General features: G+C 45.2%; 1 protein-coding gene across 1 annotated transcript; it reads right to left on the reverse strand.

Moving 5' to 3' along the window:
• Positions 1-19,415: 19,415 nt before the first annotated feature.
• LOC109743451 (adenylate isopentenyltransferase-like) lies at positions 19,416-21,236 on the reverse strand. The gene has a single exon (XM_020302543.4). The coding sequence runs from the start codon at positions 21,058-21,060 to the stop codon at positions 19,951-19,953; it is 1,110 nt and encodes a 369-aa protein (XP_020158132.1). The 5' UTR covers positions 21,061-21,236; the 3' UTR covers positions 19,416-19,950.
• Positions 21,237-72,089: the final 50,853 nt, after the last annotated feature.

The raw sequence follows: 72,089 nt of genomic DNA on the forward strand, positions 1-72,089 counted from the left end.
ATGGTTGTAATGTTTTGCGAAAAGCCAATTTTTCCTACAACAAAGGAATATATTTTATTTAACTATCATGGTGGTTGAAACATTGAGAAGGTTCCTCCAACTCAATTCCAATTAAAAAGTAATTAACAACCCAACAAATTAATTTAGAGTGATGAGATCAAATCAATATTTCAAGTACCAGATACTCAAGATGTCCATAACCGGGGACACGGCTAACCATGATTAGTTTATACACTCTGCAGAGGTTTGCGCACTTTTCCCCACAAGACTCGATCTCCTCCGTTGGATTTCTCGCACTACACGGTGTTTGAGAAACGGATGAGCGAGACACGGTCTTTCAGAAGCAATAACTCTAACCCTGGGTAGACAGTACCAACCTACATCCCCTACATCCGCTAGCCTACCACTAGAAGAGGTCACGCAACATACTCAACTATGCTAGAGCCCATAATAGCTTGTGGCTCCACACGGAAGTTTCTAGCATGAATAATCTTATGATCCCTTTGAGCCTAGGTGGCGAGCCGTAGGATGATCACACGGGTCCTCCGGGATATCCGAGGACAACACTGGATTCTCCAGGTGCCCGCAACCAATCCACCCAGATGTGTATTTAAGTAGCCACCTTATGATAACCATTAATTAACAATCTCACATCTGTCATGGATACACTCAAACCCAATCCACGTCTACGAGCATAGCATGACAATATAAGTATAGCGTAGAAGTAACTCCCAAGGGTTGGATAACAAAAGGGAAATAGGTTCTACCTCATCATCTACTTCCCAATACCCACAAGTTAATCACATCCTAATCATGCAATGTTTGAGGATTGTATCTAAGGCATAAAAACTGGGTATGAAAAGAGTATGATCAATGTGTTACTTGCCTTGCTGGCGATCCGCAAACCCTAAGAGCATCTCCGGTCGAAATGTAAAAATACCTAACTTTTGGACCATCTGGGGCAAAAAACGCTGCTCCAACACACGGTCCATATGCAAAAAAAAATTGGACCGTGGCCTCCTCATGATGTAAAATATAACACCTCGCGATGCAAATATACATCACGAGATGCATGTGGTCCAAAACTAGCCGCCGCCCGCGAACGCCCAACCGCCACTTCATTTCCTTCCCCCCCCCCTCGTCCGCCCGCCCGCGACCCTCCCAGCCACCGCCGCCCCCCGCCGTCCGGCGCCGCCATGGCCGATGCCGATGACCCCGCTGCCTTCTCCGCCGCTGCCGCAGCCGGTGGGCTGACCCATGTGGCCGCCGCCGCTGCCGCCGCTGCCATCCCGCCCGCAACCGCGGCCATGCCGCCGCCCCCCGCCCACCGGCCCGGATCGGCGCCGCCCCGGCCGGTGGCCACCGCGCAGGTGGCGAAGCTGGCGAAGGGACGAGGAGGCAGCGTCAAACGACCGGCCAACCGCAGCCGCAACCCAACCGACAGTTCAACGCGGCCGGTGAAGGTCTCAAAGGCAGCCGCGGCGGCTCGGGGCGACGACTCGCAGACGGTGCGGCCGGCGGCCTCCTCCAGCAGCCACACATCCATTCCTCCACCGCCACCGCCGGCCGTGGAGGAAGATGTGGCCACGCTGACGGCCACCGCCTCCAACATGTTCGACGAAATGTCGCAAAGGTATAAATTTTGCGGTTGTGCTCTCGTTTGTTGTTTCAAATTTTTGGTGTCCTTGATTGTTTGTGCGTGCAATTGTAGTGTTGATGATGAAGCTTTCATGCACACAACAAATGTATCAAGGAGCTTTCATGCATGGGAGGTGGCTTTGGCGGCATGGGAGGTGCTTTTGGCGGCAACATGATGGGTGGCTTGGGAGGTGGCTATGGCGGCAACATGAGTGGCGTTGGAGGTGGATATGGCAGCAACATGGGACACAATGAAGATGGTTCCGGTGGTGCTCACGACAACGAGAGTTCACCGCTTGTTGAGAACGTCGACAAAGATGGTGGTGGAGATGATGATCATACCACGGTTCACAACACCGGTGGAGTTGATGACCCGAATGAGTAATATTCATGTGCATTTCAATTTCTAGGGCGAAAAACTTTGATTGAGACGATGCTCTTTTGGTAGACGAATTTGATACTATGATGGTGATGCACTTTTGATTAAAACTATGAATGATGATGCACTTTATTTCAAATTGTAGTTGCTATTTCAATGCAAAACAGCGGCTGAACAGTGGCTGTCAGCAGCCGCGCGGCCGTTTTCATATTGTTTTACATCTTCATTTTGGACCATCTATTGGAGTTGCAAATTTGGACCATCATTTTGGACCATCTGTTGGAGTTGAGCTTTTTTCGGAGCTCCAAAACCCACTTTTTGGCGGTCCAAATTTTACTCCGGTTTTGGACCGCCAAATTTTGGACCATCTATTGGAGATGCTCTAAAGACTCGTAGTAGCACGCTTCGCACTCCGGGAATTCTATCGCAAACAAACGATAGCATACATAAGCACTCAAGCATAAATGCACGGGTAAAACTCAAATAAGAAGATCCAATCTGAAAGTTCAACTGAAGAGATTTGATTTGCAAAAAGAATCAATCGAATCGGAGTTACGGAACTCAAACTACGGTCAAAAGAACTGCGAAAACAAATCTGCTTGAAACCAAATTTTAAATTGTCAAAACCTTGTTCAAGTTGATTAAACAGAAAGAGAGGCTGGAGACGAAGATTTTGGCGTTGGTTTCACTGGATTTGGACAAACGATTGAAAAGTTACGAGGGTTTGAATATCAGGGGCTAATCTGCGATAAAAGTAATCGTGGATAGGTCCCTGGCCGAAAATAAAATAAAAAGAAAAGACTAACGAACGAACGTTCGTTATCTGAACCTAACCGGCGAACAACGTTCGTTAAAACGAACGATCAGACGAACATCCGCTAAATAAAATAATCCGACGAAAACCGAAGAAAAACCGATCTATAGAAAAAAACGCATCTAGGGTTTTCTAAAAAACCGACGGTTTTACCTAAAAACCAAAAAAACCGGGCGACTCGGATCGGGTCGGTGTGCGGCTCCGACGGCGTGCGGCGGCTCCGGCGAGGCAACAGGCGGCGGCGACGCGGCGGGGCAACGGCGGCGCGGCGCAGCAGCAGTAGCGGGGCGGCGAGGGGCGGTGGCGCGGCGGGCGGCGCGACTGGCGGCGTGGCTCGGGAGGCAGGGTGGTGTGGGGGGTTGAGGCGGCGGCGGGCTCGGCCTTTAAAGGCCCGAGGGGGGGCTGGCGTGCGGGAGGGGGCGACGAGGACGGCGGCGCGGGAGTGGGCCGGCTCGGCTAGGCTGGGCTGTTGGCCCACTCGGGCGCGCGTTTTTTTTTAAATAAGTTCCGACGGGAAAAATTCTCAAAAACAAAAATAAAAATCTAAAAATGCCAAAAACAATTTTCGTAGTCTAAATAAAATATTTAGAACAAAGTGACCATTTTCTTAGCCTAAAAATGCAATTCTGAAAAATGCATATTTTTCTAATTCAAATAAAATAGCAATAAAATCCAAATTAAATTATTTATTTGATTTTAATATTTTCCCGAATATTTCATTATTTTGGAGAAGTCATATTATCTCCTCTCATATATTTTAATTATGAAATATTTTTGGAGAGAAAAATAATTAAAACCAAAATGAACCCCGTTTCAATATTTGAGAAAATTCAAATATGAAAAATCGTGAAATCCCCAACTCTCTCCGTGGGTCCTTGAGTTGCTTAGGATTTTCTAGGATCGCAAAACCGAATGCAACAAAATATGATATGCAATATGATGTCCTATGTACAACATTTCAAATTGAAAATTTGGGATGTTACAAACCTACCCCCCTTAAGATGAATCTCATCCTCGAGATTCGGGTTGGCTAGAAAATAGGTGTGGGTGGTCTTTGCGTAGATCTTCCTCTCGTTCCCAGGTGGCTTCATCCTCGGTATGGTGGCTCCACTGAACTTTGCAAAACTTGATAACCTTGCTGCGTGTAACTCGGCTGGCAAACTCGAGAATCTTGACTGGTTTCTCCTCGTAGGTCAAATCACTATCCAACTGAATTACTTCCAGGGGCACCGTATCTCTCAGAGGGATATCGGCCATCTCAGCATGACACTTCTTTAACTGGGAAACATGGAACACATCATGAACTCCTGACAGTCCTTCGGGTAACTCCAACTTGTAGGCCACTTCTCCCATACGTTCCAAAACTCGGTATGGTCCTACAAATCTCAGGGCTAACTTTCCCTTAACTCCAAAACGTTTAACTCCTCGCAGTGGTGATACACGGAGAAATGCCCTATCTCCGATTTCATAGACTACCTCATTTCGCTTTGAATCTGCATAACTCTTCTGCCTGGACTAAGCTACCTTCAGTCTATCCCGAATCAACTTAACCTTCTCTTCAGACTCTTTAATAAAATCCGGTCCAAACAACTGACGGTCTCCAACTTCATCCCACATCAATGGTGTTCTGCATCTTCTTCCATACAAAGCTTCGAAAGGTGCCATCTTCAAACTGGCCTGGTAGCTATTGTTGTATGAGAACTCCGCGTAAGGCAAATTTTCATCCCAACTAGATCCATAATCTAGCGCACAAGGTCTCAACATGTCCTCCAGAATCTGATTGACTCTCTCGGTCTGTCCATCTGTCTGCGGATGAAAGGTTGTACTGAACTCTAGCCTGGTACCCAAAGTCTGGTGCAGCTGGTGCCAAAACTTTGAAGTAAACTGTGTTCCTCTATCTGATACGATGGTCCTCGGAACTCCATGCATACATACAATCCTGGTCATATATATTTTGGCCAACTTCGCCCTTGTATAGGTGGTCTTCACTGGTATAAAGTGAGCCACTTTGGTAAAACGATCCACTACTACCCAGATAGAATCATATCCCGATCGGGTCCTGGGTAATCCAGTGATAAAGTCCATGCCAAGCTTGTCCCACTTCCATTCGGGTATCGTCATAGGCTGCAGTAGTCCTGCTGGCTTCTGATGTTCTGCCTTCACTCTCTGACATACATCACATACGGCTACATACTCGGCAATATACTTCTTCATACCATTCCACCAGAAACGCTCCTTCAAATCCAGATACATCTTGGTGTTTCCGGGGTGTATCGAGTATGGCGAGTCATGAGCTTCCTGAAGTATCAACTTCCTGATCTCTGCATTATTGGGTACATAAACACGGTCCTCAAACCACAAGGTGTCGTGCTCATCCTCACGAAAACCTTTGGCTTTTCCTTTGCTCATTCTCTCCTTTATCTCGGCAATTTCTTTGTCATCCTTCTAAGCTTCTCGGATTTTTCCCAATAATGTTGACTGAACCTCCAATGCTGCAACAAAACCTCTAGGACTATCTCCAAATGAAGCTCCCTGAGATCTTCTGCTAATTCCTTTGGTAATCCTCCGCTTACGAGGGTATTGGCATAACTCTTCCGGCTCAAAGCGTCTGCTACGACATTGGCCTTGCCTGGATGATAGTGCAACTTCATATCATAATCCTTTATGAGCTCCAACAATCTCCTTTGCCTGAGATTTAGCTCCTTCTGCGTGAAAATGTACTTCAAACTCTTATGATCCATGTACACATCACAATGGTTTCCAATAAGAAAATGTCTCCAGGTCTTGAGTGCATGCACTATGGCTGCTAACTCCAAATCATGCATGGCATAATTCAACTCATGCGGTCAAAGTTGTCGTGAGGCATATGAAACAACTCTCTCGTCCTGCATAAGCACACCTCCAAGTCCTAAGCGAGAAGCGTCGCAATACACATGGAAATCCTTGCGTATATCCGGCAAAATCAACACTGGGGCTGTAACCAAACATTTCCTCAACTCCTGGAAACTTGCCTCACATTCATCAGTCCATTTGAATTGATGTCCTTCTTCAACAACTCCGTCATAGGCTTTGCAATCTTGGAAAAATTCTCAATGAATCTCCGATAGTATCCCGCGAGTGCTAGAAAACTGCGGATCTCTCCTATTGAGGTGGGTGCCAACCACTCAGTGACTGACTGAACCTTGGTGGGGTCCACTGCTATACCTTCACCTGATATAACATGTCCAAGAAATCCTACTTCCTTCAACCAGAACTCGCATTTGCTGAACTTGGCATATAACTGATGTTCCCTGAGCTTCTCGAGAACTAACCGCAAATGCTCCTTGTGTTCCTCTTCATTCTTCGAGTATACCAAGATATCATCAATGAACACCACGACAAACTTATCCAAGAACTCCATGAACGCCTTATTCATCATGCACATAAAATAGGCAGGGGCATTAGTCAATCCAAATGACATAAACGTATACTCATATAGCCCGTACCTTGTGGTGAAGGCGGTCTTAGTTATATCATGTTCTCAAATCTTCAGCTGGTGGTATCCTGATCGCAGGTTGATCTTTGAAAACACTTTTGCTCCTTGCAGCTGGTCAAACAAGTCATTGATCATCGGTAGTGGGTACTTGTTCTTGATCGTCACTTCATTCAACGCACGATAATCAACAACCATTCTCAATGATCCATCCTTCTTCTCAACCAAGAGCACTAGGGCTCCCCATGGTGACGAACTTCGTCGAATGTAACCTTTCTCCAATAACTCCTTAATCTTCTTCTTGATCTCTTCCAGATCATTTGCGGGCATCCGATACGGTCTCTTCGATATTTTTGGTCTGGTGCCTGGCAACAGCTCTATCAAAAATTCAATGTCTCGATCCGGCGGCATGCCTGGTAACTCCTCTGGAAATACATCCGGGTAATCCTTCACAACCGGCACTTCCTCCTGAACAACTCCCGTGAGAGAATTTACCTGGGCCCCCCTCGGTGAATGCCTGGATATATACTTGATCCTTTTTCCCTTCGGGGTGGTGAGTAGAATTGACCTACTAGCACAGTCAATGTTTCCTCCATACTTTGATAACCAATCCATTCCTAGTATCACATCCAATCCTTGTGACTCCAAAATTATTAGGTCTGAGGGGAAAACATGGCTACCAATGGTTAAGGGTATCTGATCGCACCATCGGCTGGCCATATACTCTGCACCTGGTGAGCTTACTAACAAGGGTGTCCTAAGGGCTAAGGTGGGTAACTTAAACTTGTCCACAAATCCCCTAGAAATGTATGAATGCGATGCACCAGTATCAAATAGAACAAGAGCGGTAAATGGCTTAACCAAAAACTTACCGATAACTGCATCTAGCTGCTCTTCAACCTCCTCTACGTTCACGTGGTTCACTTGTCCCCTGTTGAAAGGGTTGGGCTTCTTCCCAGAGCTTCCATTGCCATTACAATTCTTTTCTTCAGAACATTCAGTGGCGTAATGTCTAGTCTTCCCGCACTTGAAACAAGTAATGTGACTTAGATCCTTCTTGGCGGGCGTTGCTGGGTTAGAGCAGTTCTGATTGCTGCCTGCTCCATTCCCGTTTCCATTCTTGGGGCCACTGTGGTTATGCGAGCTTCCTCCATTGTGGGTATGGCCTCCATGGTTATGGGTAAATCCTCCCGAGTTCGGGGCGTATCGAGGCTTCTGCTGGGCTCCTGAATTGTACTTCCCTTGTCCATACTTCCTCTTGCGGCTCTCAATTTGCTATTGCTTCCCTTCAATCATAAGAGCCATGTCTACCAACTCCTGATAGTTAGCGAATGTCTCAACCATCAACTGCATGCTCATCTCATCATTCAGCCCTTCCACAAACTTCTCCTGCTTCGCGGCATCAGTGGCCACATCATCCGGGGCATAGCGAGCTAACTTGCTGAACTCATCCACGTACTGCCCCACCGTACGGTTTCCTTGGCGCAAGTTGCGAAACTCACGCTTCTTCATACTCATAGCTCCAGTTGAGACATGTGTAGTGCGGAACGCTTGCTGAAACTGATCCCAAGTGACATTGGCTATAGGGAAAGTGGTCGTGTAATTCTCCCACCATGCGGCTGAGGGTCCATCCAATTAATGTGCGGCAAAACGCACCTTCTCAGCATCTGTGCAACCTGCGGTGGTCAACTCCCTTCCAATCCTGCGTAGCCAGTCATCAGCAACTATTGGCTCGGTGCTACTGGAAAACACCGGCGGCTGCAACCTCAGAAAACAGGCTAAGTTGTCAACTGGAGGTGGTGGCGGTGGGTTTTTGTTGTTGTTGTTGTTGTTGTTGTTGTTGTTGTTGTTGCCTTGGTTCTGGACTAGTTGCTCTATCAAGGCATTTTGCTGTTGGATCAACTAGGTGATCTCCGATGGGAAGACAAATCCGGTGTCACGTCTCGGAGGCATCTGATGGGTTTACAGGGGAGATATTAGAATAGAATGAGGTCTAGTGAGAGAGCACTACCCATATGCACATGAGACAAACACAATCATTTCACACCAAATCAATTCAAGCAAGGGCATACAATCGGTCTAGAACTATCGTTACAGTGCTCTGACTACTACTATATACATGGGGGAAATACTACTAATCATATGGTGGGCATCTAGAAATTTTGATCGATGGAAGACTCCATGATATCCGCTCCAGCTTCGTCTTCATAGTCATCATCACTATCATCGGGGTCGGAGTCGGTGTTGTCGATGATGATGTAGTCCTCGGGATGGTCGTCATCTCCTCCTGGCGCGGGGTTTCCCATGAATACTCCTAGCTTCCTTGTCAGGTCGTCATTCTTCTCCACTAGTATTGCAATTTCCTCCTCATATCCGCTGCGTGTAGACTTGAGTTCCTCTTCTAGCTCCATGTTCCTGGTCATTGCCTTCTTCAAGTCTATCATGCTCGCGCACATCTGGTTCTCCTGTCGACGAATGTGCTGGTTTAGCTCCTGGATGAAAGCTGCAATGGACCTATCCCTCCTAGTGCTGATCATCTCCCATTGCTCATCTCGGTGCCCACATATCTGGTAGATGGTGTCCTTAAGATCCTTGTGATAAACTGCGCCGATGCGTCCCATGGCGATGTGGGCTGCCATGCTCTTTCCTAGACTCCAGGTTGGTGCATCAAAGGAAAACTCTATGGGCTCAGTAACTGGCGCGAATGTCCTTCCTGGAACTTGAACTCGGATCATCCATCGCTCCTCTTCTGGTAAAGTGGCGGTGTAGGTCCCGGTGAAGCTTGGTATTCCGATGTTCAGGTACCTAGTGACTTCCTTCAAGTGTCGTCCAAAGGGTGTGTCTTCATCCGGTTGTGCAAACTTGTTCCTTGAGTCCGCCATCCTAAAGAGTAGAAAATGGAGAGGAGTCAAAAATGAGTAGAGAAGAGTGACCTATCGCTCATCTTAGTGGTCGTGTCCTACATTCAGCGTGTGCTCTGATACCATCTTGTAGTGATCCGACCTTAGACGGTCAAATCTCTGTGCATAAGTGTCATCCCTGGATCGGTAATGCTGACACACACAGTACTTGAATGGATTTATAACAGAGTAGCAATCACACACTTATTACATCGAATGTCTCAAAAGAGAACTTATTACAATAAATATGGCTTAAGGCCATCTAAATAAGATAACAACGGAAGGCTTGGAAGATGAAGTGAGTCCAGCAACTCCAACGGCATAGCTTAGTGCATGACAACGACCTAGCATACCTTACTCTTCGTCTGAAAAGTCTGCAACATGATATGTTGCAACCCGAAACGGGTCAGCACATGGAATATGCTGGCAATATAACACACTAGAGCAATGAACAGATAAAAGCTATCACTACATGCATATATTGCTGGTGTAGGCTCTATGGTTGTAATGTTTTGCGAAAAGCCAATTGTTCCCTACAACACAGGAATATATTTTATTTAACTATCATGGTGGTTGAAACATTGAGAAGGTTCCTCCAACTCAGTCCCAATTAAAATGTAATTAACAACCCAACAAATTAATTTAGAGTGATGAGATCAAATCAATATTTCAAGTACCAGATACTCAAGATGTCCATAACCGGGGACACGGCTAACCATGATTAGTTTATACACTCTGCAGAGGTTTGCGCACTTTTCCCCACAAGACTCGATCTCCTCCGTTGGATTTCTTGCACTACACGGTGTTTGAGAAACGGATGACCGAGACACAGTCTTTCAGAAGCAATAACTCTAACCCTGGGTAGACAGTACCAACCTACATCCCCTACATCTGCTAGCCTACCACTGGAAGAGGTCATGCAACATACTCAACTATGCTAGAGCCCATAATAGCTTGTGGCTCCACACGGAAGTTTCTAGCATGAATAATCTTATGATCCCTTTGAGCCTGGGTGGCGAGCCGTAGGATGATCACATGGGTCCTCCGGGATATCCTAGGACAACACTGGATTCTCTAGGTGCCCGCAACCAATCCACCCAGATGTGTATTTAAGTAGCCACCTTATGTTAACCATTAATTAACAATCTCACATATGTCATGGATACACTCAAACCCAATCCACGTCTACGAGCATAGCATGGCAATATAAGCATAGCATAGAAGTAACTCCCAAGGGTTTGATAACAAAAGGGCAATAGGTTCTACCTCATCATCTACTTCCCACTGCCCACAAGTTAATCACATCCTAATCATGCAATGTTTGAGGATTGTATCTAATGCATAAAAACTGGGTATGAAAAGAGTATGATCAATGTGTTACTTGCCTTGCAGACAATCCGCAAACCCTAAAGACTCGTCGTAGCACACTTCGCACTCCGGGAATTCTATCGCAAACAAACAATAGCATACATAAGCACTCAAGCATAGATGCACGGGTAAAACTCAAATAAGAAGAACGAATCTGAAAGTTCAACTGAAGAGATTCGATTTGCAAAAAGAATCAATCGAATCGGAGCTACGGAACTGAAACTACGGTCAAAAGAACTTCGAAAACAAATCTGCTTGAAACCAAATTTTAAATTGTCAAAACCTTGTTTAAGTTGATTAAACAGAAAAAGAGGCTCGGGACGAAGATTTTGGCGTTGGTTTCACTGGATTTGCACAAACGGTTGAAAAGTAACGAGGGTTTCAAGATCATGGGCTAACCTGCGATAAAAGTAATCGCGGATAGGTCCCTGGCCGAAAATAAAATAAAAAGAAAAGACTAACGAACGAACGTTCGCTATCTGAACCTAACCGGCGAACAACATTCGTTAAAACGAACGATCAGACGAACGTCCGCTAAATAAAATAAACAGACAAAAACCGAAGAAAAACCAATCTACACAAGAAAAAAACGCATCTAGGGTTTTCTAAAAAAACCCGACAGTTTTACCTAAAAACCAAAAAAAAAACGGGCGACTCGGATCGGATCGGCGGCGGCTCCGGCGGCATGCGGCGGCTCCGGCGAGGCAGAAGGCGGCGGCGGCGCGGCGGGGCGACATTGGCGCGGCAGCAGCAGCGGGGCGGCGAGGGGCGGTGGCGCAGCAGGCGGCGCGACGGCGGCAGCGGCGCGGCTCGGGAGGCGGGGTGGTGTGGGGGGTCGAGGCGGCGGCGGGCTCGGCCTTTGAAGGCCCGAGGGGGAGGGGCTGGTGTGCGGGAGAGGGCGACGAGGACGGCGGCGCGGGAGTTAGCCGGCTCGGCTCGGCTGGGCCGTTGGCCCAGCTGGGCGCGCGTTTTTTTAAATAAGTTCTGCCGAGAAAAATCCTAAATAAACAAAAATAAAAATCTAAAAATGCCAAAAACAATTTTCACCATCTTAATAAAATATTTAGAACAAAATGAACATTTTCTTGGCCTAAAAATGCAATTTTGAAAAATGCATATTTTTCTAGTTCAAATAAAATAGCAATAAAATCCAAATTAAATTATTTATTTGATTTTAATATTTTCCCCCAATATTTCGTTATTTTGGAGAAGTCATATTATCTCCTCTCATATATTTTAATTATGAAATATTTTTGGAGAGAAAAATAATTAAAACCAAAATGATCCCCGTTTCAATATTTGAGAAAATTGAAATATGAAAAATCATGAAATCCCCAACTCTCTCCGTGGGTCCTTGAGTTGCTTAGGATTTTCTAGGATCGCAAAACCGAATGCAACAAAATATGATATGCAATATGATTTCCTATGTATAAGATTCCAAATTAAAAATTTGGGATGTTACACTCTTTGTGTTGAAATTATTAATGCTTCCTTCTTCTTATTTGCATATGCTAGAAATTGCTTGTCTTGATAAAAAAATCCCTATAAAATGCCTATGCATAGGAAGTATGTTAGACTTAAATGTGTTTTTCACATGCTATATGATGCTTTATTTGTGCTCCAATTCTTATCTTTCATGTGAGCATCAATAGAATCTTATGCCTATGCATAGGAAGTATGTTAGACTTAAATGTGTTTTTCACATGCTATACGATAGCGCTTGTTGAGAGGCAACCCAATGAATATATTTTTTTGCTTTTTGCTTTCTGTTCTTGAGTGTTAGCACAATTATGCTACTGTTATGATTGTGTTTTAGTTAGTGTTTCTGCCAAGTAAAGCCTTTAGGATCTTCTTGGGTGATAGTTGTTTGATCTGGCTGAAAAACAGAAAAATTTGCACTCACGAAAACAATTCTTTTTTTTAACCAGAGCATGATAAAATACCAATTCTTTTTGCAGAAGATTAATATACAAATTTCTCACGTGGTCCTATTTGTTTCAGAATTTGTGGAGTTACAGAAGTATTCGAAATATTCAGATTACTACAAACTGTTCTGTTTTTGACAGATTCTGTTTTCTTTGCGTTGTGTGCTTGTTTTGATAATTCTATGGTTTTCTTTGATGAGTTTTTGCCATAGAAAAGTTGGAATACAGTAGATATAATGCAAGAATAAAATATGAATTGGTTTGCTACAATACTTATAGTAGTGATTTGCTTTCTTATACTAATGGATCTCACGAAGGTTTTTTTGGAGTTTTGTGTGATTGAAGTTTTCAAGTTTTGGGTTATCTTACGATGGATGAAGGAACGAGCAGTAAGAAGAGCCTAAGCTTGGGGATGCCCCGGCATCCCAAGCTATTATGCAAAGAGAGCAAGGAACTAAGCTTGGGGATGCCCCGAGTGGCATCCCCTCTTTCTTCTAACGACCATCGGTATTTTACTCGAAGCTATATTTTTATTCATCACATACAATGTGTTTTGCTTGGAGCATCTTGTATGATATGAGTCTTTGCTTGTTTTGTTTTGTGTTTTTAGTCTTGATTCTTTGCTGGACACACTTATTTGAGAGAGCCAAAATTATGCCATGACTTGTTAGAATTGCTCTCTATGCTTCACTTAAATTTTTATGAGCTATGGATTTGCTCTAGTGCTTCACTTATACCTTTTTGAGCACGGTGTGCTTTAGTTTTTTTTTTGAAGAAATGCTCTCTTGCTTCACTTAGATTTATTTGAGAGTTAGTAAATTTTTTGAAAAATTCTCTCTTGCTTCACTTAAATTAATTTGAGAGAAAGAAAATTTATGCTCATGATCTTCACTTATATTTGTTTGAGCTTATCAAAAGCAACACATGAAAATTAGTTCCAAAGTGATAGATATCCAAGAAGGATATAATAAAAAAATCATGAAGATCATTAGACAAAATAAACTTGGTTCTTAGTAATAGTTTTGAGATATGATGATGTGATATGTGAGTCGTGTTGATGAGTAATTATGCTTTAGTAAGAATATTGGTGTTAAGGTTTGTGATTCCCTATGCAAACACAGAAGTCAATAGTCACGCAATGAAATTATATCCTACTTGTGGTGCATTATTCGGTGTTAATTATGCTTAATGCTCGCTTATGAGATTATTCGTTTCTTGGTTTGTCGCTTCTCAATCTTTTGCTAGCCTTCATTTTGCACTAAGTATGATCACTACTTGTGCATCCAAAAACCTTTAAACCAGTTTTGCCACACGAGTCCACTATATCTACCTATATGTAGTATTCTTTTGCCGTTCTAAGCAAATTTGTATGTGCCATCTCTAATTTTCAAAATAAACTTCTTTTTTGTGTGTTCATACCGCTCGCGAGGCGGTGAGGGTGGCTAATATTTTCCATGCTCGACGTGTTATTCTCACGATGAGTGTTTATTCAGTTGTTATTGCACGAGAGTAAGGGAAAGGTATTAGGGATGCCCAGTCTCGAAATGAAATGAATTTACTTTATGTTGTCAAATAATAAATTCCTTGGAAAGTGTTGGTATGGAAGGCACCCGTGGATACAGTTAGCCATGGAAAGTGAAAGTATGGTGGAAAAAGGAATAAACTTTAATTTCTGTTTGGGAACCGCCTATGATATATCTAGCATGGAAAGTGTTGGGAACTCTAAGTCGTTTTCGTTGGTGGGAAAGGCACACCTCCCAAAATGTTTTTATCTCTCAATTTTCGCTTTGAGCTCTCGCACCTCTACAAATCCCTACTCCCTCCGCGAAGGGCCTTTCTTTTACTTTATGCAATTTTTATTATGAATTTGAGTCTCCATCTTCTCTTATAAAGCACCAACTAGGAGGCACTATGATCGTACTTCAGTATTGGGTGTAGTTAATATGCAAATGTGTTTCATGAATGGATCAATGGTTGAGCATGATGGGCTAGGGATATCTTATTTTAGCGTTGATATTTCGAAAGACATGGTTGCTTGTTGACATGCTTGAGTATTTAAGTCATCATGTCAAAACTAGACTATTGCTTTGAATCACATAAAAGTCCAAATGTCCATGCTATAAAGAAAAGAATATGAGATAACATGTTAGGCAGCATCCCACATCAAAAATTCTGTTGTTATCATTTACCTACTCGAGGACGAGCAAGAATTAAGCTTGGGGATGCTGATACGTCTCCAATGCATCTATAATTTTTTATTGTTCCATGCTGTTATATTATCAATCTTGGATGTTTTATAATCGTTTAATAGTCATTTTATATCATTTTTTTGGTACTAACCTATTGACATAGTGCCAAGTGCCAGTTGCTGTTTTTTGCATGTTTTTTACATCGCGGGAAATCAATACCAAACGGAGTCCAAACGCAGCGAAACTTTTTAGAGATTTTTTTGGAACAGAAGACAACCAATGGGCCGAAGAAGCACCTGGGGGCTGCTTCGAGGGGAGCACAACCCACCAGGGCGCCCCTGGAGGCCCAGGCGCGCCCTTGTGGGTTGTGCCCACCTCGGGTGCCCCCTCGACCACCTATTTACTCTATAAATACCCCAATATTCCAGAAACCCTAGGGGAGTTGACGAAAATCAATTCCAGCCGCCACAGAGTCCAGAACCACCAGATCCAATCTAGACACCATCATGGAGGGGTTCACCACTTCCATTGGTGCCTTTCCGATGATGCGTGAGTAGTTACTTGTAGACCTTCGGGTCCGTAGTTAGTAGCTAGATGGCTTCCTCTCTCTCTCTTTTGATTATCAATACAATGGTCTCTTGGAGATCCATATGATGTAACTCTTTTTGCGGTGTGTTTGTTGTGATCGGATGAACTTTGAGTTTATGATCAGATCTATCTTTTTATATCCATGAAAGTTATTTGAGTTTCTTTGTTCTCTTATATGCACGATTGCTTATAGCCTCGTATTTCTTCTCCGATATTTGGGTTTTGTTTGGCCAACTTGATCTATTTATCTTGCAATGGAAGAGGTGCTTTGTAGTGGGTTCGATCTTATGCTGCTTGATCCCAATGACGGAAGGGGAACCGACACGTATGTATCGTTGCTACTAAGGATAAAACAATGGGGTCTATTTCTACATAAATAGATCTTGTCTACATCATGTCATCATTCTTATTGCATTACTCCGTTTCTCCATGAACTTAATACGCTAGATGCATGCTAGATAGCGGTCGATGTGTGGAGTAATAGTAGTAGATGCAGGCAGGAGTCGGTCTACTAATCTTGGACGTGATGCCTATATAATGATCATTGCATGGATATCGTCATGATTATTTGAAGTTCTATCAATTGCCCAACAGTAATTTGTTTACCCACCATTTGCTATTTTTCTCGAGAGAAGCCACTAGTGAAATCTACGGCCCCCGGGTCTCGTTCTTATATATTTGCCTTTGCGATCTGTTTTCCTTTGCTTTTATTTTCAGATCTATTAAACCAAAAATACAAAAATACGTTCCTGCAATTTATTCCTATTTTATTTTATTTTGGCGTTTGATCTATCAATCTACTACAATTTATTCACGTCCGTTTGCCAATTTCTGGTACCGCTACCAGAAATGGATTGATAACCCCTTTTACACGCCGGGTTGCGAGTATTTGTTATTTGTGTGCTGGCGATGTTTATGTAGTATTGCTTGGTTCTCCTACTGGTTCGATAACCTTGGTCTCATAACTGAGGGAAATACCTACCGCCGTTGTGCTGCATCATCCCTTCCTCTTTGGGGAAATACCGACATAACTTCAAGCTGCATCAACCCTCACTACCCCAATTGTGATCGAAATGCAGAGGAAACAATTTATCACTTGCTATGGGAATGCAACTTTGCTCAGCAATGTTGGGATTCATTACTTCTACACAGGAAAAGGGCACCTCAATTTTTGAAGATATTCAACTGGCAACAAAGCAACCGCACCTTAAAACAGCCATGGAAATCATCATGCTAGGATGCTGGAGCATCTGGATTCGGAGAAATGGAAAGGAGGGCCATTCAACCCACGGTGTTCAACTGGAGACATACAATGAAACCATAGATGAAGAATCTACAATATAAAATCAACGAAAATAATTTGGAAGCTTTCAAAAAGTTCCTTGCAGACAACTTTGTGTAAATGATGATTTCGTTTCCAAAAGCTAGCCTAGGTTGACTTTGTTTCATTTGGAGCTTTGCCTCCATTCTTTTCCTTTTCTTCTTTTCCTTCTCCCCCCTTGTAACATACTTTTTATTTATTTATAAAATTTAACCCTAGAACGATTGTTCCATGGTGTGTGGGTCAAAAAAATTCTATAAGATATTTTTTTCAAGGATTCCCTTGTTATACATTCCATATGAATTGTAATATCCACTCAAACTTATTGCAAATAATCTTTTTTCTCTTTTGTGAAGCAATCAAACAAAGCAAAATACATGGGATTCATATGGGAGAACATTAAATAATCCTATGTTTTTTCATATTTCTACGTTTTTGAAACCGTGTGAACCGAGGAGGCCTTAGCAGTTTGCTCTTTTATTTTAAGTTGTCTGAAGTGGGAATCATCAAAACTATAAATGCACCACACTTTATATGTACCAATATGCTTTGTAGTTTTCAAATAAAGGCTCACAAAGCGGTACATCCTCATCCCCCCCTCGCTCTCCTCGGCCTTTCGTAGTTGCCGCCTCTTTCTTTGGTCTCCTGGTCAATGTTGGGGGTGTCAGCTACGACGACTCCCATTCCTCGAGTAGCCACTCTAGTTGGCTTCCACCGCCAGTTGTCTTTCTTGGATATGAGATGGAGGCATGGTAACACTGGTTATCGAGTGAACACTTCGAGGTGGCATGACACACCTTGATCAACATGGCTAGCCCGTAAGGATTTTCCTGATGGCCGTGGAAAATCATGGCGGTTTGACAATTTCGGTAGGTAGTGATGGCGTAGGATGCTTACGTTGTGTAGCATCAGACACGTCGTGTGGCGGCAAATTCTTCAATTTGATTGTAGTTCCACGTGTCTCCTCTCGAGGCTCTTGTATAGGTAGTTTTGGTGGACGCTCTAGGGTTCTCTTTTATCCACTCCATTTGTCATTTTGTAGTAGTTTTTATGACAATTTGCGTGATCCGTTGGGTGAATTCGAGTAGTGGTGACGAGGGTACATAGCAAGGGCGGCGACTGTTCAGAACATGACGTGGTGACATGGTCCTTGATTGGATTCGGCAATGGCAATATTGAGGGCTCAATTATTTACAACCTATCCAGGATGAGAACATATGTCTCGCTGCTGCCGACATTCTGCACTTGTCGCCTTGTTGAAGGCACTGGTACACGCTTCCCAGATGGAAGGCCTGGCCTCATTGGTTGAATAAGGTGACGACTATGCGAGTTGTAGTCCTCCTTAGCGGTGTCGCCGCCTAAAGACTGGACTCCTCTACACCCCTATGTTGATTGTTGAGTAGTTGATGTTAACCATGCGGCTGCATTCTAATAGTATAGGATGTAAGACTCGCCTATACAGTTGTATATCCATGTTTTTTATTTATCATGAATAATGTTTTTTATTTATCATGATTCGATATCTAAGAACTTAAGATATAGCTTCCCTAAGATAGTACGATCATGGATTTCATGGTGTACTTGTTTTCGTGCGGTTCTTTTTTAATCATCTTGATAATGAATTGGTATTGGCGGACTACTGCCAAGGTAATGATATTTTCGTAGGGGAACACCACTTGACAGATAACGAGCTGTGAGCAAGCTTAAGAGTTAAGACACCCAATCAGGGAGAACTCAGTCAAGATATCAATCCTTGAAAAAGAAAAGACGAGACCAAACGCAAGCACGTCGTTACATCAGTGTAAGCTCTCACTCAGCGACATGTAATGGTTGTATACAAGAGCTAAATGTGGATTAACGTTGAACTGGTAGTACTGTACCTATATAAATAATACGTAAATCCTATAAGAAGCGACACAGCAACATAAGTTCATTTTTAATTAACAAAAACACTAAAAACCTGACGTAGCAGGACAAATATGACATTTCTCATGACAGTTTATATTGACGCGTTGGTGGCAACTGGCAAATATAGTTTGCAAGCAAGACAAATTTCTTACAAAAAAAAAAGACCCAAGACGGATTTGCCATTCTCACCAACTAAACTTGCCATTCTCAAACAACATAATTTGCCATTAAAACATTCGAACTTGCATGGTTAAGATCTGTCGTCAGTTTTGTGGTGTAGTTTATAATTCAAAAAAAAAAAGGTAGTGTAGTCTATAATTAATTAGCAGAAACGGGAAGATTAAAAGCGGCCAAACCGGTGGACCGTATCAACGCAAAGGCCCGCAGCCAAAAACCCGGGATGCCGGTATAGTGGATCGCACATACCCTGACACACAGTATATAGACAGAAAAATAGTAAAATGAATAAGAAATGAATGGAGAAGAGCACACGTCTGGACTCCAACTGTCTTCCTAGCTGGCACAACAAGAACACCAACTCACGCGTCCAGCACAATCCCCTCCCCCATAATCACACACTAAGCATGAGATTACAATCTAATCAGCCCTCGCACGCACCCTCAGGAATATTTTCAAACCAGTACAAGCGATCCGCACTTATTTATTTTGTATTATAGAAAAGAAGAAGAATGAATGAATCAACTAGAAACGACCAACATTAACATGGTAGGGTGAAGTAAAATCTGGACCCAAATGATCAACCGGCATATAACATGCAAGACGCAAAGCCAGGTCAAAAAAGGCGCTTGTCCAGACTTGAGAGACGCCAATCTCTGATGCAGAGGAAAAGGAGGGCCAGCAAAGGAAAAGCTAGCCCCAACAAAAACCCCACGGTCCTCAACACTGTTCAAGATGAGCAGCTGCCAAAAAGCAAAACTAGTTCAAATTTTGAACATGCTGGACTAGATTACACTGGAGTATTATACAGTGGTGTTGTGTGGTGTGGCTAGCTAGCAGAGCAGATTCTGAAGAAGAAGAGCCTCTCGATCCAGGAAGGGAGAGGGAGAGGGAGAGAGAGAATTCACAGCCCCCCTGCAAAACTTGACACTTCTCTTGTCTTGTCTCCGTGTTCTATCGTCGTGCCGTTCGCCGTGGCACCACCATGGCCCCCACCTGCCCGTGTCCGGTCAGCCGCCGGGCCCTCCAAAATCGGCGGCGTATCAGAAAATTTTGAACCCGAAAAAGCTCTCGAGCTTTTCCCTGTTCTTCTCACCCCACCATGCCACGGCATTGTCTCCGGGCGACTGACCCGTCCTCGTCATCGGCGTCGTCCTTGTGTCCGGACAGTCCTTGCCTGCCATGAACGGCCGCATGGAGGCGAGGCCCGTCGCGATCCCACGCCGCGCCCTCGGTGTCGCGCCCGAACCCGAAGCCTTTTCCTGTTCTTCTTACCCCACCATGCCATGGCATTGTCTCCGTGTGACTACTCCGTCCTCTTCATCGGCGTCGTCGTGTCTGGACAGTCCTTGGCTGCGTAGGAACTGCCGCATGGCGGCGAGGCCCGGCCCGCGCACGTCGCGATGCCACGCCGCGGCCTCGGCGTCGCGCCCGGCGCCCGCGAGCCGCGCCAGGACGGTGCCGGTGGCGTCGAGGCGCCGAACGGGCCAGCCCCAGCCGTCTGCCATGCGCCGGATCTTGCCGACCTGCGCCGCCGCGAGCACCCGAGTGTTCGCCTTGATCTCGTCCACTGCGGCGGTGAGGCTTTTACGCCCGGCGAGGTAGTCCCCGATCTCCGGCACGCCGATGGCCTTGCGCAGCCCGGCGTGCGAGGCCCGTTCAGAGGCCGACGTTGTCGCGAAGTATTCGCGGAGCTCCTCGACCATGCCCTCACCCAGCATGTCGTCGACACGCCGATCGAGGTATTCGTCCAGAACTGCCTCGTCGACATCGACCCAGAGGAGACAGCACGGGAACCTGAGCGCCGGCCGGTATCCGGTTGCCGCAGCGGCGAAAGGGTCCCGAGGGGCGTGGGCATCAAATCGCTTGGCGAGGAAGGCGTGGATGAGGGAGTTGGACCCGCCGGCCACCACTGGCACGTGCCCGCGCGCCGCGATGTCGGCCGCCTTGGCGGCGGCGAGCGAGCGGAAGGACGAGGCGGGGAGCTCGCCGGCATCGGCGCGGACGGCGCCGAGGAGGTGGTGGGCGACGCCGCGGCGGTCGGCGGGCATCACCTTGTTGGTGGTGACGTCGAGGCCCCGGTAAAGCTGGATCTTGTCGGCGTTCACCACCTCGCCACCGAGCTCTAGGGCCGCGTCGATGGACAGCTTGGTCTTGCCCGTGCCCGTTGCCCCCACGATCACCACGAGCCTCGTGTCCCCACGTTCTGCCTCCATCTTGGTGCCGCTACAGCTGCAGCTGCAACAACCCCTGACTCTTGTCCTTTCCATGCTCACACTGGGCCATCGCGGCCGCTTATGTGTGCCGCCGACGCCGGCGATGGCCGCGGACGCCATCGGTGAGCGGACGCCGCTGCCGATCCTGCTGATGAGGCCGCTCATATAGGCGGCTCAATCCCGCGCACCCCACCAGTCACCTCGCCACAGTAGCAGCGGGGACTCGCTTATTGCCACGGGTTGGGAGATATCAGCTGAGAGTGCCACGGCATTCTGCCGGAGGGAACACTCATGCGCGGCTTGTTGCTTGTAGTCTTGCACGGCTGGTATCTGTATTTGTGCGACTTACGAGTGTTCGTTGGCTGCCCCGCACATATATATATATAGTTCAGGACGACCCCCCCACACCCCCTTTCTCATTTGTTCATATAGTTCGTATAAGATATATTCACTCCATCTCAAAATAAAGTGTCTCAACTTGAATACTAAGTTTAATAAAAAGTTATACTAAAACTAAAACACTTATTTTAGGATGTAGGGAGTATCAAATTAGGACATAGCATAGGGGAGCTGTGAGCAAGGATATAATTCATACATGACATAGGATATAGTTCATATAATATCATCGGACTATCAAAATTTGGCATGTGTTCTACTAATTCATAGGATTATAGAGGAAATTCATCCATGGCCGCCCTAGTCCTTCACTCATTTGTCGTCGTTGTCGCGGAAGTAGCGCTGAGAGATGCAATACGGATTAATGCTAATCTGCTCGGCGTCGGAGCTCGATGGATAGGAGCATCACCGTAGATGTCCTCCTTTGTGGAAGGCTTACGGGGGCATTGACAGCCCAACCATGGTCCGCCTCGAGGGCACGGACCGCCCGGGCGTGGCGCTTCTCCTAGATCTGGCTACAACTTCTTTCTCCGTGGCACCGCGTGTACGAGCACTCTCACAACGAGCACGCCGTGCCTCGACCTCAGACGGGCCGCCATAGTAGCCGCATCTGGGGCATAGGGGGCCTTGCACATTGGTGTCATTGACCTCATACTCCGATCTTGATGTCGCCGGGACAAGGACCTAGCTTCACGGAGTTGTAGAGCCTCTCTCTCAGTCGGGGCGAAACCTTTTGTCGGGAGCTTGCTCAGCCAATGGGTCGCGGTTCGAAACGCTGAAAGGATCGAGAGTTGACTAGAGGGAGGGGGTAAATAAGGCCTATTATTAACCCACAACTCTCCAAATGTGATTGTTGCCTGCCTTTTTCGACAAAGGGTGCTTTATTACTTAAAAGGTTTAAACATTACTGTAACACCCTGATAGTTAACCTACAGTAACCACACACTAACGGTGCCATGTCATCGCAATTAATTTTCTAAACCTCACTTTGTTCCAAATCGAATTCAAATTCAAATTTAAAATAAAGTCAAATAAATTATTTCTTCTAGCAGTAAAACAAAAAACGTTCATAATATTCCAAAACTTCCCAAAGCTATTGTAAAAATAAAACCAACATTATTTGGGACTCCAAAATGCCCTTAGCTATTTTTGGGTGACCCAACAACACCCTTCCATTACAATTAAATTCAAACAAAAAAATGAAATGTTTTCAAATGATGTTCAAACTTTTTGTGGCATTGCCAACTAATGCAATTTAAATTATGTCGCAAGTTGCTTATTTTACAAAAAGTCATTTGGTGCTCTATTTAAATGCAAAATAGAGCATAACAAAAAGAAATAAAAAGAAAATAAAAAGGGCGAGAAGCTACTGTGCAACTAGGCTCTAGTTGAATAGCGCCCTGGCCCAGCCCCTCTGGGGCTTGCCCCTACCTCTGTTCATCAGAGGGAGGTGGATGCCCGTACGGGGTCCGTGGCTCGGATCAGCCACGGGGCAGCCATCCGTCGTGCCCCTGCGCGGCTAAGGACGCCCTCGCCCCTCGCCCCTCCCCCGAAACCCTAACGCCTCACTCTTCTCCCTCGCACCGCTCTCTTCTCCCCCCGCTCGAACCTGAACACGCCTCGCCGCGCCATGGACGTCGCCGTGGCCACCGGCCGCTACTCGCCGTGCCGCCATGGTCAGGAGGACCGCCTCGCTATGCTTCATCCTCTGCGTGCAAGCGTTTGACCGGAGCCGCACCCCTTCGTCGCCATCCTTGTCGCCTCTGCTCGATCACCGCCGCCCTTGATTCGCGCGACACCGAGCACCCCGGCCTCCCCAAGCCTCTCCTCGACCCTGCCTTGAGCTCCGCGTCATCCCCCTCTGTTCCCTGCTAAGTTTTAGTCGCCCCATCGCCTGTTCCGTCGCGTCCGAGAGCTCCTCGCCACTGGGCTTCGCGTAGCCATGGCCACAGTCGCAACGGCTCGCCTCTGAGCACGCTGCCGTGCTTAGTGCATTGCCGCGGAGCCCCCCGTGCTTGCAGTCCATCTTGCTGTGCTCCGTGGCGCCGCGCACGTGAAAGAACAAGTGCTCCCTGGGTGGTTTTGGTAATTAATGGCAACATATCTCTTGTTGGACTAATGTTTTCATCTAGTATATTTCATAAAAGTTCAACAGATGGAGTGGCGTGGACAAGAGGATATGGAACCCCTTGAAAATGCTAAGGACAAAAGATTGGCTCAGGCTCCAAAGCTCAAGACTCTACATTTTACTTTTAGTGATCCAAGATCACATTGAGTCCATAGGAAAGCCAATACTATTAAAAGGAGATGAGGTGTTGCTTAATGGCTTGCTTGCTCAAAGTGCTTAGTGATATGCTCCAAAACCCTCAACCACTTTCTCATATCCACATATGTCCCAAACCAAAAGTCAAACTCGGCCTGTAACGCCCACGATGCGGCTATATCTCCCACGTGTCGAGGCACGACTTAGAGGCATAACCGCATTGTGGTTTTGTCGCAAGAAGGGTCATCTTCACACAATCCCATGTAATGAACAAGAATGGGATAAAGAGTTTGGCTTACAATCGCCACTTCACACAATACATAAATGAATCATACATCATTCAAGATACACACATAGGTCCGGCTACGGAACCAAAATAAAAGAAGACAACCCAACTTCTAGATCCCCGATCGTCCCAACTGGGCTCCACTACTGATCAACATGAAAAGAAACAACACAACGAACACGATCTTCATCGAGCTCCCACTTGAGCTCGGTTGCGTCATCTGCACTGGTCCCATCGGCACCTGCAACTGTTATGGAAGTATCTGTGAGTCACGAGGACTCAGCAATCTCACACCCGCGAGATCAAGACTATTTAAGCTTGTAGAAAAGGATGGTGTAATAAGGTGGAGCTGCAGCGGCAATAAGCATATATGGTGGCTAACATACGCGAAAGAGAGCGAGAAGAGAAGCAACAGAGCGGTCGTCAACTAGCAATGACCAAGAAGTGATCCTGAACACCTACTTACGTCAAACATAACCCAGAAACCGTGTTCACTTCCCGGACTCCGCCGAGAAGAGACCATCACGGCTACACACGCGGTTGATGCGTTTTAATTAAGGTCAAGTGTCAAGTTCTCTACAACCGGACATTAAAAAATTCCCATCTGCCTCATAACCGCGGGCACGGCTTTCGAAAGATATAACCCTGCAGGGGTGTCCCAACTTAGCCCATTATAAGCTCTCACGGTCAACGAAGGATAAACCTTCTCCCGGGAAGACCCGATCAGTCTCGGAATCCTGGTTTACAAGACATTTCGACAATGGTAAAACAAAACCAGCAAAGCCGCCCGAATGTGCCGACAAATCCCGATAGGAGCTGCACATATCTCGTTCTCAGGGCACACCGGATTGTCCAAGCTTCCGGTAGGCCAGCCTAGAGTTGCCCCTGGTGGCCACCGGCGACTGACGGGTTGGACCAACACTCAGAGGAGCACTGGCCCGGGGGTTTAAAATAAAGATGACCCTTGAGTCCGCAGAACCCAAGGGAAAAAGGCTTAGGTAGCAAATGGTAAAACCAAGGTTGGGCCTTGCTGGAGGAGTTTTATTCAAAGCGAACTGTCAAGGGGGTCCCATAATTCACCCAACCGCGTAAGGAACGCAAAATCAAGGAACATAACACCGGTATGACGGAAACTAGGGCGGCAAGAGTGGAACAAAACACCAGGCATAAGGCCGAGCCTTCCACCCTTTACCAAGTATATAGATGCATTAATTAAGATAAGAGATATTGTTATATCCCAACATAAACATAATCCAACATGGAGCAATCTTCATCTTCACCTGCAGCTAGCAACGCTATAAGAGGGGTTGAGCAAAGTGGTAACATAGCCAAACAACGGTTTGCTAGGAAGGGTGAAAAGGTTAGGGGCTGACATGGCAGTATGGGAGGCATGATATAGCAAGTGGTAGGTAGCGCAGCATGGCAATAGAACGAGTAACTAGCAAAGCAAAGATAGAAGTGATTTCGAGGGGTGGTCATCTTGCCTGAGATCCCGCTAGGAAGAAGAACGAGTCCATGAAGAAGACAAACGAATGTAGTCGAACGAATCCTCACAACTCCGGAACGAAACCGAAGCTAACGAGAGAAGCAACCCGGAAAGAAACAAACAACCTAGTAAACAACCACCACATACACATGGATGATGCAAAAACAAATATGATGCATGTCCGGTTTAATGAGGCATGGCATGGCAAAGTGCAACAAACAACACTACAAATTAAGTGGAGCTCAATATGCCACGAGTTGCATATTGACGGAACACCACATCAATTATTTAGTTCTCTCTCGTTTATGGACCCAACAATATTAAATGTTTTTAACCATGGCAAGAGGTGAAGTATATGGAAACTATCTATGTAGGCAAGTTTAAATGAGGCCGAAAATAACAAACGACAATACCGGAAAATCCCCATATGTCAATTGGCAATTTTAATGAAAACATCAATTTTAGACATTTTAAATGTTGTTATCATGATGTGAATGACAGATGTAAGTTATATGCAATTTTATGAAAATGTTGACATGAAGATGATTAGGAGCATTTGGTCACCATGGCAGAAAGAATTGGGTGCCACGGCGATGAAAACGGAAACGATGCCATGGCAACGTCCCGGTTCCGATAACTCGTTGAGCGACCGGTGCAAACGAAGATGTGGATGTGCGGAACATGCAAAAGATGGTGGGGTGATCCCGGTTACCGGGTTCCCACGGGACGATGGCATGACAACGAGGAGGAACATGGAATGACAACTCGGAAACGGTGCAACCACGAGCATCTCATACAACACACATGCATTCGGTCCACGGACGTCGTCTCGGGGTTATACCTTCGAAGCGTGCATTCGGGGCGGAACGCGTTCGAAGTGGAAGTAGTTGTTCACGGGGTCATCATGGAAGTAGTCGTTCTCGCGACGGTAGTGGAAGTAGCGGTACACGCGGAGGTAGTCGAACTTGACGGTTCCGTTACACGGGTCTTCGGAGACGGTAGTGGAAGTAGCGGTACACGCGGAGGTAGTCGAACTTGACGGTTCCGTTACACGGGTCTTCGGCGACGGTAGTGGTACACGTTTTCGTAGATGTTCGGGGTCGTCGGTAGAGGTACTTGACGTTATCCGGGATGGTCTTGGTGCATCCGGGGCTCCGGATGTCGTGGTACTTGGCAAAATTCTCGGAGAAGATTGACGGTCCGGGTACGGGTCTCGCAGTGTAGTCAAACTTGGTGTATCCGAAGAAATACTTGGTGAAACCACGTAGTCGAACACCGTCGTAGTGGTACTTGCCGCTCATTGTGTAGTTGAACACGGGGTTCCTCGGAGGATCGGTCTCGGTGATCCAGTGGCAGCAGCAACGCGGTATACGGGGCAACAGTTGGAGGAGCTCCCGGCGACGCAGGGGAGCAGCTGGGACTTGGTGAAAAGCGGCGGCGGCGAGGCTTGCTGCCGGCGTGGGGAGGTAGACCGGCGGGGCAGGAGGTCGACCCCGACGGAGACCCAGGGCGGCGCGGCGAACTTGGCGAAGCAGGGGAGGTCCGGGGCGCCGGGAACCACGACGGCGGAGCGGATACTGCCGGAAAGAGGACGGGGACGGCGCGATGAGAGGAGGCAGGCGTAGCGACGGGGAGGTAGTGGAGGCGCTGGTCGCGGAGGTCGATGGAGAGGGCTTGGCGCGGCGGGGACGAACTCGCGGGGCTCCGACGAGTGGCGCGGAGGCAGAGGCGCGGGGCGACGTGGCCATGGCCGGAGCAAGCCAGGCATGGCGAAGCGACTGGACGGCGGGCGAGCTCCAGGGCGGGCGCGGCTGGAGGTGGGGATGGCGCTGCGTCTCTGGACGAGGAGGAGGCTGGGCGCTGGAGGGAGCAGCAAGGCAGCGCCATGGAGGGTGCGAGCAGAAGGGAGCTCCTCTCCCTGGCTCTATGCGGGCGTGTGTGTGCGTGACGGCGCAGGGAGGGACGAGAGGGAGAGATGGGGATCGGGAGAGAACGACGGCAGAGTGAGAGATGGGGAATAGATCGGGCTAGGGTTTGGCTTAGGTGGGCCGCGGGGATGGGCCTTCGGGCGGCGGCTAACAGGAGGCCCAAGTGGACTGCGGCGGGCTGGCTCCTCTCTCCTATCTTCTCTTAAAACAGAGAAAAAGAAAGGAAAGGGAAGAAAAGAAAAGGTTAGAGAAAGAGTTTGGGCATGGGGATTATTTTCCCGGAATCACAAAAATGCGCTTGATCCAGGAAAAATAGAAGTGGCCTGATTGGACGATATAAATTCAAATGATTTGAAGGAAGTGAGGGTTGGGAAGGTCCAAAAATGTTCGGATTTTTGGTGGAGCTCCGGAATAAGATGAAAAGAATATAATGCGAGGTTGGAGACCAAGAATTAAGATAACAAAGGCATTGGGATATTTGCAAGTGTGTTCCGGTTGATTCCAAACTAATGGAATATTTATAATATAGCTCCCCAATATTGGGAGGATATGTTCTAAAGTGAAGTCACCCTTCCCTCGATTTAAATAGATCGAAGATCCATGCAGTTTATTTAGTTGAGTTTTAAAAATTAAATGACATGATGCAATGCAACAATAAAAGAACAAGCACCAAAAGGAACACACGGCGATCACGAAAATAAGGAAGTCTTCTGAAGCGCCGGTCTTGGGGCGTCACACGGCCCCACCGAAACTTTCTATCCAGCGCTACCGAGTTCAATTGACATAGCCACTGCCAAAAACCCTAATCAATTCGGTCTCACCGATGGGATCTCGGTCTCACCGAGATGGGCTTGCAAACTCTCTGGATCCTGTTGCATTAAGTTCGGTCTTACCGAGTTGTGTAATCGGTCCCACCGAGTTTGCTTGAGCAACTCTCTGGTTAGCCTATTACCAAAATCAGTCCCACCGAGTTTGTGTAATCGGTCTCACCGAGATGAGGTTTTACCCTAACCCTAGCACATCGGTCCCACCAAGTTGATCATATCGGTCCCACTGAAATGCCTAATGGTCACATTATGAACTGAATCGGTCCTACCGAGTTTTCTGATTTGGTCTCACCGAGTTTGGTGATTTGTGTGTAACGGTTAGATTTTGTGTGGAGGCTATATATACCCCTCCACCCTCTCTTCACTCGAGAGGAGAGCCATCAGAACATGCCTACACTTCCAGCATACATTTTCTGAGAGAGAACCACCTACTCATGTGTTGAGGTCAAGATATTCCATTCCAACCATATGAATCCTGATATCTAGCCTTCTCCAAGTTGCTTTCCACTCAAATCATCTTTCCACCAAATCTAAATCTGTGAGAGAGAGTTGAGTGTTGGGGAGACTATCATTTGAAGCACAAGAGCAAGGAGTTCATCATCAACACACCGTCTATTACCTTTTGGAGAGTGGTGTCTCCTAGATTGGTTAGGTGTTACTTGGGAGCCTCCGTCAAGATTGTGGAGTTGAACCAAGGAATTTGTACGGGAAAGGAGATCGCCTACTTCGTGAAGATCTACCCTAGTGAGGCAAGTCCTTCATGGGCGATGGCCATGGTGGGATAGACAAGGTTGCTTCTTCGTGGACCCTTCGTGGGTGGAGCCCTCCGTGGACTCGCGCAACCGTTACCCTTCGTGGGTTGAAGTCTCCACCAACGTGGATGTACGATAGGACCACCTATCGGAACCACGCCAAAAATCTATGTGTCTCCAATTGCATTTGCACACTCCAATCCCATCCCTTTACATTCTTGCAAATTGCATGATTTACTTTCCGCTTCTCATATAATCTTGTCATGCCTGCTTGATATGTATTGTGAATGTTTAATCTTGTGCGAAAACTCCACCTTAACTTGAAGAAAATAAAAACTGCAACTTTTTCTTGTTAAGAGTCTATTCACCCCCCTCTAGACACCTCTTCTCGATCCTTTCAATTGGTATCAGATATTTGATCTCCATTGCTTTGGTTTAAACACCTTTGGAGGAAGATGGATGTGTCTACGTTTGGGAGTCTTAAACATAGAGTGCCTATTCTTGATGGAGAGTACTTTCATGAGTGGAAAAATGAGATGCATGAGATTTTCAATTAATATCATTTGAACAAGTAATTACTAGTTCTTGCATTCCCCCTAGTGATCCTTTGCATCCCACTCCCGATGAGGATCTTGACATGACTCGCAATCTTAGAACTATCAATCTTATCATTAGAGGATTGCCCAAAAATTTGATTGCTAGCTTGCCTACTCTTGACTGTGCCTATACTATATGGAGATTTCTCGAGGAACGATTCCCAAATTATTCCTTGAAAAATCTAGATGAGATTCTCCATAAGTCTATTTCCTTGAGCAAGATGAATTCCAATGATCCTAAGTTTGGTGATTGTCTATTTGAGCTTACTAACCTCATGCGTGCCAAAGGAGATGTTGGAATCATTAGCAACATCATCTCCGAAGTCATTAGAATCCATAAAGATGCACATTGTCATGGTCATAAATCTAATGAATCACTCTCTCTACGAATTGATCCATCACAAGACGATGTTGAACATGGATACTATGATGATGATAGTGACTTTGATCTCAATGAATCTATGAGACACTTTGGTCTTATGGCAAATCTTCGCGGCTACATGGCTGGAGGAAAGGAATGGGTCCTTGATAGTGGATGTACTGATCAGATGACCAGAGATAAGGATATGTTTCATGAGCTTGCTGAAAACGACGGCCCTCGGAAGTATGTCACTTTTGGTGATAACTCAATGGGTAAGGTGGTTGGCCTTGGTAAGGTGGCCATCTCACATGATAGCTCCATACAAAATGTTATGCTCGTTGAATCTCTTGGCTACAATTTACTTTCCATATCTAGACTTGCTGACTTTGGCTTCAATGTCCTATTCACTGAAGTAGATTGCCAAGTGTTTCGTAGATATAATCATAAAATGGTCTTTATCGATATACGTAGAGGAGATCTTTACATTGTTCACTTCACTAAAAAGGCTCAACCTAGAACTTGTTTAATTGCTAAATCTTTAAAAGGTTGGTTGTGGCATAGAAGGTTAGGTCATGTGGGCATGCAAAATCTTGATAAGCTTATTAAAGGTGATCATATCCTTGGAGTAAAAGATGTTATATTTGACTAAGGATAGATTGTGCAGTGCTTGTGAAGAGGGAAAACAAGTAGGAGGAAGTCACCCCGTGAAGAACATCATGACCACGAGAAGACCGCTCGAGCTACTTCATATGGATCTTTTTGGTCCCAATGCCTACAAAAGTCTCGGTGGTAACTCATTTGGTCTAGTCATAGTCGATGATTTTTCAAGATTTACGTGGGTGTTCTTTCTTGATGATAAATCGCAGGTCCAAAAGATCTTCAATAACTTCACCAGGAAGGCCCAAAATCAATTTGAAGTGAAGATCAAGAAGGTTCACAACGACAACGGAACGGAGTTCAAGAACGCAAATGTGGATACCTTTCTTGACGAAGAAGGGATCTCACATGAGTTCTCGGCTACGTACACGCCTCAACAAAATGGAGTTGTTGAGAGGAAGAACCGAACTCTTATCGAAATGGCAAGAACGATGCTTGATGAGTACAAGACTCCAAAACACTTTTGGGCGAAAGTGGTTGAGACAGCTTGTCATGCAACAAATCGCTTGCATCTTCACAAGCTACTCGGCAAGACGGCATACGAGCTTCTCACCGGTAACAAACCCCAAGTTGGATACTTTCGAATATTCGGCTCAAAGTGTTACATTCTTGATAAGCATCGTCGTTCTAAATTTGCTCCTAAATCTCATGAGGGTTTCCTACTTGGTTATGACTCAAACTCTCACACTTACCGTGTCTATAACAATTTCACCCGAAAGGTTGAAGAGGCGGTAGATGTGAAGTTTGATGAATCTAATGGCTCGCAAGTAGAGCAATTGCCAATTGATGTAGGAGATAAAGACCCTTCAGAAGCAATCCAAGACTTGCCTATTGGCAAGATTCGTCCAACGGAGGTGAAGGAGAGTACCTCGTCCGTCCAAGTGGAAGCTTCTAGCTCAAGACAAGGTGAACCAAGAGTTGACACGAAAGCATCCACAAGTGGGACACATCAAGATGAAGAAAATGAGGAAGTACACCAAGATGAACCTCATCAACCTCCTTCTCCACCATGATGAGAGAACGACAATGTCAACAATGAAGAAGGCCAAGAAGAAGAACAAGATGATGAAGAAGATGTTCCACCCCGACCCAAGCAAAAGCTCTCACGAGTTCGAGCAAGAGTCTCAAGAGACCATCCCGTCGAACAAATCTTCAATGATATCCAAATCGGGAGAATCACTCGCTCTAAAACTCGTTTGGCTAATTTTTGTGAACATTATTCATTCATCTCTAGCATTGAACCTATGAAGGTTGAAGAAGCATTGGAAGATCTGGATTGGATAAATGCTATGCGTGAAGAGCTACATAACTTTGAGAGAAATCAAGTGTGGACATTGGTCGAGAAGCCCGACAACAACCACAACATCATCGGTACCAAATGGGTGTTTCGCAACAAGCAAGACGAAGATGGTCAAGTCGTTCGCAACAAAGCACGTCTCGTCGCCCAAGGCTACACTCAAGTCGAAGGTATGGACTACGGTGAGACATATGCCCCCGTTGCTAGACTTGAGTCCATCCGCATCTTACTTGCCTATGCTAATCACCATGATATCACCTTGTACCAAACGGATATTAAAAGTGCTTTTCTAAATGGTGAAACTGAGGAGGAAGTTTATGTTAAACAACCTCCCGGTTTTGTCAATCCTAAGAAACCCGATCATGTTTACAAACTTCACAAAACTCTTTATGGTCTTAAACAAGCTCCTAGAGCGTGGTATAAATGCTTGACCAAGTTCCTTATTGAGAAAGGCTTTGAGATTGGAAAAATAGATTCTACTCTTTTTACTAAAAGGGTTAATGGTGAATTATTTGTGTGCCAAATTTATGTTGATGATATCATACTTGGTTCGACTAACCCTCATTTTAGTGAAAAGTTTGGAAAGCTAATGTTGAAGAAGTTCGAGATGTCTATGATGAGTGAACTCAAGTTCTTTCTTGGTTTGCAAATCAAGCAAACTAGGGAAGGCAGCTTTGTTTCTCAAACAAAGTACACCAAGGACTTATTCAAGAAGTTCAACATGCAAGAAAGCAAAGGTATGAAAACTACCATGCCTACTAGTGGACATCTTGACTTGACCAAGGATGGCAAATCGGTTGACCAAAAGGTTTACCGATCTATGATTGGTTCATTGTTATATCTATATTCCTCCTGCCTCGACATTATGCTAAGTGTGTGCATGTGTGCACGATATCAAGCGGCCCCCAAAGAATGTCATCTTAAGGCTGTGAAAAGGATAGTGAGATACTTAATACATACACCAAATTTTGGCATTTGGTATCCCAAGAGGTCTTCTTTTGATCTTGTTGGCTATTCCAACTCGGACTATGCCGGAGACAAGGTTGATAGAAAATCCACTTCGGGTACTTGTCAATTTCTTGGTAGATCTCTTGTATCTTGGTCCTCCAAGAAACAAAACTCGGTATCCTTATCCACCGCCGAAGCGGAATACATTGCCGCCGGTTCATGTTGTGCTCAATTACTTTGGATGACCCAAACTCTTAAGGATTATGGGATCTATGTGAAACATGTTCCATTGCTTTGTGACAATGAGGGTGCTATTAAGATTGCTCACAATCCCGTGCAACATTCTCGAACTAAGCATATTGAAGTTCGTCATCATTTCATTCGAGATCATGTTGCTAAAGGGGACATTGATCTTAAGCATGTTCGTACCGATAAGCAATTGGCGGATATATTCACCAAAACGCTTGATGAGAAAGTATTTTGCCGTTTGAGAGGTGAATTGAACATCATCGATGCTTCAAACTTGGAGTAGGAACTCCTTGTGGATACGTGCAAGGCATGAGCCTATGACTAATCCTTGACTTTTTCTCTTATGATGATAATCATATGTCTTGGATACATTTGTACCCTTGCATGCTATCTATGTTGGGTAATGTAGTAATAATTCCAAATTTTCCTACATGTCGCCAAGATCAATCTAGGAGATGCTATCAACGAGAGATAGGGAGTGCATCTTCATACCCTTGAAGATCGCTAAGCAGAAGCATTATAAGAACGCGGTTGATGGAGTCGTACTCGCGGCGATTCAAATCGTGGAAGATCCGATCAAGCGCCGAACGGACGGCGCCTCCGCGTTCAACACACGTACAGCCTGTGGACGTCTCCTCCTTCTTGATCCAGCAAGGGGAGAGGAGAAGTTGAGGGAGAACTCCAGCAGCACGACAACGTGGTGGTGGAGGAGCTCGTGGTTCTCGGGCAGGGCTTTGCCAAGCACTACAGAAGAGGAGGAGGAGTTGGAGAGGCGGAGGGCTGCGCCAGGGGAAGGGTCACGGCTGCCCTCCCACCCCCTCACTATATATAGGGGGAAGGGGAGAGGGGGATGCGCCCTAGGGTTTCCCCTAGGAGCGGCGGCTAGGGCAGATTGGATCTCCCTAGGGAAACCCTAGGGAGACTTGCCCCCCAAGCCAAGCCAAGTGGAGGCTTGCCTCCCAAGTCAGGTGGAGGCGCCCCACTGATACGTCTCCAACGTATCTATAATGTTTGATTGTTCCATCCTATTATATATTCTATTTTGGATGTTTAATGGGCTTTATTATGCACTTTTATATTATTTTTGGGACTAACCTATTAACCCAAGGTCCAATGCAAATTGCTGTTTTTTTTGCCTATTTCAGTGTTTCGTAGAAAAAGAATATGAAACGGAGTCCAAACGGAATGAAACCTTCGGGAACGTGATTTTTGGAACAAACGTGATCCAGAGGACTTGGAGTGGACGTCAAGAAACAACCGAGGAGGCCACGAGGCAGGGAGGCGCGCCTGCCCCCCTGGGCGTGCCCCCACCCTCGTGGGCCCCTCATGGCTCCTGACCGACTTCCTTCACCTATATATACCTACGTACCCCGAAACCATCCAGGAGCACGACGAAACCCTATTTCCACTGCCGCAACCTTCTGTACCCGTGAGATCCCATCTTGGGGCCTTTTCCGGTGCTCCGCCGGAGGGGGCATCGATCACGGATGGCTTCTACATCAACACCATAGCCTCTCCGATGATGTGTGAGTAGTTTACCACAGACCCTCGGGTCCATAGTTATTAGCTAGATGGCTTCTTCTCTCTCTTTGGATCTCAATACAAAGTTCTCCTCGATCTTCTTGGAGATCTATTAGATGTAACTCTTTTTGCGGTGTGTTTGTCGAGATCCGATGAATTGTGGGTTTATGATCAAGATTATCTATGAACAATATTTGAATCTCCTCTGAATTCTTTTATGTATGATTGGTTATCTTTGCAAGTCTCTTCGAATTATCAGTTTGGTTTGGCCTACTAGATTGATCTTTCTTGCAATGGGAGAAGTGCTTAGATTTGGGTTCAATCTTGCGTTGCTCGATCCTAGTGACAGAAGGGGAAACGACATGTATTGTATTGTTTCCATCGAGGATAAAAAGATGGGGTTTATATCATATTGCTTGAGTTTATCCCTCTACATCATGTCATCTTGCCTAATGCGTTACTCTGTTCTTATGAACTTAATACTCTAGATGCATGATGGATAGCGGTCGATGTGTGGAGTAATAGTAGTAGATGCAGGCAGGAGTCGGTCTACTTGTTGCGGACGTGATGCCTATATACATGATCATGCCTAGATATTCTCATAACTATGCTAATTTCTATCAATTGCTCGACAGTAATTTGTTCACCCACCGTAATACTTATGCTATCTTGAGAGAAGCCACTAGTGAAACCTATGGCCCCCGGGTCTATTCTCCATCATATAAGTTTACATATATTTTACTTTGCGTTCTTTACTTTTACTCTTTATCATAAAAATACCAAAAATATTATCTTATCATCTCTATCAGATCTCACTTTTGCAAGTGGCCGTAAAGGGATTGACAACCCCTTTATCGCGTTAGTTGCAAGGTTCTTATTTGTTTGTGTAGGTACCAGGGACTTGCGTGTGGCCTCCTACTGGATTGATGCCTTGGTTCTCAAAAACTGAGGGAAATATTTACGCTACTTTGCTGCATCACCCTTTCCTCTTCAAGGGAAAACAACGCATGCTCAAGAGGTAGCACCCACCTCCCCAAGCAACGTGGGAAAGGGTGTGGGGGCGCTCAGCCCCTTAGTGGGCTGGTTTGCCCCCCTCCCCTTGGCTCATGAGGCCCTGCAACACTTGCCGGGCCCCCCGAAACACCTTTCGGTCATGCTGGCCATAGCCTGGTACCCCCGGAACACTTCCGGACTCCAATACCCTTCATCCAATATACCGATCTTCACCTCCGGACCATTTCGGAACTCCTCGTGACGTCCGGGATCTCATCTAGGACTCTGAACTACCTTCGGTAACCACATACTATTTCCCGTAACAAGTCTAGCGTCACCGAACCTTAAGTGTGTAGACCCTACGGGTTCGGGAACCATGCAGACATGACCGAGACCTCTCTCCGGCCAATAACCAACAGCGGGATCTGGATACCCATGTTGGCTCCCACATGTTCCACGATGATCTCATCGGATGAACTACGATGTCGGGGATTCAATCAATCCCGTATACAATTCCCTTTGTCCATCGGTATGTTACTTGCCCGAGATTCGATCGTCGGTATCCCTATACCTTGTTCAATCTCGTTACTGGCAAGTCTCTTTACTCGTTCCGTAACGCATGATCCCGTGGCTAACTCATTCATTAGTCACACTGAGCTCATTATGACGATGCATTACTGAGTGGGCCCAGAGATACCTCTCCTCACATGGATTGACAAATCCCAGTCTCGATTCGTGACAACCCAACAGACACTTTCGGCAGAGATACCTCTCCTCACATGGATTGACAAATCCCAGTCTCGATTCGTGACAACCCAACAGACACTTTCGGAGATACCTGTAGTGCACCTTTATAGTCACCCAGTTACGTTGTGACGTTTGATACACCCAAAGCATTCCTACGGTATCCGTGAGTTGCACAATCTCATGGTCTAAGGAAAATGATACTTGACATTAGAAAATCTCTAGCAAACGAACTACGCGATCTTGTGCTATGCTTAGGATTGGGTCTTGTCCATCACATCATTCTTCTAATGATGTGATCCCGTTATCAATGACATCCAATGTCCATGGTCAGGAAACCACAACCATCTATTGATCAACGAGCTAGTCAACTAGAGGCTTACTAGGGACATATTATGGTCTATGTATTCACACATGTATTACGGTTTCCGATTAATACAATTATAGCATGAACAATAGACAATTATCATGAACAAGGAAATATATTAATAACCATTTTATTATTGCCTCTAGGGCATATTTCCAACAGTCTCCCACTTGCACTAGAGTCAATAATATAGTTCACATCGCTATGTGATGAATACTCATAGTTCACATCGCCATGTGACTAACACCCAAAGAGTTTACTAGAGTCAATAATCTAGATCACATCGCCATGTGATTAACACTCAATGAGTTCTACGGTTTGATCATGTTATGCTTGTGAGAGAGGTTTTAGTCTACGGGTCCGCAACATTCAGATCCGTGTGTACTTCGCAAATCTCTCTGTCATATTGTAGATGTTGCTGCCATGCTCCACTTGGAGCTATTCCAAATGGTTGCTCCACTATACGTATCCGGTTTTCTACCCAGATTCATCCGGATAGGTGTTAAGCCTTGCATCGATGTAAGCCTTTACGCCGAACTCTTTATCACCTCCATAACCGAGAAACATTTCCTTATTCCTAAGGAAAATTTTGACCGCTGTCCAATGATCCACTCCTGTATCACTCTTGTACCCCCTTGCCAGACACGTGGCAAAGCACATCGCGGTACACAGCATGACATATCGTATAGAGCCTATGGCTAAGGCATAGGGGATGACTTTCGTCCTTTCTCTTTCTTCTGTCGTGGTCGAGCTTCAAGTCTTAACTTCACACCTTACAACTCAGGCAAGAACTCCTTCTTTGACTGATCCATCTTGAACTCCTTCAAGATCATGTCAAGGTATGTGCTCCGTGAAAGTCTTATTAGGCGTCTTGATCTATCTCTATAGATCTTGATACCCAACATGTAAGCAGTTTTACACATGTCTTCCTTTGAAAAACTCCATTCAAACAACCCTTTATGCTTTCCATAAATTCTACATCATTTCCGATCAACAATATGTCATCCACATATACCTATCAGAAATGTTGTAGTGCTCCCACTCACTTTCTTGTAAATACAAGTTTCTTGCAAACTTTGTATAAACCCAAAAAGCTTTGATCACCTCATCAAAGCATATGATCCAACTCCGAGATGCTTGCTCTAGTCCATAGAAGGACCGCTGGAGTTTGCATACCTTTTAGCATCCTTAGGATTGACAAAACCTTCTGGTTGTATCACATACAGCCTTTCCTCACGGAAATCGTCAAGGAAACTTTGTTTTGACATACATCTGCCTGATTTCGTAAATGAAAATGCAGCAACTGCTAACATAATTCTAACAGACTTTAGCATCGCTATGATTGAGAGAGTCTCATGATAGTCAACCCCTTGAACTTGTCGGAAACTTCTTTGAGACAAGTCGAGCTTCACAAACAGTGATATTACCATCAGCGTTTGTCTTCTTCTTAAAGGTCCATTTATTCTCAATGGCTTGCCGATCATCGGGCAAGTCCACCAAAGTCCATACTTTGTTCTCATACATGGATCCTATCTCGGATTTCATGGCTTCTAGCCATTTATTGGAATCCGGGCCCACCATCGCTTCTCCATAGCTCATAGGTTCATCGTTGTCCAACAACATGACCTTTAAGACAAGGTTAACACTCAGAAGTTGCATACACCCTTGTCGACCTACGAGGTTCGACAGTAACTTGATCTGAAGCTCCATGATCATCATCATTAGCTTTCTCTTGAACTGAGGTAGGTGCCACAGAAGCATCTTTCTGTGATGTGCTATTCTCTGGTTGAAGTGAAGGTTCAACAACCTCATCAAGTTCTATCTTCCTCCCACTCAATTCTTTCGAGAGAAACTCTTTCTTGAGAGAGGACCTGTTCTTAGCGACAAACACTTTGCCCTCAGATCTGAGATAGAAGGTATACCCAATCGTCTAGTTTGGGTATTCTATGAAGACACAATTTTCCGCTTCGAGTTCGAGATTTTCCTGCGGAAGCCTATCGACATAAGCATCGTAGCCCCAAACCTTAAGAAACAACAACCTAGGTTTCCTGCCAAACCATAGTTCATACGGTGTCGTCTCCACGGACTTAGATGGTGCCCTATTTAAAGTGAATGTAATTGTCTCTAATGCATAACCCCAAAATGATAGTGGTAGATCGGTAAGAGACATCATAGATTGCACCATATCCAATAGGGTGCGATTACGACGTTCGGACACACCATTACGCTATGGTGTTCCAGGTGGCCTCAACTGTGAAACTATTCCACCTTGTCTTTAGTGATTGCCAAACTCATAACTCAGATACTCTCCCCTTGACCAGATCGTAGGAAATTGATCTTTTTGTTATGATGATTCTCATCTACTCTGAAATTGCTCGAACTTTTCAAACGTTTCAGACTTATGCTTCATTAAGTAAATATACCCATATCTACTCAATTCATCGGTGAAGGTGAGAAAATAACGATATCCACTGCGTGCGTCAACACTCATCGGACCGCACAGATCAACATGTGTGATTTCCAACAAGTCACTTGCCCGTTCCATTGTTCCAGAAAACGGGGTTTTAGTCATCTTGCCTATGAGGCATGGTTCGCATGTGTCAGGTGATTCAAAATCAAGTGACTCCAAAAGTCCATTAGCATGGAGGTTCTTCATGCGCTTTACACCAATATGACCCAAGCGGCAGTGCCACAAGAAAGTGGAACTATCATTATCAACTCTACATCTTTTGGCATCAATGTTATGAACATGTGTATCACTACGACCGAGATTCAATAAACCATTCACATTGGGTGCATGACCATAGAAGGTATTATTCATGTAAACAGAATAACCATTATTCTCTGACTTAAATGAATAACCGTATTGCAATAAACATGATCTAATCATGTTCATGCTCAACGCAGACACCAATGCAAACAACATTTATCTGGGTTCAATACTAATCCCGAAGGTAGAGGGAGCGTGCGATGGTGATCATATCATCCTTGGAAACACTTCCAACACACATCGTCACCTCGCCCTTAGCTAGTCTCCATTTATTCCGTAGCTTTTGTTTCGAGTTACCAATATTAGCAACTGAACCGGTATCTAATACCCATGTGCTACTAGGTGTACTAGTAAGGTACACATCAATAACACATATATCAAATATACTTTTGTTGAAGTTGCCAGCCTTCTTATCTACCAAGTATTTGAGGCAGTTCTGCTACCAGTGACAGTTCCCCTAATAGAAGCACTTCGTCTCGGGTTTGGGTTCTTGGGTTTCTTCACCAGAGCGGCAACTGGCTTGCCATTCATGAAGTTTCCCTTCTTGCCCTTGCCCTTCTTTGAAACCAGTGGTCTTGTTAACCATCAACACTTGATGCTCCTTCTTGATTTCTACCTTTACGGCCTTAAGCACGACGAACAACTCCGGGATCATCTTCCCTTGAATGTTATAGTTCATCACGAAACTCTAGCAGCTTGGTGATAGTGACTGGAGAACTTTTGTCAATCACTCTCTTATCTGGAAGATTAACTCCCACTTGATTCAAGTGATTGAAGTACCCAGACATTCTGAGCACATGCTCACTGGCTGAGCTATTCTCCTCCATCTTGTAGGCAAAGATCTTGTCAGAGGTCTCAAACCTCTCAACACGGGCATGAGCCCGAAATACCAATTTCTGCTCTTGGAACATCTCATATGTTCCATGGCGTTCAAAACGCTTTTGGAGCCCCGACTCTAAGCCATAAAGCATGGTGCACTAAACTATCAGGTAGTCATCAGAACGTGTCTGCCAGATGTTCACAACATCCACAGACGACGCCAGAGGGGTTGGCACACCGAGCGGTGCATCAAGGACAGAAGCCTTCTGTGTAGCAGTGAGGACAATCCTCAGACTACGGCCCTAGTCCGCACAACTGCTTGCAATATCTTTCAATTTAGTATTTCTCAAGGAATGTATTAAAACAGGGAGCTAAAGCGTGAGCTATTAATCTACAACATATTTGCAAAGACAATTTTAGACTATGTTCATGATAATTAAGTTCATCTAATCAAATTATCAATGAACTCCCACTTAGATAGACATCCCTCTATTTATCTAAGTGATACATGATCCGAATCGACTAGGCCGTGTCCGATCATCACGTGAGACGGACTAGTCATCATCGGTGAACATCTCCATGTTGATTGCATCTACTATATGACTCATGTTCGACCTTTCGGTCTCTTGTGTTCCGAGGCCATGTCTGTACATGCTAGGCTCGACAAGTCAACCTAAGTGTTTCGCATGTGTAAATCTGGCTTACACCCGTTATATGCGAACGTTAGAATCTATCACACCCGATCATCACATGGTGCTTCAAAACAACGATCCTTCGCAACAGTGCACAGTTAGGGGGAACACTTCCTTGAAATTTTGTGAGGGATCATCTTATTTATGCTACCGTCATTCTAAGCAAATAAGATGCAAACATGATAAACATCACATGCAATTCATAAAGTGACATGATATGGCCAATATCATCTTGCGCCTTTGATCTCCATCTTCGAGGCGCGGCATGATCACCATCGTCACCGGCATGACACCATGATCTCCATCATCGTGTCTTCATGAAGTTGTCTTGCCAACTATTACTTCTACTACTATGGCTAACGGTTAGCAATAAAGTAAAGTAATTACATGGCATTTACATTGACTCACAGGTAATACAATAAATTAAGACAACTCTATGGCTCCTGCCGGTTGTTATCCTCATCGACATGCAAGTTGTGATTCCTATTACAAGAACATGATCAATCTCATACATCACATATATCATTCATCACATCCTTTGGGCCATATCACATCACATAGCATACCTTGCAAAAACAAGTTAGACGTCCTCTAATTGTTGTTGCATGTTTTACGTGGCTGCTATGGGTTTCTAGCAAGAACATTTCTTACCTACGCAAAAGCCACAACGGTGATATGCCAATTGCTATTTACCCTTCATCAGGACCCTCTTCATCGAATTCGATCTGACTAAAGTGGGAGAGACAGACACCCACTAGCCACGTTATGCATCAAGTGCATGTCAGTCGGTGGAACCTGTCTCACGTAAGAGTACGTGTAAGGTTGGTCCAGGCCGCTTCATCCCACAATGCCGCCGAATCAAGATAAGACTAGTAACGGTAAGTAAATTGAACAAATCATTGCCCACAACTACTTTGTGTTCTACTCATGCATAGAATCTACACATAGACCTAGCTCATGATGCCACTCTTGGGTAACGTAGTTGAAAGAACATGCGGTGCCCCCATGTTTGGTTTTGGTAATTGATCACAATCTCTATGGACTAATGGTTGCCTTGAGTTATATTTGAAGGATTTGTCCATAGGCATTTCTTGAAGTCCATGTGTTGGTTTCAAGGAGTTTATGTGGTGACCAAGGTGTTATTAAGGAATTATCCAAAGATTGGTCATGTGAGAGTTGAGCTTATTACAAGCATGTCTTGAAGAAGAAGATTGTGTGATCATTCATGTTTACCTTCAAGACATCATCCAAATGAAGAGAGTTGGAAAGAGTCAAGGTTGATCAAGACTAAGTCAAGAGTGAATCAAGCTGATCAACACACAAAGCGCACAAGATGTACCGAGGGATCAAGCGATCCCATGGTATGGTAAGCATTGTCAATTACGCCTTGTGTACTAACCCATGGTCTTCGTGAGTGTCCTATGTGGGGTTAGCTTTGTGTTCATGCGCTTGCATCAAGAGGAAGATATCACTCAACCCATGGAGAGGATGGCATCAAGTGGTGATCGTCATCAACATTTCCGTGTGCAAGTTCAAGTGGAGCATCACGAAGAGATCAAGTGCTTGAAGCTTGCCGTCCATTGTGGTGACAATGGACTTGCGAAGATGTGCGGAAGGGTGGCTCACCCATAGTGGAGTATGGGGGAGCAATCAACTAGTCTTCATCGAGCCAACGCAATCAAGAAAGGTGGTCCATCTTAAGGGAGTCAAGATCGTCATCATCTAGCTCAAGTGGACCATGTGCAAGGCAAAGGTTTGCTCTTGATAGGTTTTCTATTTTACCGGTCTCATGATGGTAGTTGGGAGACCGGGTTATAGGATCGTTTGCCGTACTATCAAGGGGGGCTCTCGATGAGTAGCTTGATCGTATCGTTCATAGAGAGCTCAAACCATTGCATCCTTGCATCATCTTTATAGGTTCTTGTTTGGTTCTTCTCTTTGTGAGTTTTGGAGCTTATGGTCATCTTGATGACAAGCTCGAGTTCATCGAAAATGGAGTTCACTCACATCTTCTATGATGTTTTCGATGTTGGAGGTTATGCCGGTTTTTCTCGGTTGGAGGTTTCACTCCTCTATTTTGTTGGCATACCTTCCCTGCCTCTTCTTACTATCCAACAAGCTTGAGTTTGCTCAATTCGGAGCTCATATGAAGAAGTTTTGGCAGTTCTGTTTTTCTCCCTGCGGTAGTACCGCGGTGGCAGCGGTAGTACCGCTTGTAGCGTCAAGCGGTAGTACCGCTTGTAGCGTCAAGCGGTAGTACCGCTCCAGTACCGCTCTACTACCGCCTCGATTTTGGGTCTGCTCTTTTCGTGTCGGGTTCAGCGGTAGTCGCGCGGCAGTAAGTCAGGGTAGTTCCGCCTATAAGCGGTAGTACCGCTCCGGTCGAGCGGTAGTACCGCTGGGGTGAGCGGTAGTACCGCTTATAAGCGGTACTACCGCCCCAAGGTTCATGTTTTGTTGATCCGTTTCCCTGCTTCTTCCGCCCGAGCGGTAGTACCGCTCGTGGAGCGGTAGTACCGCTCGTGTGCGGGCTGAGCACATAACGGTTGGATTTTCCCCTCCTATAAAAGGGGGTCTTCTTCCCCAATAAACCTTATCCTTTGAGCTCGTGTTCTTCCCCCATTGTTGACCTTCTTCGAGCTTGCTAACTCTCAATCCCTCCATGGATTCTTGCTAGTTTTTGAGGGAAAAGAGAGAGGAGATCTAGATCCACTTTTCCACCAATCACTTTCTCCTCTATGTGAGGGGAACCCCTTGGATCTAGATCTTGGAGTTCTTGGTGTTCTCCTTCTTGTTCTTCCTCTCATTTTCCTCCCTAGCATTAGTTGCTTCGGTGGGATTTGAGAGAGAAGGACTTGGGCACTCCGTGTGCCCTTGCCATTGCATTTGGTGCATCGGTTTGAGTTCTCCACGATGATACGTGGAAGTTACAAGTTGAGAAGCTTATTACTCTTGGGTGCTTGGTACCCTTGAGCTTGTTCCTCTTGGGTGCTTGGGCGCCCTAGACAGTCGGTGGTGTTCGGAGCTCAATCATTGTGGTGTAAAGCTCCGGGCAAGCGTCGGGGTCTCCAATTAGGTTGTGGAGATCGCCCCGAGCAATTTGACGGGTTCCGGTGACCGCCCCCAAGGGTTGCCAAAGTGTACGGGTTCGGTGACCACCCCCAAGGGTTGCCATTTGTACGGGTTCGGTGACCGCCCTCAAGGGTCCCTTAGTGGAATCACGGCATCTTGCATTGTGCGAGGGCGTGAGGAGATTACGGTGTCCCTAGTGGCTTCTTGGGGAGCATTGTGCCTCCACACCACTCCAAACGGAGATTAGCATCCGCAAGGGTGTGAACTTCGGGATATATCGTCGTCTACGCGTGCCTCGGTTATCTCTTACCCGGGCCCTTTACTTATGCACTTTACTTTGTGATAGCCATATTGTTTCTTGTCATATATATTGCTATCACCTAAGTAGTTTTTCTTGCTTAGCATAAGTTGTTGGTGCACATAGGTGAGCCTAGTTGTTGTAGGTTTTGTGCTTGACAAATTAACCGCTAGGTTTATTCCGCATTTGTTCAAGCCTCAACCGTAATTATTTTAAAGCGCCTATTCACCCCCCCTCTAGGCGACATCCACGATCTTTCAGTAGTAATAATTCAAAATTTTCCTACGTGTCACCAAGATCAATTTAGGGGATGCTAGCAACGAGAGAGAGAGAGAGTGCATCTTCATACCCTTGAAGATCGCTAAGCAGAAGCGTTACAAGAACGCGGTTGATGGAGTCGTACTCGCGGCGATTCAAATCGCGGAAGATCCGATCAAGCGCCGAACGGACGGCGCCTCCGCGTCCAGCACACATACATCCCGGGGACGTCTCCTCCTTCTTGATCCAGCAAGGGGAAAGGAGAAGTTGAGGGAGAACTCCAGCAGCACAACGGCGTGGTGGTGGAGGAGCTCGTGGTTCTCCGCCAGGGCTTCGCCAAGCACTACGGAAGAGGAGGAGGAGTTGGAGAGGGGGAGGGCTGCCAGGGGAAGGGTCACGGCTGCCCTCCCACCCCCTCACTGTATATAGGGGGAAGGGGAGAGGGGGAGGCGCCCTAGGGTTTCCCCTAGGGGCGGCGGCTAGGGCAGATTGGATCTCCCTAGGGAAACCCTAGGGAGACTTGCCCCCCAAGCCAAGCCAGGTGGAGGCATGCCTCCCAGGTCAGGTGGAGGCGCCCCACCTCCCCAAGCTACGTGGGAAAGGGTGTGGGGGCGCACAGCCCCTTAGTGGGCTGGTTTACCCCCCTCCCCTTGCCCCATGAGGCCCTGCAACACTTGTCGGGCCCCCGAAACACCTTTCGGTCATGCTGGCCATAGCCTGGTACCCCCGGAACACTTTCGGACTCCAATACCCATCGTCCAATATACCGATCTTCACCTCCGGACCATTCCAGAACTCCTCGTGACGTCTGGGATCTCATCTAGGAGTCCGAACTACCTTTGGTAACCACATACTATTTCCCATAACAACTCTATCGTCACCGAACCTTAAGTGTGTAGACCCTACGGGTTCGGGAACCATGCAGACATGACCGAGACCTCTCTCCGGCCAATAACCAACAGCGGGATCTAGATACCCATGTTGGCTCCCACATGTTCCACGATGATCTCATCGGATGAACCACGATGTCGGCGATTCAATCAATCCCGTATACAATTCCCTTCTAATGATGTGATCCCGTTATCAATGACATCCAATGTCCATGGTCAGGAAACCACAACCATCTATTGATCAACGAGCTAGTCAACTAGATGCTTACTAGGGACATATTATGGTCTATGTATTCACACATGTATTACGGTTTCCGATTAATACAATTATAGCAGGAACAATAGACAATTATCATGAACAAGGAAATATAATAATAACCATTTTATTATTGCCTCTAGGGCATATTTCCAACAATCTAACCCTTGTAGGTACTTGGATGAATCTAGATCCATGGGATTGCAACTCACTCACACCTTGAGCAATCTCTACATCACCAAGTCTCTACACCATGGTGGTTGAAGACAAGGGAGCATGAAACACTTCAACATATCCTTTGACAAATCCTATATATATCAAATTTCATGATTGTCATGTTGGATACACAAGTGCTTTTCCTTGCAAAACTAGCCCATGTAGGTAGATGAACTCAACTCCAAGTGGTGCTCCCAACCATTGATGCGCTACATCAACCTTGAGCATTCCACGCAAGTTCAACTACATGATCAAGTTCAACACCACCACCCAAGGTATGTTATTCCATCTTAGAGAAGCTTTACTCCAAGTCATGGGTTAAAGCAGCTCAACAAGATGCGAATACATCAAAAGCTTAAACGAATAATGGTAACCCCATTTTGAGCTTAAATGATGAGTATGACTTATGATCAAGTGTTCTCACTTGACTCCTTAGTCAATATACTCTAACATAGGTGACTTTGTCACCGCCCAATTCTAGATGAAGTTCTCTAGTGTTTCTCTGAGTTATTGTATTTGTTCCTGCATTTTTGTTCCCCTTCCCTTTATCAAAAAAAAAACTTCATCTAGATTTTATTTTCTCTGACTTTGTTCTGCATTTCTTTGCATCCAATTCATTGCAAATCCTTCAGTTAATTCCTTGCAAATCCTTGTGAGATCTTATTTGCCTAGTGAGCTGAGGTGACTATTGTTTTTTTTGTCGAACTCGGTCACACCAGTTTGCTATTTTCGGACCAACCGAATCCTTTCGGTGCAACCGAAGAACACAACTCGGTGCCACCGATTTCACTGCAGAAAAGACAATTTGCCACTTGTTTCTGCATTTTTCTCCAGCTCCACTCAATGATTCTAGTCCTCTACCAGCATCACACTTTACATGCTGCTTTCCTCTGTGACTCAAGGACCAAACCTATTTTGACTCACACTCCAGAAGATCCCTTCTTGGAAATTGATGTCAAAGGGGGAGAGAGAGATCACATGAAAGCTTAATCCTTCAAAAGGGGGAGAGTATACTTCAAACCGGGGGAGAGAGGAATCACATGCCCCAGATGCTTGGTGTTCAAGAGGAGAGAAGTCACATGTCTTTAAGAGGGGAAAGACATGTCTATGTTATGTTTCTGTGATCTGATCTGTTTTTGCTCTGATTTTGTTTCCCTATTTTCTCCCATTATCCAATATAAGATTCAGGGGGAGAAAGATTGCTAGGGAAGGAAATCTTTGAATTCATTGCATATCTTTTACCTTTGGGAACATGTCTATATCCAATAGAGTACCCAGTACTCACTCTCTACATGTTATCCCAATCTTGGTACTCTTGTGGCTTCTTTTGTTTGCTATGTCTAGTAGATGTATCTGTGTTATCTAACCTTGTTTACTCAGGTTTATCCCTTCCTAAGCCAGCTCAAGACCACAAGGTAAGTATATGCATCACACTCATGTGCATGATGATTTCTTGCTGATGTACATAATGTTTGCAAGAAGGAATCATGAACATGAGGTTACACTTCATATATTCATATCATTTGCTCTGATGCATATAGCCAAGATACATGTAACACATTGCTTGCTCTGCCATGATTATGCATTCACATACTCTTACATTCCATATTGACATGATTGCATACATCTAGGGAACCTATGCATGCTACATTTCCCTCCAAAGATTTACTTGCTATTCTCTTCATCTTTACCTAAAGCTTTGATGTATGTTGTCATCAACTACCAAAAAGGGGGAGATTGAAAGCACAAGTGCTCCCTGGGTGGTTTTGGTAATTAATGTCAACATATCTCTTGTTGGACTAATGTTTTCATCTCGTATATTTCAGACAAGTTCAACAGATGGAGTGGCGTGGACAAGAGGATATGGAACCCCTTCAAAATGCTAAGGACAAAAGATTGGCTCAGGCTCCAAAGCTCAAGACTCTACATTTTACTTTTAGTGATCCAAGATCACATTGAGTCCATAGGAAAGCCAATACTATTAAAACGGGATGAGGTGTTGCTTAATGGCTTGCTTGCTCAAAGTGCTTAGTGATATGCTCCAAAACCCTGAACCACTTTCTCATATCCACATATGTCCCAAACCAAAAGTCAAACTCGGCCCCACCGAAACTTTCTATCCGGTGCCCCCTTGTTCACTTGACATAGCCACTGCCAGAAACCCTAATCAATTCGGTATCACCGATGGGATCTCGGTCTCACCGAGATGGGCTTGCAAACTCTCTAGATCCTGTTGCATTAAGGTCAGTCTTACCGAGTTGTGTAATCGGTCGCACCGAGTTTGCCTGACCAACTCTCTGGTTAGCCTATTACCAAAATCAGTGCCACCGAGTTTGTGTAATCGGTCTCACCGAGATGAGGTTTTACCCTAACCCTAGCACATCGGTCCCACCGAGTTGATCATATCGGTCCCACCAAAATGCCTAACGATCACATTATGAACTGAATCAGTCCTACCGAGTTTTCTAATTCAGTCCCACCGAGTTTGGTGATTTGTGTGTAACGGTTAGATTTTGTGTGGAGGCTATATATACCCCTCCACCCACTCTTCACTCGAGAGGAGAGCCATCAGAACATGCCTACACTTCCAGCATACATTTTCTGAGAGAGAACCACCTACTCATGTGTTGAGGTCAAGATATTCCATTCCAACCATATGAATCCTGATATCTAGCCTTCTCCAAGTTGCTTTCCACTCAAATCATCTTTCCACCAAATCTAAATCTGTGAGAGAGAGTTGAGTGTTGGGGAGACTATCATTTGAAGCACAAGAGCAAGGAGTTCATCATCAACACACCGTCTATTACCTTTTGGAGAGTGGTGTCTCCTAGATTGGTTAGGTGTTACTTGGGAGCCTCCGTCAAGATTGTGGAGTTGAACCAAGGAATTTGTACGGGAAAGGAGATCGCCTACTTCGTGAAGATCTACCCTAGTGAGGCAAGTCCTTCATGGGCGATGGCCATGGTGGGATAGACAAGGTTGCTTCTTCGTGGACCCTTCGTGGGTGGAGCCCTCCGTGGACTCGCGCAACCGTTACCCTTCGTGGGTTGAAGTCTCCACCAACATGGATGTACGATAGCACCACCTATCGGAACCACGCCAAAAATCTTCGTGTCTCCAATTGTGTTTGCACACTCCAATCCCACCCCTTTACATTCTTGCAAATTGCATGATTTACTTTCCGCTCCTCATATACTCTTTTCATGCTTGCTTGATATGTATTGTGAACGTTTAATCTTGTGCTAAAACTCCACCTTAACTTGAAGAAAATAAAAACTGCAACTTTTCTTGTTAAGAGTCTATTCACCCCCCCTCTAGACACCTCTTCTCGATCCTTTCAGCACGAGCTTGACCGAACCCCTGTCGCCGCCCCGTCTGTCACCGCCATCACTGCAGGCCGTCTCCGGAGCTGCCACCAGCACAACACAACAAGCGCCGTCATGGGCATTTGAAAGAACCCAACCGCGCCTCCGGTCGTGCCCCGTAGCGGTTTTTCGACGAGGTCGGGCCCCCTCCGCCGCGGTTCTGGACACCAGAGTCCCACCGCCGGCACGCCTCGCACTGGGTCGCTGACCACTGGACCCCGCGCGTCAGGAGATTAGTTAGGGCTAATCTGGCTGCTAACAGCCACCGATGTGTGGGCCCGCAGCACTAATTAATTTCACTAATTAAAACACGTGTCTATGACACTGGGTCTCACTAATGTTAAATAACCAATTTCATTAGATTAAGCTCTGCTTATTTAAAATAAACCATGTTAAGCCCACTGTCAATGACAGGTGGGACCCTCTGCACTGTTGCAGTGGATAAGACCGTCCCCGTCAGCTGCTGACTCAGCAGCTAGGCCCCATCTGTCAGCCTCACGTGCAAAAGTGTGGGTACCCTTTTGGGTATCCGTAGCATTTAGGTATTTAAATTGATATTTGCATTAAAATAAATCTGTAATTCCAGAAAATATTAAAAACTTTGAAAATTAATATAAAATAATTCGTAACTCAGATGAAAATAATTTATATATGAAAGTTGCTTAGAAAAATGTAACAAACCTGAATGTGCCATCCACATACCTGTCACGTGTCTCTAACACTGCAAACATGGAACCTTCCCCTCTGGATCGTCTGTCTGATAAATGCTTGGAGCCCGGAAATTATTCCTAGATATTTTCCCGCTCTGTCTGTAACGCGTAGCACTGCGTTAGGTCACCCCTAGCACTGCGTATTGCTATGTCATACATTGTGGTGCTTTTTTTTTGCTTCATATTTATTGTTTGTTCCCCCTCTTCTTCTTCGGTAGTCCCCGAGACTAACGCTGCTCCCGAGTACGGCCACGTCGCACACGTTCACCCCTTTCAACAGAGCTTCCAGGCAAGCAAACCCCCTTGATCATTCAGATATCGCCCATTCCATTCTCTCTCATGATTGCATTAGATTCTGCTACTGTAATTAATTGCTCCTATTCTGATGCATAGCCTGCTTTTGTAACCTGCTTTTGTACCTTACCTGCTTATCCTATATGCTTAGTATAGGTTGATTAGTGATCCGCCAGTGGCCCCTCACCTTGTCCCAGTTGCCCCGCTTGATGACCTATTACTCGATCAACGTGATCGACGTCCAGAACCCGACACATCACATCACACCCCCTTAGTTGTACGACACTGTAGGGTTACTATCGAGTGTCGAGGGTGATACCTCGTATATCACTTCTGATGAGATCCCTATAGTTTAGTTAATCTGTTGTGGTTTACGGAGGGTGATTCCTCCTTCACCACTCCCGGTAACGACTCTGTCATGCAACACATCAAGAGTGAACCTCGAGGGTGATTCCTCCAAGTTTACCTTGACGATTACAGCAGGTGGAATCCATCAGGGTTATTCCTCGGATCCCCCCTTGGTGTTTTGGACACACGGTTACTTTGACTTTAACCCCAGAACCATGTTAAAGACGGGTCCGCCCCGAGGGGTACCCGCGAGAGTTACTGCTACTGCAGGACTGGAGGGACAGGCGGTACCACCCTGGTAGAGGTGCACCTGAGTTCCCGGCAGTCTCTTGCGAGTCAGGTTGGCCATGAGGGTACCCGCGAGTTGATGTGTTGTCGGGTTGACCTGTAGGGTACCCGCGAGATTTCTACGTGGCACGACCGGGCATTCCGGGCCCTTGCCATAAGTCCATGAGACGAGGCGGCGGGGTCACATGATCGCGAGTCTCTGCTCGTTACCGCGCGCTCCCAAGACAGTAACGAGATTGGGTATTTGATCTGACTTGGTCTTTGACCTATACGCACTACCACGCGGGAACAGTTATGGGCACTTAGCATCGTATGTATCATGCGAAGCTCTCCAGACGTCAACCACTGAGCGGCGTGCGCCCGGGAGGCCCGTGTAAGCACCTGCCTTGTATAAGGAGGTTGCTAGGCCTAACACTGGTCGTGTTCACAACATGCAGGAGTGTAACGGGCGATGGGCCCAAGACCCCTGCGCGCTCAGGATGTAGGCCGGCATGCTGGCCTCTCTATTGAGCCTAGGTAGGGCTACGACGTGTTGATCTTTCGAGGCCGGGCATGACCCGGGAAAGTGTGTCCGGCCAGAGTGATCGAGCGTGTTGGGTAATGTGGTGTACCCCTGCAGGGAAGTTTATCTATTAGAATAGTCGTGTCCACGGTAACAGGACGACTTGGAGTTGTATCCCGATCTATACAACTAGAATCAGGGCCGGTCCTGAGATTTCTGGGGCCCGGGGCGAGACTAAAATTAGGGGGCCCTCAATATGATCATCAAAATAATATTCAATATATGTATATGTGGAATATTATTAATAAACAATATAGTAAAGTGCATCCAAAATCAAATAATTTCTATTTTACCTTAAAATTTTGCTCTAGCATTCCTAGATGCAATTATGTTTACTATGGTATCAATAAAATCTCATTCAATATTTTTTAAAGTTACCAAACTATTTAAGCTCCCATGGAGTATATATCTATTTAAAAGATGTTCATGCTTCTTACTGACAATAACTATCACATAAGGCAGCATATATACCTCAGCCATTATTCACACATCCAGTGCCTCCTTATACATGTCCTTTTTGATAAAAGTAATCATTCTTGAAGCACTAGAAATATCTTCTAAGCTCTAGAGATAACATGGATAATGAGATGGATGTCATAAACTATATGAGAGAACCATTGAACAGAAGATTCAGTATATTACTAGATGTCATCTCCAGATCTAAAAGGCATTATTTTCTATCAAATTTAATCTTGGAGATATATGTTGAAACTTTCTAAAAGGAAGGAACCATCTGAATGTTTTTGAGAAAAGTGATTTTGCAGAATCACTAGGAAACCCTAAAATTGATCAGCAAGATAATTGAATAGACAAGTCTCATAAAAATTAGATGTAACTTAGTGTTAATCCTGCTTCAGTAGACATCAACCCCTACTCAGAATTTCTCTAAATCCAACAGTAACATCATGACCCTAATTTTCGAATGCCAAACTTAAATCCCGCTGATGGTGACTATTTCTTTCCATCGAGAGCAAGGGGAGAAATATGAAAATCGGCACAATCCCACAAGATTCGATCAAAAAAGAGCGAAGCGGTCCTTACCAGGGCCTGAAGATGAGCCTAGCTATGTGCTCCTCCTCCCTGGCCGCCATCGTAGCATCGGCGGCAAGAGCCTTACCGCGATTCGGTTTTGAAGTTTGGCGTCGGTGGCGGGCGATGGGCATCCACGAAGGAAAAAAATGACACGAGGGCGTTGTGCGCTACTTAGGGCGTTGGCAGCATTGGGCTAGGCCCAGTATCTTAGCGAGAGGGATGGATGATGGATCGCAACAATGGAAACATGACAACGTACGTACAAGGCGATCTTCATCTAAAAAATGTACAAGGTGAACTGCATGCTGCTGCGTAGGATATGCCTGGTCAGAGGGGGCCCCTGGATTTGGGGGGCCCTGGGCGGCCCCCCTCCTGCCCCCCTCAGGGCCGGCCCTGACTAGAATTGGATACTTGAGATGGTAATTGGATATGATGGCTCCGAGATTGCTTTCTCGCAAGGAGTCGAGGAAGGATCTCTGGGCGTTAATGCTACAACATGCTTGCTATTTATAATATGCTATTCTTTAGTCTTCTAAATGTTGCAAGATGCGTGAAGATGCTAGCCTTCGATAGGCTAGGCCTTCCCTCTATTCTGGCATTTCTGCAGTCTAGTCCACAAATACACCCCCATTCCTTTCATACTGATGCATACTTAGCATAATCTGGTGTAAGTCTTGCGAGTACTTTGGATGTACTCACGGTTGCTTTGCTATCTATTTTCCCCTATATCCGAGTGTTGCGATCAGCTGACGGATCCCAAGAGCCAGAAGCCACCACCGACGACGACTACTACCCAGAGGGTGCCTACTACTACGTGGAGGCTGGAGACGACCAGGAGTAGTTAGGAGGCTCCCAGGCAGGAGGCCTTGCCTTTTCAATCGATGTTTCATTTGTGCTAGCCTTCTTAAGGTGAACTTGTTTAACTCATGTCTGTACTCAGACATTGTCGCTTCCGCTGACTCGTTTGTATTCGAGCATATGTATTCGAGCCCTCGAGGTCGCTGGCTTGTAATATGAAGCTTGTATTATTTTAAATTGTGTCTAGAGTTGTGTTGTGATATCTTCCAGCGAGTCCCTAATCTTGATAGTACACATTTGCGTGTATGATTAGTGTATGATTTAATCAGGGGCGTGACAGTTGCACCTGGCATCTGCATAACTGAGATGAACACATCCATAACCAAGTCCAAGTTCCAAAAAATAGAAAAAGGTACAATACAAGTAATGATGTGGAGATTGTATAATGCCTAAGACGTAGGAGGGCCAATCCGATGATCATGCTACCATCCATGTTGGGTAAAATATCCCTCGCCATGGCCTCCAAGTGTGTACAGACCACCGTAAATAGGTCTTGAATCTCCACACATTGTAGAGACGGCCATAAATGGAGCGTACCGGTACATCTATAGATAACCTGCAGAAGAGAAGAACTTCAATCGTTAATAACCTTATCATTTCTACATAGCCAAGTGCTCCCACCTTGAGAAGAATTCTAAACTTGTTATTGATCCCATCTAACCAGTTGCCAAAAATATTAGCAACACTACATGGAGGATACACTCTAGAAGTTACTTGGATGACTGACCATATAAAATGACCATTTTGCATAGGAAGAACAAGTGTTTTATGGTCTCATCATGGTGAAAAAAAACACATTCCACACTTCCATGCTAGTTCCTCTTAATAAGGTTATGTCTAGTAAGAATGACTCCTCGACGAAGGTACCACACAAAGATTTTATTCTTGAGTGGTGTCTTCATCTTCCAAATCATTTTATTATTATCAACTGGTATATCTGGCTGGATCAGCGCTCTATACATGGAATCCTCCGAGAAATTACCACTCACGTGTAGGTTCCAACGAAATACATCGGTTCCTTGCGACAATTGCATCGTGGACAGGCGTTGTATCACAATGTTCCACGATTCAAGTCTAGGACCAATTAAATCTCTCCTGAACATCACATTCGGCAAAAAGGATTCCATAACCGTGGCGATAGTATTACCCTTGTGACGCACAATATTGTATAGGGCAAGATATTGTTCCCAGCGAGTGGTATTGTCTAGCCACTTATCCTCCCGGAACGTAATCTTTGATCCGTCTTTAATGGAGAATGATCCATAGCAGAAGAAATGTTTCTTCTTAGCCATTACACCAGCCCAAAAGTGTGAGTCCCCAGCCTTCCGATATACTTGAGACACTGCCTTTGAGCCAACATATTTTCTTCTTAGGAAGGTTTGCCATACACCATCTTCTGTAAGTAGCTTAAACAACCATTTGCCAAGTAGGGACGCATTTTTAACCTCAAGGTCATGAATAACCAATCCTCCTTGGTCTTTAGGACGGCAAACCACACTCCATTTAGCCAGTCGATATTTCTTCCTTTTGCTATCTCCTTGCCAAAAGAATATTGATCGGAAATAATCCAATCTATGTAGAACTCCTTTAGGCAGTTGGAAGAAGGAAATCAGATACATTACCATATTACTTAGCACTAAGTTTATGAGGACCCGTGAGGCTGGGGCCATCCAAGTAGAATACCCTAGACCTCGTGGGCACGGGGGTTAGAGACACAATGCGCATGTAGTGTCCAGTAGGTTTTCCATCGGACCCCATGGGCACTGGGTTAGGAGCACCGTGCACATGGGGTGTCTAGATATATTTCCTTGGTCTCCGTGGGCACGAACCCTATACCTAGTGGGCACGAAGAGGGCAAGCCACAACACAAAGGAGGGAGAGTTTTGAGGCTATTCTCTTGGGATTTTTATTTCTGTGCCCCTGGTTCCTTAGCTCTACTCATTCATCCCCACTCTGTTAACTTTTGCTCACTTTTCCTCACTCCCTTGCCCGAAACCCTCAGAACAGGTTATAACGGACGTTGCCATCGGGTCAATGCCTTTGACCGTTAGCTGACGAGTGGGGCCCCGTATACATGGGCGCATGCAAGACCACGGTCGTGGGGTAGCACGTGTCCATGGACATGCCCGAAACGTCCCATCATATAAAGAGGGGCAACCACCTCCATCGCCCCTACCATTTTCCCCCAAATCCCCTCCCTGCCGCATCATCTTCTTTTCCCTACCGGCGTCATCTCGCTCTCCTCCACTGCCTCCACCGCACCGTCTCGCTCTCCCCCACCGCATCCTCTTCCTCACCTTCATCGCCTCCATTTGTCAGATGGCCGACGCTCGTGGCGACGCCGGCGCAGTGGCCGGAGATGTGGTGGAGCTGCAGGGTCAGGGCGCGGTGACCGCGGATGTCGGCGGCGTCCACGGTGGTGCGGGGAAACTCGCAACCACTGCGGATGTGCCGGGCTCCACCTCATCGCTGCAGAAGGGGACATCGTCGAGCGGCGCAGTCCATCCTGATGCCCCCGATGCGCCGCCTGCCATGGAGCAGCAGGTATTTGCACTTGCTTAGCTTGTAGAGTTAGTTGCTCCCTAGTTGCATTGGTTAGATTGTGGTTCATATGGTAGTTCAGATGGTTAGAGTAGTTGGTTTGACGGATGGGCTGGGTTTTTTTATGGGTTGGGGCATTGGGGTTTTTGGACTAGGGTTTGTTGGATAAATTCGTTGCAAAAATGCTAGATGTTGTAAACTATGATTTTAGGTGCTGCAATGATTAGGGTTTTTAGATTTGTTTTTAGATTTGGATAAATTTGTTGAAAAAATGCTAGATGTTGTGAACAGATGCATGCTTATTAGATTTGTTTTTAGTGCTCACAGATTGGGGTTTTTAATGCTACTCAGATTCATTGCCTTAGATTGGGTCCCTATTAGATTTGTTTTTGAATGCTACTCAGATTGGGGTTTTGAATGTCATATGCCCAAATGGAATCCATTGATTAAGAAGTTAGTTATGTTTAGAATCACAATCCTACCGTATGAATCACAATATAAATTTGAATGCCATAACCAAAAGTAACCCTTGATTCATTAGTATATAAATTTGTCCACAATATGTAGTTATATTAGCCCTGTTGTTCAATTTGTGTGCATGACAATGGAAAATGCAAAACAATGATCATAGTATATTGGGAGTATATTAGCCCTATGATCAATGTGCCATGTGTGCATATCTAAATTTTCAATTGGCTTCCGTATTTACTAGTGATGGATGTAATTGTATGTTCAGGAGGATGATGGTTGGGGGTAGAAAGAGGAAGCTGGCCCAGTACGACCCGTATGATCCAGAGGAAAGTGATGATGAAGAATATGAGGTAAGCCTACTTGAAATTTAGATTGTCCATTTAGTTCCTTTGACATAGTGTATCCATGAATCTATAATGTATTAATGTAACTCATTCATGTGTGTAGTATGACTCTGGACAAGAAGTGTACAAGGGCAACGTCGCATCCTTCACAGCCAAGGAGGTGGTGAAGATCAAGGCCAAGGGAGTTGCTTCCTTCTACAACCGCAAGACCAAGAAGTGGCACTGCCCCTACTGCATCACCAAGCCAAAGCCAAGGGATGGCCGATTCGATCACCTTCTGTCTCATGCAGACGATGTAGCGATTCGCGGGGAGGACTACATGATCAGGGGGCAGCATGCCGCCCTCGCGAAGGCCCTGACTCCGGTGTGATGTGATCGATGATGTGATGCTGTGAACTGAATCTTTAAGTTTATCTGTTGGGTTACTTTTGGTTTGTTGAACTGAATCTCGTTGGTTATGGTTTGTTGAACTGAATTTGGTTATGGTTGGCTATGTTGATGCTAGTAATCTGGTTGCTATCTATATTTGTCTGTCCTTAAATTTGCATGTGGTATATTTGTCTGTCCTGAATCTATGGTTAGTTATGTTTAGATGTTCTGAACTACTCCCTCCGTTCCTAAATATAGGGTGTATAGTTTTTGGCACGGAAATTAAAGAACGCACGTGGAGGAAAAATTTCACATGTTTTGGACAAGATTACACATGACTAATTGACATGAGAAAATAGAGGAGCTTGCCTAATATAAGGAAATGTAATCAAATCCCTAAAAAAATATCCAAACAAGTGATGCAATGCACCTTATATTTTGGATTTTTTTCTCAAAAATCTATACACCTTATATCAAGGAACAGAGGGAGTATGATTTTAGGTCTTGCAATGATCACACATGTTGTGTAGGAAATCAAATGCATGCTCCAAATGAGATCATGTAAACCTTGGCAAACCTGGACAGTATAAATTCAAGAAAATGCATAAACAAGTAAAACCTTGGCAAACTATCCATGTTTGTGTAGGAGATCATGTGTGCAAAATTTGAAGTGATTTAGAGGAGGTCAAATAAATTTGAATTTGAGAAATGTGCTCCAAATGAGCTCCCAGGCTAGGGTAAACAGCCCATTTGTAATCAAGTTTTTTTGGACCTACTCTAAATGAGCCAAATGTTTTTTTATTAACACATATTCACTTTCCATAGTTTAGATTCGAAGTCTCACTATTTTTTGAATTAATCTTCATATTTTTACATTTTCTTTTGAAAACATATGCTTTAATATAAAAACTATTAAAAACACGTTTGAAATATGAAAATGGAAAACTAACTTCAGATCCTTCTTATTCACTTTGAAATAAAGCTTTGGTGATTTTTTTGAATTTTTTTTCAAAAACAGAAGGTAACCCTACCTCCTCTCCTTGAACTCTATGAAATCATGTACATGATAGCTTATATGTGTGAAGGTTTTCCAATGAAAATTACCATAGACCAAGTTTATGATTTTTGGTTGGTAACATGTCACATAAGACAACATTGTGCACAGGTTTTATATTTTTTTGATTTTTTTCAAAATTAATTGTGCTCATTTGACCTCGATCGTGCCAGCTAGGGGTTTTTCATGAAAATGACCATAGACCAAGTTTAGTATTTTTCCTCGTTAGTTGTCTTATAAAATGACGAACGGTGAAGGTTTCATATTTTTTGATTTTTTTTAAATTAGTTATGCTCAGTCAAAGCCTTCGAAACCCCGTTAACCAGCTCAAAACCCCTCTAAACCCCGCAGGGTTTCGCCTAACCCTAGCTCCCAATGTCAGCCGTCCGATCATACCCTCGCGCCAAGCGACAGCCCTCAGATCTGGTCTTCTAGAAGGAATTAGGTGGGCTGGCTGCATGCAGGCTCCGCGCCGTTGGATCAGAAGGACGGCTCCGCATCGTTGGATCATGGGGCGATCCGCGAGAGGTGATCCTATTGGTTGTGCTCGGCTGCTCACCCACCACTGACTCCGTGAAAAAAACGTTGTTATTGGGCCCAAAAGGAAACCAAGCTCTGGTTGGGCCGTCAAATTGCGTCGTTTTGTCTGCATTGTTTGCTCTGTTTTGTGTGAACGTGCTGGCTCTGTGTTTTTTGGCATCGTTTGAAATCAATTGACATTGCGTAGCAAAATTTAGTTCTTTCTGTTCTATACAAATGCAAAATGACCAAATTTTGAAGGGCCAAAATTATTTTTATCATGCAAAATGGCCACAAACTATTCACAAATTGTCTCTTTTTGTTCATATAATATATATGACCACGGATTCCCACACGTGCAATTAGCTTCTTTTTATTCTTCTTTTTCAAACCACTGTTTCCCACGCGTGTACACTCCCGATGCTGCGATGGGTTTGAAAACGGGCTACTTCACATTTGACCCCGTTATTGCCATGGCCAAATAACACGTAGCACTACGGCTATTTAAGCCACCCTCTGCCTCTGCCATCCCTCATCCATCTCCCATCCTCTCTGCCATCTGGCCTTCTTGCTCTTCGACCACTTCTCCTTCTAGCATATCCTCAGCCATGCAGTACACCGGACCAACCTACCACTTCCCACCCACCGTACCGGAGAGGCTCTACCCTCCTGGCGTGTACGTTGAGCGCACACTACGTGTGTGGGCGATATCAAGGTGGAGGACCGCAAGGAACTTCACCGAGTTCTTCCTCGCGTCCGGCTACCACCACCTCCCGCGGGGATCTCCAAGGATGTTCCGTGTCGAGGAGGTCATCCAAAACGGGGTGTTGGTTGCTCTCCTTGCCCACTTCACCAACACATTCGACGCCTTCTACCTCCTCGGCCGGGTGTTTTGGTGTGGCTGCGAGTTCATCGCTTTCACCACCCACAACATGTTCACGGAGTACACCAACATCTTCCCCACCGCGTCGGGCATGCACACTCTTCCGTACCCCATCGACAACGCCCAGGAGGAGTAGTGAAGGGCGCCCGGAGGAGGAGCGAGGTGGAGAAGGTGGCGTCTAGGGTTCTAAACCCTCTATCTTTTTTTTGGGTCCATGTTATGTTAAGTTGTAATTGAACCATGTTGGAGATGTTATGGGCTTGTTGGCCCTTTTATCAAGTTCTATTATTAAGTTTTCTATCTATTCTATTATGAAGTTCTTCCTAGTTTCAACTATGTGATCGTGCTATGGGCTTGTTGGCCCTATCTACATGTTTGTTGATTGTTTTCTTAGAGAGCTCGCTTTGTTAGTAACCACCTAGTGCATGCAGCCACAACGAACCCTTCTTTTTTTACACAAGCCACAAATATGTAGCCACCTAGCTAGTGCATGCAGCCACAACATATTTGTTCAATTTATTTGTCATAGCAAAACGGGTGCAGATGCAAGTGGATCGAAAAGGCTGCAACTGATCGTAAAAAATGATGCTCTAAATCAAGGAGACAAGCGTGCGAGAAGAGAGGAACTAGCGGCAGCGACCGTCGCTGCATCCGTGGTGGCTGGCGTGCACGAAAGCGGCTCGGTCAGGGCATCGTGGCAGCACACAACAACGCATGCAGGCTCGGTCGGCGCACCGTGGCGGCGCGCATTGACGCATGCAGGCAGGCTTGTTGGGTGATGCATAGCAGGTTTCTGTCGTGGCGGCGCGTGCAGGCGTTTAATGCAAGGGACGGCCCAACGAAACCATGACCCAACGGTCGAACAGCTACACCGCCCAACGCGGCCCCACTCGTCAGAGTTAACGGTCAAAGCACTGACCCGACGGCGACGTCCGTTGTGACCTCTTTTGAGGGTTTCGGGCAAGGGAGTGGGGAAAACTGAGCAAAAGTTAAGAGCGTGGGGATGAATGAGTAGAGCTAAGGAACCAGGGACATAGATGTAAAAAACCCTATTCTCTTTATGACGGGTGTAGGATGGCTGGTCTATATATTTTGCATGATCCCACAATTTAATCCAAGCAACTCAACGCCTCTTAATAGTGGGATTGTTCTATGACTCAATAGGACCAAAACAAAACTCTTGAGTCGTCGGATAACCACGTTTATTTTTTATTTTTTAAGTGGGATTCAATCATCTCCATTTAAAACCCCTTGAGAAACCAGTGAATTGAGATATGCTTAGTAATCGTTGTTGGTCTCACTAACCACATTACATCACACCAAAATACCATTAAGGATCAAATGCACTTTTAGTCTCTCCCTTTTTGGTAAATTGATGACAATAAGGTTGGCGCATGGCACAATGAATGAATACATGCAACACTATCAACATAGAGGAAGCTCCCCCTTGGTATGTGCATTTATTCAAATAAGCTTGAAATGCAAAATACAGACATACGAGGAGCCCCCCTATGTCAATAGATTAGTGCAATAATTATGAGTGAAAGCACATAATGCAAGGATACATTGCAAAAGTGCTTGACATGTGATCAACAAGTTAAACAACGGTGATGCAAAGATCACATGCAAGAGGTGTGATCTGAGAACAACAAAAATATATAAGATAATGTCAGAGCTGATTATGGTAGATCACTTGGTAGGGTAGCGTGCCTAGCTGGTGCCTAAAATCCATCAAGCCATCAAGAGAAAAGAAAGAGGATCCCCGCGATCCATGGTTCCACTAAGCCAATTTAAATACCCCTTGAGTTCATCACATTACTTGTTACTTTTGGGAAACCCTAGTTGGTTTTGTGTCACCTATAATCTTTCAAAGTGTTCTTTTGTTCTCCCGAAAAGTTCTATAAAGGTTTGGTGCCAACCTCATGGTCAACCCCTAGTGATTTGTGTTTGGTCTTATTTTGCCAAGGTTCAAGAAGAAGGCGACGATAATTTATGTCGCGTGGATCAAACTCTCCAGTGGATATTAGCATAAACCAAAGGACGTTAAACTATGGTCACTTAATTCCCTAACTTCTACTTTCAGCTTATGTTGCTAGCCATCTCGTGTATCTTTTTTTAAGAAAAGGAGGACACAACCCCCGACTTCTGCGTCATAGCAATGCACACAACCATATTTATTGATTATTAAAGAGTATGAGTATTATCATTCAGCACAACACAAACACATGGGGAAGATAAAAAGCCACAATCGACGCATAATAGGAAAATATGCCTACATAGATAGCCTATGATTGGACCGCAATTTAAACCAGTTGAATTTATCATGTGCTATTGTCTCCTATCAGTTGCACCCAAACATCATATGTGCCAGCCCTTCAACACTCTGAAGTAAGATCATGTACGGATCCATCTGGTACGTAGCCATGTAAATGACCTGAAAAAAATGTGGATCTTCCCTTTATTGAAAACACAACCATTTATGCAAGTTCCATAATGCCCAAAGAAAAGCACACACTTCCTCATGGATGTGTGCCTTAAATTTAGATCTAGTCCCACCCAGCAAGTTATGGAACAAATTTGCTACACTAGTTAGTGGCGACAAATTAAAGGCAACAAGGATTATACACGAAGTAAGAGCGGTAAAGGAACAAGTAATAAAAAATGATAATTTGTTTCCTCTTCGTCACAAAATCAACATTTTCTACTACCTTGTTAAGTATGGTTTACCACATTATCCTTGTTAAGAAAACACGTCGGTGTCAAAACATCTTTTAATCTTTAGAAAAACCTTAGTTTTCCAAATATGGTGTCTACGGAAGATAGTTCAGATATTCAATAAGGTTAATATACATGGATATAAACAAGAATACACTAGAAGAATGTATACACCAGTGGAGGAATTCGGCTCATTAGTTAAGTTGGCTGACATCAACAGTCGAACTAAATCTAGCCATGTCACCCACCTTTCCCTGACTAAGGCACGTCGAAACTATATATTGAGCGAACTTGTCTCTAATACTATATGAACATAATTTCCTTTTTCGTTGCACAATATTATAAGTGTTGAGTATAATAAAGCTAAGGATGTATCAACGGCGGTGAATACTCACAGAAACTCGTAGTCCTCCCATCAACTACTTTAAAACAACCTCCAAGAAAGTTTACTCGCTTCAATTAAATTCCACGCAATTGCTTATTCGTGGAAAATATTGTTTGTACCAGCTATATCTAGTCATATAGGGTAATTCATTTAGTTGCATATTTAGAGAACTTATAATTATGCTTAAATAACCAAAAAAAATTGGTAGTTGCCTATTTAGCTCCACTCTAGTTTAAAACTTGCTAGTTGCCTATTTACCTCCACTCTAATCACATTTTTATCCTTCATCAAGAGTGATGTAATATGAAGAGCCAACAACCCACAATGATTCATTCTTCTCTTCTCTCTCTTCTCCTTTTACATCATCCAAATAATCATTAACTTGATATGGCTGACCACACCTGCTGTGTGGTCACCATGACTCAGGATCCAATCTTCAATTCTTTGCTACTCCCCCCGCTCCACAATGTAGTGCGTATAGATATTTTGAGAAGTCAAACTTTACTAACTTTGACCAAATTTGTAGATAAAAACATATACATCTAGAATACCAAATACATTTCATTAGATGCATCATATTGTATATATTTGGTGTCGTAGATATAAATAGTTTTCTCCAAATTTTGTAAAATTTGACTTTAAAAAAATCTATAAACACTACATTATGGAACGGAGGGAGTATATGACACCCCACATGTTGTTGCGGGAATGTTTTGTAATATACTTCAATAAAATTTGAAGATATTTAGAGTAATAATATGAGAACTAAAACACAAAATACATATGATTTATTGTGTTTGATTATTGTATAGTTGTAAAATAATTATATTAAATATAAATACCATAATCAAATGGAGATTTTCATGCATGTTTGCATGTTGAAGTGACTTTTCTATGATTGGTTCCGTGTTATGCTGAACCCTTTTCCATGCTTGCATGTTAAGAGAAATAGTTTAATGGGGGCTAACTATTTGGATGTAGAAGATATGCACTGAGAACATTCATGGACACTTCTCAGAGATCATTGGTAAGGCTCCGACGAGCCAAATGGATTTCAACTAGCAGGATCTCAACCTCGGCACTTGCGACTTGCATGACCTTGATGCACCATTCACCGAGAAGTAGGTGTGTGATGCTATTCACCATATGCCTAGTGACAACGCTCCGGACCAGATGTTTTCACCGGTGCTTTATTTAAGCAATGTTTGGTAATCATTAAAAAGGATTCCATGAAGGCTATCAACCACTTTGGCAACCTGCATGACGCCAACCTTCCTTGGCACAACACCGCCAACATCGTGATGTTGCCTAAAAAAGAGGGTGCAGAGGGGATGGCCGAATATAGACCTATTAGCCTCATTCACGCATTTGCAAAGATTATAGCCAAAATTCTAGCCATGCGGTTAGGTCCCCACATGGGCACCCTCATTTTCAAAGCCCAAAGTTCTTTCATCAAGAGGAGGAGAATCCATGATAAATTCATGTATGTGCGCAATCTCGGGCATAGCCTTCACAAGAGAGAAAAAACCTTCCTATTGTTTAAGCTTGACATCTGAAAGGCGTTTGACTCGGTTCGTTGGGAGCACCTTCTTGATATACTCCAATATAGGGGCTTCCCTAGCAAGTTCAGAGATTGGATTGCTACTTTGTTGTGCTCCTCGTCATCTCGAGTGTTTCTCAATGGTGTGGCCAACCCCCATCAAGCATTCCCGAGGCTTACGTCGTGGATCCGCTATCCCCATTTCATCATTGTTATCGAACCCCTTCAACACATCCTTGACTTGGTAACATCGCATGGCCTCCTTCACAAGGTTAGGGGTCAGGGAGCCATCATGAGATATTGATTATATGCGGTCGACACACCATATTTATGGAACCAATCAAGAACAACATAGATAACTTTGCTTGCATACTCTGTTGCTCGGGGAGGTCACCAGTCTATCCATCAATTTCCAACAGTGTCGTCGCCCCCATTCGTTGCTCTAATTGAAAATTTGATGGCATCCTCGTGAGTCTTCCAGCCACCCGCGCCTCCTTCCCTAGCAGGTACTTGGTCCTTCCCTCTTGGTTTGGCAACTTAAGAGAAGGGATTTTCAATTCATTGATGAGAATATTGCTAAGAGCCTCACTCCTTGGGACAGAAGGAACATCACCACCATGGCTCGTGGTGCACCTATCAAGTCTGTGCTTACCTCCCAACTTATCTGCCGCATCACTCCACTCATTCCACCTCCGAGTAGGCTTCATAGCATTAACAAAGCTGAATGAGCATTTCTTTGGTATGGAACGAACAAGACCACATGTGCTCAATGTAAGGTCAATTGGGACACCATTTGCCTCCCGCGTGGCTTTGGGCGGCTAGGTGTGCAAAACCTATTCAAGTCCGTCAGTGCTCTTTGTTATGATGGATTTGGTTCGAATGGAAGCAGCTAACCAAGATATGGGTTGGTATGGGAAGCCCTTGTGATGACATGGACCATGATTTGTTCTACCCCTCCACTATAATTAGCATTGGTAATGCGGAGCATGCCTCCTTTTGGGATTCTCCATGGGTTAATGGCGTATGCCCTAGCGAGATTGCACTGTTGATCTTTGAGTCCCGTTGAAAGCATTGCAAGGTGGCCGAGGCTTCGAAAGATGGTGCTTGGCTCTCTAGAATAAAGCTTCCCACCCTTTGGAAGATGGACCATATTCTCCAAATTGTCTATCTTTGTGTCAACTTGCGGGATTTTCAGCGGCCCATGAGGGCACTGAGGATGACATAATTTGGAAGCAAACTTCTAGTGGACACGACTAGGTGACATCCACCTATAAGTTGCAATTCCTAGGACTCACCTCCCCCATCCTCGAGCACATTGTTTGGAAGGTTGGGCACCTTTGACGGTCTATTTTGTGCATGGTTGGCCATCCAAAATCGAATTTAAACCACCGACGAAAAAGTGTGGGTTACGAAATTGTGTTTTAGGCCCCCTTTGCAAAAGGGAGAATGAAATCGTCAAGCATCTCTTCTTCAAGTGCCGGTTCTCCGTCAGGCGTTGGGGCGTGATTAAAGCATGGCTCCAGCATCACGCCGTCGGCATCTCCTCTTGGGGCGTGATGCATTCCATCAAGGAGTGTGGACCGGCATGTCGGAAGCGCATATACCAAATCGGAAGGGCATGGATTCTCTCAGCATGCTCTCATTTTGGACTATTTGGAATGAGCACATCGTGCGAGTTTTCCGCCACAAGTCCACGCGTCCACCTATACTCCTTGCTAGCATCAAGGAAGAAGCCGCCCTTTGGTCCATCGTTGGAGACAAACACTTGGGGAAATCATGTTGAGAGAGTGAGCGATTTGTTGTAACAGTGTCGTTTACGAAACTCTCATTCCTTAATTAATGAATGAGATAGGTCTTTTGCCTCGGTTTCAAAAATAATAATACAATACACCAACATAGCGGATCAGTCGCATAATGCTACAACCTACGATGTGGCTAGCGTTGCTCTTGCTCGTGTGCAGGGGACTAGACAAGATGTCAAAGGCACTCCTCGCACCCCTTGTGCTCGGCGCCACCTCCTTGCGACCGTCGCCATACGACTGCGGCCGCCGGCTGATCAGGAGCCGCTCTTGGCCAATGCCTTGGCGCCGGCCAAGACCCAATTATAATCTACCTTTCGCTTTTAGGAGGCTTTGTGCTATTTTCCATAAACCATATTGTAAATTCAACCGCTAACTAGTGGGCTCCACAGCTGATCTAAAACCATTTTTACAGGATTTGTTTTGCAGAACACGTGTCATACCAGTTTTGCATTATGCCATATACTCCCTCTATCAAGGCCTAATGCGTTTTTCAAGGCCAACTTTGACCACATATTAGAGCAATAATATATGACATGCAAATTACACAAAGCATGCCATCCAATTTATATGTGAAATGAGCTTTCAATAGTATTATTTTCACATTATACATCATATATACTATTAATCATATCAAAAGTCAAAGACAGTCTCGAAAAACATATTAGGCCGTATATATATAGATGGAGGAAGTACCGGTTTTGCAAAACGAGATTTTGCGGTATATGCTAGAGTTGCTCTTATTGTGTGAATTCACGGTTACAAAACGAGTTTTGTAGCGCCATCGAGTGCTGGGTTGTCTTGAATAGGAGCAGCACGTATAAAGTATGCACACTCGTGCGTATTCGAGAAAAAAGAATAGGAGCAGCACGCAGGGAGTTTCAGTGGATGTTGCTTCGTTCTGCACGCGCAGGCGCACACTCGGTCCATCTCCGCGTTTCGGGGCTTCCTGTCCAGCGATCCGCGTAGCAAGCTAGCATTACTGACCGACAGATGTGGCTCTAGAGTTGAATGTTTCTCCGAATCTCGACGTATTCTCCTAAATCCTAATCAGTGCTGACCATGATAGATGATTAGATTTTCTTACCTTCTTTATTCAGTTCTGCTCCCTTCACCATTAGCAGTGCTCACATTGCTTCCTGATTGCGCATCCACCGGCCCTTCACCATGGTAGATTTCTTTGGGAATCAAATCCAATGCAGATTTCATTGCTTATCCACAGATCTTCATTTTCTCTAGCAGAAAACAGTGTACGCAGTAGCTATCACGTATAGCAGTGTACATGCATCAAGATCGACGAGCAAATTTGTAGGCTAGAGATCACGAATGTAGTCCATCTTGTTTCTTGTGTCAGACCTGGAAAAGGCAACTTTCAGCAGCTTAATTCAACAACGTCATTCTTCTCCCAAAGAAAGAAGGCATGAAACAGCTAATAAGCCTCATCCATGTTATCACGACGATTACTGTAATGAGACATTCACGAATCAAGATATGCTGAGGGGTAGGAATGTTTTGAAGAACTTCTGAAATTAGAACGCCATGCTCTCGTCCTCTCCGATCTTCCCAAATGGATACCTGGCTTACAACATCTCCAACATCGACCCTCAAACCACCCGTAACCGACCGGACCACATGGTCCAGACGTGTTTTGCCATCCAACGCTGCATCGGTTCTTTCGGCGGTCCGGACACATTTTTTTCCGCAACCGAAGAAAAACTAGGGGGAGGATTGCTCGCATCCAGACTGCTGCCACACCCGCGTCTGATTAACCAGGCCCACCAAAAACCCATTTCCCGCTCCCGCGCGCTTTCCCACCCAAAGCCAACTGCCCGCATTCATGCCGGCCCAAAGCGGACGTGACCGCTCACTGGAGCTGAAATTGAAGCGGCTCGTCGGCCGAGAGCGCCGCCCGCTGCTCGCTCACTGTGCACGCATCCGTCTGCCTACCTACCCCCGTTAAACCGACGCGTGTGCCAAGGAACCTACTCCGGCGCCCGAGTGCCATCAGTCTGTTCCTATGCCGACGACCATTAAACGCCTCTCCGGCTAGCTACTCGCATCCGCCCGCTATATAAACATGTTCACGCGTTGGGAAAGAACCACACCTCACCTCTGCTCTCTCCATCTCCTCCTTGCACAACACCCGCCATGGCCTCCGGCAAATAGAAGGAGTTCTTCGACATTGCTGCTGCCTGGGTTGCCCGGTGAGCCACACCGATACAGGTTGGCTAGCCCGCAAACCCTCTGGATCCGGCGCTACCACCATCGCCACCTGCTCCTCGCCCATCCAGGCTGGACAACATCGTCTCCCAGCAAATCCGTCGCGAGCAATGGCGGCAACGCGTCAAGCAGGTGGGGAAAGAAGCCATGTCGGCGGAGTCCAGCATGTCCCCGGCCACCGCGGACAGCGAGGAAAAGTAGATCATGGGAGGCCGCCGCCGCTTGGGTCCCGTGAAGGCCATTGCCACCATGTCGCTGGGTTACACAGCCAGTGTCTTGCCCTGTGAGCGGGGGCATAGACCACGATGACCGTCTTGCCCCGCCCAAAAATCAACCCTGATCCGTGCTTCATGAAAACCGAGGGAGGCTATTCTTCCCTTTTGGCTGAAGCATATCCCTCCAGGGCTAACGACAGTATGATGAGTGGGTTGCCGGACATGGGAAAGGCATGTCGTGGGAATGGATATCCGCCGTGGCCGGTCCTAGACTAGTTTTACCGCAGTCTAGTATAGTTTAGTTAAAAAATATGCCCAAAATGTAAATGTTTTCGTCTGGTTTGAATGAAAATCATCCGGTTTGCATGTAATTCATCTGGTTTGTTTAAATCTGATTTGAAATATATGCGGATAGCATTAGATGAGTGACTCACTCATTCGTGTTAATGAACTGGTCCCCCTGTCCGCGGACAGATGCGGTTTCCGAGTTGTCATTGGAGATGCCCTTACCTAGCAACCCCATCAAGAATGATCGAGGCTTAGAGCATCTCCAACCACAAGGAGCTGATTCTAGTCCCTATACGTCCGTGGACGTGCCCAGTTAGTGACCGGGCGCATCTATTTTGAACCTTCAATTGTGCATGCATGCAATCATGTCTCCTACATCCTCCTCAAATTGTCTGATCAAATGCATGTGATTGACGGGGATGCGGAGAAAGAGTGAAAAGAAAGAGAAAAATTGTCTGGGGTGGGCCACATCCTACATGGAGGGCTGCTTGGACATGCCCAGACATCCATCCCCATATACTCCCCATATTTGGTATGGATATGGGGATTTGCGGACAGCCCGGTCAAATGGAAACAAAGTGAGGGGTCTAGTTGGGTGCCTTTTTCCTCTCTCTCTCCTGCTTGGATAATGACCGGGACGTCCACCCCGGCATATGGGGAGGATTTGGCTGGTCCGGTTATAGATGCTCTTACGACATCGCCATCATGGCTCATCAAACCTGCTCTTTGTTCGAGCTAGAGAGTATGAACAATTTTAATTCTTCAATGCTGACACTTAATAGGACCAGACCAGTCCGGCCATCCGAAATCCCCCGGTCTGGCTCCAAATCGGCGGGAGGACTAGAGGAGTCAGGATGTCGCCACATTGGATGCATATCCACCTAAAGCCCCACCCTATGCCCGCGGCTTTCACACTACTCATTGCTCTGCCTACGCACATTGAGGCCCAACCGAGTAGTGTGCTATTCGAGAGGCATACTCCAACTATTAAATCCAGTTGACGACCCCCCAACCCTTGCCTCTAACCCATTTCCCCATCCCCACCCACCCAACAAGCAAAAATGATAATTTGTGAACTTCCAGTCATTTATGTATTATTACATGACGGACGGGACAACACAAGTCCATCATGTATGATTTTGGGTAGCTAGACCACATGAGAGGTTGTGCCAAATCTAGGGTTGTTTGTAAAAAATGTCAACACACATAATTGATAATAAGTCCTCCCAAGTTCTCTCCAATGATATGTGTGCAGCCAGTGTGTCAAATTATGCTGCTATTGGGTGATTGTTAACCAAAATGACCCCATCTGCCAAGTTATTTCATGATGAAGGATTCACGCCTTGTTGAACTAAAGTGTTTCCCTGCCAGGTCTGAGGGGCCCTGGTGCCATTTACTCTCTCATCCTCCAAAGCTTGCCACTTGTTCTCTTTCGATTACCATGGGATACTCTAGCAAGAATTTTTTGTATATCAACTAAAAACATTATTTCCAACACCTCAAACACAAAGTGTGGGTAGACTCAACATTGTGAAATAAAAGTACCTAAAAGCCGCCCTAGTTAATCAATTTTGTGATTTGCTAAAAAATAAAATGAATCAATTATTACTTCCTAGGAGGTGTATCACCTTTTTATGCCAGAAAAGAGTTGCATCACCCTAACCCCATCATCGTTTCATTGGGTCCCCAAAAACAATGACACGATGAGGCACGTTTTTCCACAACACATCAACATAAAAGGCTTCCGAGGGAAAAATAAATGTCAGAATCTAAAGATTGTGTTATATTTCTTACATTGCTTAATTACATTTAGTAAAAAACTATAAGGCCCATATCTTTGCCGGGGGTGCCCGAAACTCCTTTCCGGTGACCCGGTAAGTATTCGGTACACTCCGAAACACTTTCGGTGTCTGAATACCATCGCCCTATATATCAATCTTTACCTCTCGACCATTTCGAGACTCCTCGTCATGTCCGTGGTCTCATCCGGGACTCCGAACAACATTCGGTCACCAAATCACATAACTCATATAATACTATATCGTCAACGAACGTTAAGCGTGCGGACCCTACGGGTTCGAGAACTATGTAGACATGACCGAGACACCTCTCCGGTCAATAACCAATAGCGGAACCTGGATGCCATATTGGCTCCTACATATTCTACGAAGATCTTTATCGGTCGAACCGTTATGACAACATACGTAATTCCCTTTGTCTATCGATATGTTACTTGCCCGAGATTCGATCGTCGATATCTTCATACCTAGTTTCAGTCTCATTACCGACAAGTCTCTTTACTCGTTCCATAATACGTCACCTCGTGACCAACTCCTTAGTCGTTTGCTTGCAAGCTTATGATGTGTATTACCAAGAGGGCCCAGAGATACCTCTCCGATACTCGGAGCGACAAATCCTAATCTCGATCTATGTCAACTCAACAAACACCTTCAGAGATACATATAAATCATCTTTATAATCACCCAGTTACGTTGTGACGTTTGATAGCACACAAGGCATTCCTCCGGTATCCGGGAGTTGCATAATCTCATAGTCGAAGGAATATGTATTTGACATGAAGAAAGCAATAGCAATAAAACTGAACGATCATTATGCTAAGCTAACGGATGGGTCTTGTCCATCACATCATTCTCCTAATGATGTGATCCCGTTATCAAATGACAACTAATGTCAATGGTTAGGAAACCTCAACCATCTTTGATCAACGAGCTAGTCTAGTAGAGGCTCACTAGGGACACAATGTTTGTTTATGTATTCACACATGTATTAAGGTTTTCGATCAATACAATTCTAGCATGAATAATAAACCTTTATCATGAATAAGGAAATATAAATTAACAACTTTATTATTGCCTCTAGGGCATATTTCCTTCAGTCTCCCACTTGCATTAGAGTCAATAATCCAGTTCACATCCCCATGTGATTAACACCAATAGGTCACATCGCCATGTGATTAACACCCATAGTTCACATCGCCATGTGACCAACACCCAAAGGGTTTACTAGAGTCAATAATCTAGTTCACATCACCATGTGATTAATACCCAAAGAGTACTAAGGTGTGATCATGTTATGCTTGTGAGAGAGGTTTAGTCAACGGGTCTGCCACATTCAGATCTGTATGTATTTTGCAAATTTCTATGTCTACAATGCTCTGCACGAAGCTAGTCTAGCTAACTGCTCCCACTTTCAACATGTATCCAGATTGAGACTCAGAGTCATCCGGATCAGTGTCAAAGCTTGCATCGATGTAACCCTTTATGATGAACTCTTTGTCACCTCCATAACCGAGAAACATTTTCTTAGTCCTCTTTAGGTACCTAAGGATAATTTTGACTGCTGTCAAGTGATCTACTCCTGGATCACTATTGTAACCCCTTGCCAAACTCATGGCAAGGTACACATCATGGCATACTTTATAGAACCTATGG

This window comes from Aegilops tauschii, chromosome 3, assembly GCF_002575655.3.
Source record: "Aegilops tauschii subsp. strangulata cultivar AL8/78 chromosome 3, Aet v6.0, whole genome shotgun sequence".
NCBI classification, from domain to species: Eukaryota; Viridiplantae; Streptophyta; class Magnoliopsida; order Poales; family Poaceae; genus Aegilops; species Aegilops tauschii.

Bases quoted from the DNA above. Each gene is read 5' to 3' on its own strand.
- LOC109743451 (XM_020302543.4), bottom strand. From the start codon at position 21,060: ATGAGCGGCCTCATCAGCAGGATCGGCAGCGGCGTCCGCTCACCGATG.